General features: G+C 38.9%; 4 protein-coding genes and 1 pseudogene across 8 annotated transcripts; 3 read left to right on the top strand and 2 right to left on the bottom strand.

Annotated features, from left to right (window-relative positions):
• Positions 1-20,172: 20,172 nt before the first annotated feature.
• LOC147567671 (GPN-loop GTPase QQT2-like) lies at positions 20,173-23,988 on the top strand (annotated as a pseudogene). The gene is made up of 7 exons (XR_015230815.1): positions 20,173-20,480; positions 21,676-21,764; positions 21,854-21,971; positions 22,084-22,306; positions 22,685-22,975; positions 23,112-23,317; positions 23,437-23,988. The product of XR_015230815.1 is annotated as a GPN-loop GTPase QQT2-like (transcript).
• Positions 23,989-24,567: 579 nt separating this feature from the next.
• LOC147567670 (uncharacterized) lies at positions 24,568-26,260 on the top strand. The gene is given in 3 exon segments (XM_086654289.1): positions 24,568-25,103; positions 25,538-25,667; positions 25,894-26,260. Coding segments are annotated over 3 exon segments (711 nt in total). The 5' UTR covers positions 24,568-24,586; the 3' UTR covers positions 25,958-26,260.
• A 244-nt stretch (positions 26,261-26,504) lies between these two features.
• On the bottom strand, positions 26,505-28,389 carry LOC147567669 (uncharacterized). Its single transcript, XM_086654290.1, has 3 exons — positions 28,090-28,389; positions 27,843-27,994; positions 26,505-26,922 (listed from the first exon to the last, which is right to left on the bottom strand). Exons 1-3 carry the CDS (start codon positions 28,178-28,180, stop codon positions 26,845-26,847), a joined length of 321 nt encoding a protein of 106 aa, XP_086510416.1. The 5' UTR covers positions 28,181-28,389; the 3' UTR covers positions 26,505-26,844.
• A 10,742-nt stretch (positions 28,390-39,131) lies between these two features.
• On the bottom strand, positions 39,132-41,120 carry LOC147567668 (uncharacterized). The gene is made up of 4 exons (XM_086657479.1): positions 40,798-41,120; positions 40,448-40,630; positions 40,180-40,288; positions 39,132-40,076 (listed from the first exon to the last, which is right to left on the bottom strand). Exons 1-4 carry the CDS (start codon positions 41,118-41,120, stop codon positions 39,132-39,134), a joined length of 1,560 nt encoding a protein of 519 aa, XP_086513605.1.
• A 24,616-nt stretch (positions 41,121-65,736) lies between these two features.
• LOC147567667 (uncharacterized) lies at positions 65,737-70,015 on the top strand. 4 transcript variants are annotated; one of them, XM_086654284.1, is made up of 3 exons: positions 65,737-67,614; positions 68,636-68,791; positions 69,206-70,015. In XM_086654284.1, exon 1 carries the CDS (start codon positions 66,190-66,192, stop codon positions 67,471-67,473), a length of 1,284 nt encoding a protein of 427 aa, XP_086510410.1. In that variant the 5' UTR covers positions 65,737-66,189; the 3' UTR covers positions 67,474-67,614; positions 68,636-68,791; positions 69,206-70,015. The 4 variants fall into 4 exon arrangements, with proteins under 4 accessions (XP_086510410.1, XP_086510411.1, XP_086510414.1 ...); XM_086654285.1 differs by lacking the exon at positions 69,206-70,015 and having other exon boundaries at positions 68,616-68,794; XM_086654288.1 differs by lacking the exon at positions 69,206-70,015 and having other exon boundaries at positions 68,677-68,792.
• The last annotated feature ends 1,418 nt before the right edge of the window (positions 70,016-71,433 follow it).

Here is a 71,433-nt window from a genome sequence, read left to right as displayed (position 1 = left end):
TTCGACCAAGAGCAACAAAACTGTTGAAAGATAGTAAAACCGCGGTTCCTCGAAAAGAAAAAGGTAAAGATTGGATCTTAAAAACCTACCGCACAAAAGCGAATGTAATTCGCAGGAGAACTCTCAAAGTAGTTGAAAGTGTCTCTAAAGGAATATCTCAAAGCTGTTGAGATTATTCCGAACTATTGTTCAAAAGCCCTAAAAGGTCAAAAGTGAAATCTCAAAGATTCAGAAGATAAAGGTTATTTCTGAAGAGATAAAAAGACCGGCTCAGAGAAGGAAAACTGACTCTAATTTTGGCATCTAGCCAAAACAATATGGAATTCACATCTCGTCAAGACATGTAGCTTGATATTTTAAGTCAACGGAAGACCTAAATTAGTTTTTCCAGAGTAGAAAACTGAGAAAGATGGAAACATTCGAGTTTCCCGAAAATAGACAAAAGGAATTGGATTTTCCCAGTCTAGCTATGTCCATACGCATGCTTCAGGAATCCATCGACGGATTAAAGCACGCAAGTGTCGGAATCATCAATTCACAGAGGCAATCAAAATGGTTTTGATTCCCGAGGAATGAGGAAATTCTTGAATCATGAAATTTCAAGAAGGTAAGTGGGAGTAAACAAACTTTCCGGGTCCGTATGCAGAGTACATACAAAAGATTGAGTACGACATAAGATGTTGTATAACAGTAACAAACTGACTCAATAAAGGACCACACACAAAAGGATAAAATGCCATTTTGGGCGTCTAAAGGTCTACAAGCGTAGATCAAGAAAGATGATAGGATTAAAAAGACTCAGTACGCTGAGACGCTTGAGATCCGAAACTGAAAATCTAAGACTCAGGAAAAGTCTAAAAGAATTCGACTCAAAACTCATGACAGAGAGCGTTGCGAGACTCAGAATCTAAAGACACCAATGAGAAAGCAAGCATGAGAGAGACATTCATGTCAATCAGGTTGGACATGATTAGTATTTAAACATCGAATTCGGATTGGAAAACCGAAACACTACTTAGTACATCCTAGAAGGCTAAAGGATGAAGTAGTACACAAGTTGAACATATCATCGTAGCAAACTTCCAGACATGGAAGGAAAGTAGGTTAAAAGTGTTTAAGCCGGAAACTGTTGTAAATACTACACAAAGAATTAATAGCCTTAAATCTAATAAAACTTACTAGAAATTATCAAGGTTGAAGAAAGCAATCTTCAAATTAATTGATAATTAGCAAAGTTTAAAACGGACTACATACGTAATCAAACTAAACTGTCAGCTAAGACATAGTATGAGACTCATACACAGTCTAAGGCATGAGGTAAATTTGGAATAAACCTCGACGAATAAAACTGAGTGGGTAAAAGGAGTTTTATGGAAGATGCTCAGATTTACAACTCTCGTTATCGGAAATAATAGAGTTATTTCGCAGTCGTCTAAATTTGGTTTAGTATTTAAACGACAATCCATCGATAATAAAACGTTCCGAATAGGTTTGTCAGATACGTGATCTGATGAATGAAATCCTATTAAGTGAACATGGAATATTTATTATCAGATCCCTAGTCCAGGTCATTGCATGGACAACCATGACTCACGAAGACTAGCACGGGAGTCGATGGGATAGCGCAGTTTCATGGGCTATAGGAATAGTATATTCTATTCGACTACGTGGGTGTGTAAAAGGTTTATACACTAGATAACCGTCAAAATGAGAAGTACATCACTCGTGATGAACGTCAATACTTCTCATAAAGACAAGATTGGAGAGATTCCTCAAAACATGAGTGCTCCATTCATCTTATGTAAGGAATGTCCGACTTCGGTTCGTTAAACGTCGCGTCGTAAAGGAGGTTATAAAGGCGGACACTGGGCAGGACAGGATAGACATGAAGTTAAGTGGGAGCGCAAGAATGGATTGTGTCATCCTAATCACATTAGGTACAAAGTGTCTCAAGGCCACTTGATGAGTAGCAACAGAAAAATGCGTGGCCGCGCTCAAACGGATTAAAAGTTAATCGTTTGTCTTTTATAGTTGTACTCGGAGATCAAGAAAGTCTGAATGACGTGACGTATCAGATGGGATACTAAATTGACACGAGAATCGAGGCATTGCACTTGTTCTAAGTCCAAGTGAGAGTCTGAAGGAGTTGAAGGAGATGTCCTTCGACCAAGATGGCAATGCGAGCAATTTGTCAGATAGGACAATTGATGTGGAAGATCATCAAGTCCGATTGATTTAGGGGTCGTAGAGTTGTAGCTAGAGACCAACTACGATCGTCTAATTACGAAGTAATTCACGGCTAACTTCGATCGGATCCTACAACGGGTTACACATAAGAGTGACAATTTGATCAAGGATATGACTAGTGGGAGTGAGATATAATCATGGGAGTGTCCCATAAACATATCTCATAGGCCTAAAAATGAATTAGGCAAAGATAGTACAAAAAGGCCAAAAACAGGGTTTTGGGCCTAAACCGGTTCGGGTACTTCTAGGACTCGGATTGGGCTGAATTTTGGAGGGATAGTTGGTGATGTAATAAGAATTATATCTGCCAATTTTCGTGGTGTTTAGATGCTCCCTCCTTAGGGAATTCAGAAAATATCAACAGTTGCTATTTTCGACTATTTCCTTAAATCTCATTCTAAAGGGTGTTTTAGGAAACCTAAAAGGAGGTGGGTTCTTATTAGGGTTCTATATAAACACTCTTATGGCAGAGAATAAGGTGTGGAATTTCTCTCTAAGCTTTCTTACTTTACCACATCAAGTAGAGAAGAGAAAGTGAGCTAATTCTCATTATTATCTATCTAGTCAAAGAAGAAAGGTGTTCTTCTTCCAACCACCATTGGAGTTCTAGCTAAACAACAAAGGTGGGAGATCAAGTTTATTGCTCGTGTCCCAAGTAGAGGAGCTACGTTTGAAGCTCCTGGTCTTTTCAAAAGCGATTGGAAAGGTTCGAGGGAAAAACTAGCGAATAAGGTAATCGATTATCTAGTTTTGCTTAGTATTATTATAGGCTTATGCATGTGATCCTGGGAATACTAATGTAGACATTGGATGTCTTATTTCCGCCATTGACATTAGTATAAGGGTGTAAATCCCAACACCCTTAACCCCATCGTCCTGGGTGAGTAACTCTTTACTGATCATACTCCCACGACTCTGGGTGAGTAACCCTTAACCCCATTCAGGCCCGAGGCAAACTCGAATTACCAACATCTTGGTCAAAGCCCATTGACTAGGTCTCGGGTGCCCAAGACAAGTCAAAGCATGGCTGGACACAGATCGGACCAATCACAACACGTTCCAAATGTGTCTGGTCTTTCGGTCCAGACGCGTCCAACCCCTAGGCAGGACGCGCCCTGGAGTCCTAGACGGGTCTAGGACGCATCTTGACCAAGACCCAGTAATAGGTCATCTCAGACATGAAGTCCGAGATGCCTAGACGCATCCTAGATAAGGGTGGGAATCTAGCCCGAGAGCCCGTTACCCGACCCGGAACGCCCGAGTCGGATGGGCTAATGAACTAGCCCGAAACCCGACATGTGCACTACCCGCCCGGCTCGTTATATTTTTATGGGCGGGCTTGGGCACCCTTTAAAATATGCTTACCCGAGCACTGGGCCCGAACACTAAGCCCGAGCACTAAGGCCGTTTACCAGGCCCGGTGTATTGAACCCAAATTTCTAGGGGTTTTTTCACTTAAGCCGACAAGAACACTAGATTTCTTAAAATTCCAAGGCCGAGATACGAGAAAATAGAGAAATATAAGATGAGATGCTAGCAGAAAGATATAAATCTCTCAAAATATGTTCATCTTTCTTCTCCTACTATAGTTTTTTATTATTTTGATGTATCTCCATTTAGATCTGAAGAAGCTACACTCTTATACATGTACCTTCTCTTGGATCTCTCTCATATGTAGGTGATTTGTAATTTTATGTATATCGAATCTGAAGAAGAAGAAACAAAACTTCTTATTTCTCTTAATCTTTTTTATTTACATTCTAGTTCGATTTATACATTCCAATCTGAAATTGAAGAAGCTATGTATGTTGTTTTAGTTGATTTTTGTTTCTTTGAAATTTGGATCTATAAAAGTACTAGTTTTGTTTTAGTTTTGATTTAGTTTTGATGTGATAAAGATGTTAGTGTGACTTCATAAGTTTTGAATGTTTCATTCTATGCATTTATGTTGCATAATGTTGAAAATGAAGTTATACATTTGTGTTATGTTTTGATTTGTGCTATGTGTTGGTTTATGTCTTTGAAGAGCAAAACATATATATATGTTAAGTTTATTCTCTAAATAAGTGGGTAACCCGCTACCCGAAACGCCCGTTACCCGATTTACCCGTTTGTAGAAGTGCCTATGACGGGCCATGTGCAAATTATTTTTTATTTTACCCGGCCCGAGCCCGCCCGAAAACTCTAGTGTTTGAGAGAATTGGGAGCCCGGAATGCCTGACCCGGGACCTTAGCTACCCATGGGTACCCGAGCTCGGCCCGATTCCCACCCTTAATCCTAGACGCGTCTGGTCAGCAGCTAACGATGCACCCAGACGCGTCCTAGACACGTCTGGTTGGAAGCTTCCAGATGCTTTAGACGTGTCCTAGACGCGTCTGGGCAGAGGCTTTTAGACGCGTCTCACGTGAGATGCGTCTTTGACTCGTGGCCGCGTCCAAGAGATGCGACCTTCTCAAGGACTTGTTTCTTAGACTCCTAGTCCGAGAAGGTCGGGACGCACATCCTAGCCCTAGACGGACTAGGATTCCCGGTCCAGGGAGGATGGGACACATAGTCCGGGTCGGACTAGGTTTCCCTATCCTGGACGCGTCCGGCCAGCTTGGCCGGGACAACTAGTCTTTAGGAAATCCAAAGTTTTCGAAAACTCTTTTCAACAAACTCAAAATCCAAGGATGCTACGGTTTGAACCCTTTTCAAAAGCATGTTTTTATTACATATAAATCTAATTTAAACTAACGAAAACGTGTTCGAATCTCTATTCAAACTAATCTATCTAATAAATCAAGTTTGAATCTAATTCGTTCTAGCCAAAACTAGTTACATGCAAACAGCTCGTGATTCCACTGTAGGGTTTTGTACGTATCTAATACATACTAATCATCTTACTAGTGTTGTAAGCAAACATCATATGTTTAACACTAATTAACTAGAATCATACGCATGAACTAATAATGAAGTAGAAACTGAAATAAGAATATCTGGATTCGCTTTCCCACGAATTAGATTCCATTAACTTTATCTCGAAGAAGATGAGAGCTTCATATGTGGCTCCTCTACTTGAGACACCCGAGTAAATAACTTGATTTCCCTTCTTTGTTGTCTGCTAGGACTCCATTGAAGGTTGAGAAGAAAAACCATTCTTCTTTTGACTCCATAGATAGATTTGGAGTTTTTTCTCTAAAACCCTCTCTCTCCAATTAGCTGTATATTGTGAGAGAGATGAAGTTTTCTCTTCAGAAAGATCCACACCTTTTCTGTTCTCATAATAGGTCCTAATATAGGCATTACCTTAGTAGAGTCCTACTCAAATAAGGAATCCTAAAAGTCCCTCAGAAAAGATAAGCACAATTTAGAGTTTAATCTAACTGAAACTCCTAATTAGGGATACAACCCTAATTAGGGTTTCCTCATGCTATGGCCGCCCAGAATAGCCCTTAATGGGCTTAGTTTGTCCGGCCCATACCCCTTAAGTGTTCGGTCAGGGATCCCCCTCTAAGGGAATCCCTTGGTTGCCCTTAAAAGTGGGTTTTCCCTTTTTCGGGCTTCCCTTTCGATCCCGATTCTTTTCTATCTTTTGAGCACTATCAGACTGGATCATATCCATCTATAGGCAGGCTCCCACGAGTCAACTCTCTCTGATAAAGCTACCACTCTTTGGTGTAACCCGTTGTAGGATCCGATTTATGTTAGCCGCGGATTACCGAAGTGATCCGACGATCGTAAGCGGCTTCTAGCTAAGCATTACGATCCCTAATTGGACCGGACAAGATGATCTTCCGGATAAATTCATCATCATCCTAACTAACAAATTGTGTGCACTGCCACCTTGGTCGAAGGACACTCCTTCAAAAGGACATCTCCTTCAGACCGAAGGACTATATCCTTCACCCCATTGGTTGTAAATGGGTGTATAAGATAAAGTTTTGCTTTGACGGGATGGTTGAACGACATAAAGCCCGTCTTGTCGCCAAGGGTTATACCCAAATAGAAAGCTTCTACTACCATGACACTTTCGCTCCGGTAGCCAACTTAGTAACTGTTCGTATTCTTCTTTCCATTGCTGCAATTAAGGGTTGGACACTTCACCAACTTGATGTCAACAATGCATTTCTTCAAGGTGATCTCAATGAAGAAGTATTCATGAAACTTCCACCTAGTTTTTCCAAACAAGGGGAGTCAAAGGTTTTTCGTCTCCACAAGTCTCTTTACAACCTCAAACAGGCTTCTCGTCAATGGTTCTCAAAATTCTATTCGGTTCTCCTCAAAAAAGGATTTACTCAATCCCTCTATGATTACTCTTTTTTTTCTCTCACCAATCCATCCACATCTCTCTATGTTCTAGTATATGTCGATGTTATTACTGGAAATAATGATTCGGCAATTTCCGCACTCAAGTCTTTTCTCGAACAAGACATTCTCTCTCAAAGATCTCGGACGCCTTCAATATTTTCTCGACATTGAGGTTTCCCGCTCTTCGAAGGGCATTTTTTATGTCAAAGAAAACATGTTCTCGATATTCTCACTGATTCAGGACTTACTGCATCACGTCCTTCTTATTTTTCTGTGGAACAAAAACTCCGGCTTAGTCCTTCGGATGGTGATCCTATTCCTGATCCTTCTGTCTATCATCGCCTAATTGGATGCTTACTTTATCTTACTGTCACTCGCCCTGATATTACCTATGCAGTTAATAGTCTTAGTCAATTCCTTCAAAATCCTACTAACATTCATCTTGACGCTGCACATCGCATTCTTCGTTACCTCAAAGGTTCTATTGACATAAAAATCCTAATTGGACGCTTACTTTATCTTACTGTCACTCGCCCTGATATTAGCTATGCAGTTAATAGTCTTAGTCAATTCCTTCAAAATCATACTAACATTCATCTTGACGCTGCACATCGCATTCTTCGTTACCTCAAAGGTTCTATTAATTGTGACATTTTGTCTTTTTGCCACCAGCTCCCTCCACATCACTGGCTATTGTGACTCTGACTGGGCTTGTTGTCCCACGACTCGAAGCTCAATTACAGGATACTTTACTATGCTCGGGGCAAGTCCTTTGTCCTAGAAGTCAAAGAAACAACCCACGGTTGCAAAGTCTTCAGCTTAAGCTGAATATCGAGCTCTTGCTAATCTTACTTGTGAACTTCAATGGATTAAGTCCATCCTTATGGATTTCGGCATTACTCATTCTTCACCAATGTCCGTATATTGTGATAATCGCGCGGCACTTCTCATAGCCGACAATCCGTTTTTTCATAAACAAACTAAGCATATTGAAATAGACTGTCATTTCGTTTGTGAAAAAATAAAAGACAACACCATTGCTCCCCGTTTTGCATCAACAACCGATCAACTTGCAGACATCTTTACCAAACCACTAGGTGGCGACATTTTTCAGAAGATGATTAACAAGTTGGGCACCATTTCTATTTCAACTCCAACTTGAGGGGGAGTATTAAGGGCACCCAACAGAGACGACTACAAAGCCCACAATCTAGCTCGACCCTACTCGGACAGCACACCCTACTCGGCTAGATCTGGATCCAACCGAATCCTTGGTTTCATGGAGATAGGATTAGTTATGATTTTATGTAGAATACGTTATCATTTCATGTATATCCTTTTAAACCCTAAATGTACATCTACATATATATATATATATACTACTATACTCATTGTAAACAATACAGAGAAATAAAAAAGCAATTTGTATTCATTTATTCCATCTCTCTGACTTTGGTTATCACATTAGTTTTATCACTATTTCATTGTTAACTTCATTTGATATTAAGATACTATTTGTCTCTTCACAGCCGACTACAACTATCCTCATCGATCTCTCAAAAAAATTAAAATAGTTTCTTCTTCCTCGTCTCACCTTACCACCACCGGCCACCCACCACCACCATTTCTCTATTTCTTCACCCCTCCCTCTTTACTGTCTTGGTTTGAGAAAAATCCCTAATCTGCGTTTTGGCAAAAGACTTTTCCTTCGCTGGAATAGAGAGAGCGAGAGAGAGAGAGAGAGAGAGAGAGAGCAAGAGGAAGGAGGAAACAAAAAAAGTGAGAGGGAGGAGGAGAGGGAGGAAAATGATGGCAACTAAAATTGTTGACATTTGTAGAAATGGGAATAGTGAGAGTTGTGATATAAAAAGATAATTGATGGTCAATATTTGGTAGCCCAAGTGGTGGATAATGTTGACATAAACTCCAAAATCCTGGAGTCCTAGGTTTGATTTCCAGAGGAAGTGGATTCCATGTTTATTGAACTTCAGTTATTAAGGTGTAAATAATGTAGTTAGACTTTAAGCCATAGTTTAGTTGGGCTTTAGGTCCGTTCTTGTAAGAGTTTGAGTTCGACGACCATCATACATATCACATCTTTGATGTATCAATGTCATTGTAATGACTATCGTATATCATAGTCAATTTCCCCAAACAAAAAGAAAAAGAAGAGCTAACGTCTATGGTTTGTAGAGAGAGCAGAATGAGAGATGGTAAGAAAATAGCTGAGGCCCACCTTTTATAAAAGATTGGGGCCACTAAAGAAGGAAGATAGAGGCCCAACAAGTTATTAAGGTGGCCTAGTTTTTGAAATAATTTTATGTAGGCGCCCAACTAATTCCTTACTGAATTCTTTTATGGGAGGCCCTTAAAATTGATGACCCAAAGCGAGGCTTTGCTCGCTTTGGGCCAGGGTCAGTCTGATTAAACCGTATGTCTAACATCTAATGGATGAGAAGTATGTGGATCTTTCCATGGAGATCTCTAGAATTCTTTAGAGTACTCTTGAATGCTCCTTAAGGCCCAATCCAAAAATGTGCCAAATGAAGCCTGAGTCTAGGCATTAGGCAACCCGACCCCAAAATAACATGTGCCCATCTATGCTTGTTGTCTCGGGCCACGATAGTTGCTGTGTGGGGCCTTTTAAGATGGGTTGTGACACTATGCCCTGACAGAGAAGGGTCGATTGACAACTTCCTTTGTGCGACCAAGTTGCTGGTTCGCCACTCCCTTCTCTCTTCGTCCTACTTTTTTTTTTCTTTCTTTACAACCTTAGTTCTTGATCAGGGAGATGATGAGGTGTTTTGCGTTTTTTCTTTCTTTATGTTCTCTTTTCTATATATATATTTTTTATTTTCTTCTTTTCTTTGGGTTTCATTATCTTCACCTAAACAAGAGAGAGAATGAGAGAACATACCTCTATTTTACAAAAAAGATTTTTTATTTTCAAATATACAAGCTATTATGACAATTTAAGAAAAGGAGTCAAATATGGTGTATGAGAGAGAAAGTTCAAATGATAGATAATATATTTGTTAAGGAAATTTAAAGATAGGTATTTGGTGATTCTCGAACATATAATTTTATTTGTTGTTTTTTGTTAATTGGGTTAGACTGTTTGACCAAGTAAAAGTATAGATTTTTATAGGGTCCACGGGTTTTAGGCCCAAAATAAAAATTCAAAAAGAAATTAAGGTCCAATCTTCCCGGAAATAGGATTTTAGTCATTTTCCCTTTTGGAAGAAATATTGTTGATACATAATGTGTTATGTATGATACATATAAAAAAATGAAATAAAGTATGAAACTTTAACAATAAATAACACGTTATTTATGAAACAAAACAAGAATCAATAAACAAAAAAACACTGTAACTTTGACATCTAGACATACTTTAACTATACTAAATGTGTTTTGTTGTAGAAATATACGTAATTGTTACTAATTAACGTGAATATTGCGAAACAGATAGTAAGTTTGAAATCAATCGAAAAAATCTGAGAAAGAAAATAAAGAGAATTTTAAGGATTGGTTTCCAAAAGTGGGTTTTTTCATGGGAAATTGGGTGGAATGACCCAAGACCAAGGGGGTTTTGTTGAAATGACACAAGTTTCTCCATAACTTCTCAAATGACCTAATTTTTATATTTTGGGTCAAAATTGGCCTCATATATATATTGGAGTCTAGAAAGTCTAGACTTCGAATTTTCCAAAACCCACAAGTCAGAGCCGAGAATAACCAGTTCTCTCTCTACAACCCTTCTTCGAAATTCAACAAAACTAATCCATTCCACCATGTCTTGTTCAAAATTTTTGGATGAAATCATTGTAATTGAGTGTAAATCTTGAAACATCTTGAATCTTTCAACTTTTTTAGGTTTCTCTCTCAAATCTCTTCTTGTTCTTCACCGAAAATTTGGGGATACCTTTTGCTAGGTTAGGGTTTCCATAATTATTGAGGTAAGTTCTTGGCTAGGGTTTTCGGAAATTTCATCTTCATTGTTACTTTGTTTCATATTATGTGTTCTTTTGTTTGATTTTGTATATGGTTTTTTATTGATTTATGTATTGTTCATCTTGCTATGGTTTTAGTTTGTTTCAACTTTATGATTACATTGCATCTTATGTTTTGGTTGTTTATCAATTTTTATATGTTAAATTCATCTTATGTGTTGTTGATTTTTCAATTTTGGCTAGGGTTTTACCTTAATCTTATGGATTGGTTACTTTGTTTAACAGTGTTCACAATGTGTTTGTTAGTAGTCCTCAATGAATTGAAGTATTGCTCATGTTTGTTGAAGTTTGTTCTTACTTCATCTTCATTATTACGGTCATTTATCTTTTGTATTGTTTGTTTGTTCTTTCTTCATCTTCATTATTACGGTCGTTTATCTTTTGTTTATATTTTTTTTACTGTTGTGTCAATTTATCTTATATATAGCATACCAATAAGAAGCATACCGTTTTATCACGTTAAAGTTGTAAACCACATAAAGAAGAATTCATAGTTGAACACTTAAAGAATCACCTTGATTCATTCATACATTGCATGGTGTGTTTGTAGATATATGACATGAGTTTTATGAACTTAAAATTGTAAGTTGAACACTCAAAGAAATGTGTTAGATCAACTCTTTGAGATTGAAATTATTATTATTTGATACGATGGTGCAAATCCTTGGGGGAATTACTGAAACCCCCACCTTTTCATAATACACATTACTGAAACCCCCACCTTTAATTAATAATTACTAAAAACCCCACCTTTTCATAATACACTTACTGAAACCCCCACCATTTTTTATGAAAAAGTGGGGGTTTTAGTAATGTGTATTATGAAAAGGTGGGGGTTTCAGTAATGTATATTATGAAAAGGTGGGGATTTCAGTAATTATTAATTAAAGGTGGGGGTTTCAGTAATGTGTATTATGAAAAGGTGGGGGTTTCAGTAATCTTCAATTGTATTATATGTATTTTTAGGTTGTTCTTTGAAATTGACTTATTAAAAGTTTGTGGTAGTTTATATTGTATTCAGAGATTGGAGTATTAGATGTGTATATGTGGTAGAATTTAGTAATATCAATTTCAATAAGGTTGTGTTTGATATCATGGAAACAATTCCATGGAAATAAAAGAATTCCGTGGAAACTCTTCCACGGAATTTGTTTTGTGGAAATAAAGAGTTCTTTCGTTTGGTAGTCATTTATTATTCCGTGGAATTACGAACTCTGTTATTTGGTTGACAACTAACTTCTACGAATATAATATTCAATTAAGAGTTTTTATTTACTCTTTATATAGTCTAAATGATATTTTTACTTTTGCGAAAATTACATTTTCATCCTTATGTCTAAATTACATTTTTACCTTTATGTTTTCAAAATTATATTTTTACTCATATGTTGTAAAATTATTTATCCTTGTGTCACTTTACTAATTTAAGGGTAAAAATGTCATTTTGATATTATACGAGGGTAAAAATGTCATTTTGACAACATAAGGGTAAAATGCCAATTTGATTTTATAAAAGGGTAAGAATGTAATTTTGGCTGTAAAATTCCAAAATATCATTTTGACAACTTTGTAAACATGTCATTTGGTAAGAAGGACAAAAATGTCATTTGCCCAATGTATAAGTAAAACATTTTGCTAAATTTTATGGGTAAAAATATCATTTTCAACATATATGGAGATAAATATTAAGTTTCAAGTATCCGAATATATTAAAATATTTTTATTTTGATTTTTCGCTTTCCACGGAAACTAATTCCGAGGTGGGGAGCAAGGAATTAAAAGTGGACTATTTCATGGAAATAGATTCCATAGGGAATTAAAGTCATGGAATTACACTTCGTATCAAACGGTGGAAATACCTATTTCCACGGAAATTCTTTTATTTCCATGGAAATGAGAGATATCAAACAAAATAGAAATCTTAGTATTTGACTTATTCATAAGAAAAAATTGATTGGCAGTGTGAGTGTAGACTACTGCAGTGTAAGTCTAGACTGTTGCAGTGTGAGCTTTTATGTATATTTTATTTTATTTAGATTCTAATTGTTAAGTTTGTATTGATGTAGTTTTATGTACATTCTAGTAGTAATTTGACCTAACAGGAAAGTTCACCTCCCTCATCCTAAAATGAAATTCTTTTTATTTAGACATAAGAAAAAAAAGTTTTCCTTTGAGCTCTCCAAAACATATTGCTAGATTTACTTAGGAGGAAAGGTATATAACGGACATTTGTAAATGTCGTACTCAAACTACTTCATCAAGTTTCCACCTCATATTTTTCTTTATATTCTTATGTAGGATAAAGGTCTTATGAGAATATATAATCACGATCATCAATCGAAGCCGGGTTCACCCATCCGAAACATAGTGGTTGGAACATCACCATCGAGATTGAGTAGTTCATGGGTTGTGAGTTAGGTCAGGCCTTGGCTGCATCGCAAGATGTTTGTACCAGAGTTTAAATCATTCCAGTTAATGATGTATGCGAAGAACAAACAACGATTATGACTATTAGTTTCACAATTTGTGTAACCTACTCTGGTGTTTCACACTTAATACTGATGTAATAGTTTGAAAAAAATAATTAGTTGGTGTATTTGACTGTATTACTGTATGTTGGAACCACATTACAACAATGTAAAGTGAAACTCAATCATATATCGATACTTCTCGTCAGAATGCAGACATAGTCTAGACATTGTCAAGACAAAGTCTATACTGAGTCTATACATGCCTGTTATTGTAAGTTTCTCTAAATTATTAGAAATCGAAAAATCTTAGCCAATCGATGAAGAATCTTAAATCTTTGTATTTTTTTAGTAGAAAAACTAGAAGATGGGAGGAAGGAATGAGAAACTTAGGTTCAAAGGGAAGGAACAGTTCGATTTTGGACTTGGGAAAGAAAAATTCAAAGTCTAGATTTTCTAGACTCAATTTTCATAAAGGAGCAATTGCGGTATAAAATAAAAAATAAGGTTACTTTTGCAGTTTTCTTAAAATTAAGATCATTTTACCAAAGTTAGATTTGGGGTGGGTCATTTGACCCAATTTCCCGTTTTTCTTATGTAGAAAGTTATAATGAGTATTATGATAGAGATCTATTTTCTCTATAGAGATGGGTCGATTTGGACTAAATATCCATTATAATTATTATTTTGGCTTAAAATCCTATATTAATATTAGGGTGGGTGGACTAAATGTGTGTTTAGGTGTATAGTTTTGGACTAGAAACCCAAAAATTAACTTTTATATAATACCAAAACAAAAGTAAAAATAACTTATACTTAACATGTGAAATTAAAATGAAAAAATCTTCATATAATCCTTTCAGATAAGATTTTGCCAAGGCAAAATCCATATACTATTAACAATTCAATATATATATATATATATATATATATATATATATATATGTATATATATATATATATATATATTTCAATTTACGTCATAAATTATTTTACGGTGTTTATTTTGTCAGAAGTAAAAAAGAATTAATAGACTAACCCAGTGGCGTGCGGTGGTGGGTGTGAGCAGGGCCCCCACCACAAGGAGCCCATTTTTAGTGAAGGTCTAAATTTAGTGCTTAATATATAAGAGGAAAAATCTAAGGCCCAAACAAGGAGTCCAAATAAGAAATCCAACCTAATAGGGAATAATATCTAAAAAAACCCAAAAGGTGATGTTACCTTACTATCCCCCAAAAAAAAAATACTTACCTCTTATGTCCCTCACACATTTCCCTCCCAAACGTACCTTTGTCTGTCATTGCGTCAGCCACCACATGCCACAGCATCTCTCTCTTTCTCTCACTAGTCTGAGTTAATTAGACTCCTTTCCCTCAAAACGCTCTCTCTCTACAATTGATTAAACACTAAAACCCTAAATACCTCTCTTCATTCCAAACATTTTTGGGCGTCTCTATCTCTCTCTCTATCTCGCTCAAACGAAACGATTTTCCGGCTATTAAATCTCTCAACCGAAGCGTTTTTGGCTACTCTCTCTCTATTAAACCTTCAAAAGCAACTTCATCTTCTCATCTCTCTCTATTTCGCTATCTTTCCGCAAATCGGCTCCTTCTCTCTCTTCTTCGAGCATCATCAAACCCTAATTTCTGTTCGTCAGCGTTTAACAAAGGTACGACTCTGTTCTTCCTCAAAATCTTCTTTCTATCTCTGTTCTTGGTTAAGTTTTAGGTTTTTTGTTGATGAAATGATGAGTTTGTTTTAACATTTTGGGTTGTTTTAAAAAAATTAGGGTTTCGTTTCACACATTTAGGACTTGGATTTTGATTTTTTGGGGTTTAACTTTCTCTTAAGTTGTTGTTCTTCGTGATTGTTGCCGACATTTGGGTTTGTGATAAAACATTTATGGATTTTTTTTTTATTTCGGAAGCATGCATCTTCACAGAAGGTAATTTTGGGGTTTATGGTTCTTCATCAAGTTTTTAGGTTAGGTTTGTTGATGATATTATGGGTTTGTTGTAACATTTTGGGTAGTGATTAGAAAATTAGGTTTCTGTGGAGACATTTAGTACTTTGTTTTCGATTTTTTGGTGTTTGTGTTTGTGTTTGTTGATGAAATGAATGGTTTGTTTTAAAATTCTGGGTTGTGTTAAAGAAATTAGGGTTATTTTGAGACATTTTAGGTTCTGTTCTTGGTCAATATTGGAGACATTTTGTTTTTTTTTAACTTTGGTTGGGTGTTGATGCATTTTGTGGTTTTTACCCCTGAAACTTGATATGATGTAACATTTTGGGTTGTGTAGAAACATTTTTGGTTTGTTTCAAACATGTGGGTGTCTCTTACAAACATATCAATTTGTGCAGAACATTATAAAAGACGGTGAAAGCGACGGCAACCAAAAAAAAAGATTCAGCAACTCGACAACAGGCTCTAAAAAGAGCTAGCCCTAGAAAGAGGGCTAGTGAAGAGCCAACCACAACTGGGCCTAGTAAAAAAGGCACGAAAATGATGAATGTGACCTCATCACAGACAAATGTATGATATTCTATAAACATTTCAAACAATGTTTAAACATGTCACATAATTTCACAACATTTTGGAGTGTGTTTCAGAATTTTATCTAGTTCTCAAACATTTTAACAAATTTGGGGATAACAGTATCTACACATCTGTGAGAATGTCCTCTCATTATTGTTTGTGGTCTCTCATTTCGTATAAATTTTTGGCACAATTGCTTGTGTGTTGTCATTCTGTAAATGTTGCTTCACTTATTCCTACCTTATTCCTAGGGTTCTATGAAAAGTTATGAAAAGAGGGACTTTGTGGTTTTGTGGTTTTAGGGTTTTGTGAACATTTAGTAGGGTGTTGATGGATTTTGTGGTTTTTACTGAGTAAAAATTGGTATGTTGTAGACATTTTGGGTTGTGTAGAAACATTTTGGTTTTGTTATCAACATGTTGGGGTCTCTTACAAACATATCATTTTGTGCAGAACATTTAAAAAGATGGTGAAAGCAACAACAATAAAAAAGGAGAAGCATCAGCAAGACAACAGGCTGTATAAAGAGCTAGCCCTAGAAAGAGGGCTAGTGAAGAGACAACAATGCAGGGCCTAGTAAAAAAGGCAAAAAATATTAAAGGTGACTGAATCACATACCAAGGTAAGATATTCTCTAAACATTTCAAACAATGTTTAAGCATTTTAGATAATTTCAAAACATTTTGGAGTATGTTTCATGTATGTTCCTGCATTAATGTATGTGTTTTGACATTTTGAAGAATGTTTAGGACTGCATATGAAATGACATAAGATGTTTCTAAAACATTTTGCATAATGTTCGGCATTTTATCTAATTATCTAACATTTTGCATAATGTTTAGGAATGCATACGAAATGACATAAGGGTCTGTGAAAAAAGTTAAAATTTGGGGATAACAGCGACATTATTCCTAGGGTTCTGTGTAAAGTTATGGAAACCAGTGGCATTTGATTTCTTTGGTACACATTTTGGAAAATGATCTCGCATTATTGACAGTGTTCTAGCATTTTAAATAATGTTTAGGTGTGCAAGGTAATAACAGCAATTGCTTCTCAAACAATTCGAATAATGTTAAAGCATTATTGATAATGTTGGCACATTTACAAGAATGTTTAAGAATTGCAGAAATTGTTCCTCAAGCATGATTTATAATGCAAAAGAATTTGCAGCTTATGTTGAAAATGTCATGGAAGAAACAGGGTTTACAACGTTTGGTAGCAATTGAAAGTACGGTAGAATTTATAGGGCGTCGACATTCCCTTCACAGGGTAAAGTAAGTGTTTTAACTTTTTTATGGTTCCATTCAATGTGAGAACATCAATCTTTATTATGTGATCATTTCTCATAATGTCGAAACATCAATGTTTATGTTATCATCTTTTTGAAAATGTCGTAAAACATTCGTCATAATGTTGTGATATTTCTTATTATGTTGATTACATTGATGAGAATGTTGAAGCACTCTTTATTATGTCGGTAACATTTCCTTTATGTCGTCAACAACTCAGGTTGCGACCTATTTGTTATTTTAAATATCGAAGAAGTGGTGGCAAACTGTCTGAGAGCGGCCAGAAAAAAGAAACAGAAGAAGAAGATTGACACATATTGGCCCAAAGGAAGAGGGCAGAGCTAACCCACATGATATTGGAGAAAAATACGCTATACTAGAGGTTGAACCTTGATTGAAAGTGTGGTAGAAGAAACAACGTTTTTTGAGAAGGATGTAAAAGCAAAAATGAAGTGGTAAATTATTTTGTGATGTTAAGTAGTGACATTGATTTGCTCTGGGATCTTGATGTGCAAACAATATGGAGAAAATCTGTTTAATATATTTTTTTCTTCTTCAAAAAATATGAGATGTATAGACAATAAATAGTTTGTCTAACAAAGGAAACAAAATATGAAAACACAGTAGATAATGTTAGAGACATTCTTGAGAATGTTTACAAAAGTGATGACAATATTCACTTTTGTTGACAAAATGCTGACAAAATGTTGGCCATGTTGCTAACATTATATGATTCATATAAATAGATATCATTTTTGTTTAAGAAAATATATGAAGGTACGATTGATGATGTTCTAACATTCTTAAGAATGTAATGTACAATGTTGCCTTCGTTTTGGATGAAAAAGAAATCTACAAAAGAATATTTAACCAAGTAAGTAACCATTCTTTCAACATTTATCGGAATGTTGTAACATTGTTTGATTAAGATAAATAAATATCATTTTTGTTTAAGAAAATATATGAAGGCACAATCCATTCATTCAACATTTTTCAGAATGTCTACGGAAGTAAACAAAATGTGAAGACAAAAAGAGAATTTGCTAAGACAAATCAAACACATATGCAAACATCCTAAAATAGTGTTCAGGACATAGTGAAGAATGAGAACTGAAATTGGGCTCGACAACTCGCACTTTTGTGATAAGAAGGTTGGTTGCACCTACGAAAAGTTTTGACACCACCAGAAAATATGTGTCCAATCTTAGTAAATATGTCTCCCCATGATTCACACACTTATTCTTCTCATTTTTTTGAGAAGTAGAAAGAGATCTATCGAGTTCCATAGTTGCTAATTCTGCAAATGGTGATTCTGCAAATGGAAGGAACAAAATGAATACAGGGTTTAGGAATATGAACAAATGCTACTGACATTACAGCGAATGTTTTAGCATGCCGTAAAATGTTTGGATTCATTAGGAAATGTCTTTGACTTTTTAACATATATTTTGGGAATGTTATAAAATGTTTAGTTTGTTTGGGTAGTGGCTAGACAATTTAACAAATGTTAAGGCAAATTTGGAAATGTTACACATCAGCGGAGTATGTCTGTTTCAAAATCAAAAGTTCTCTCATCAGCGGAGAAGTGTAGGTATTTTAAATTGAATTCTGCTTTGCAATTTAACAAATGTTTGGGCACTGCTTAAAATGCTTAGAAAACGTTAGACTGATCTGAACATCTTTAATACAAAATTGTGGTGAACATTTTTCAAAATGTTCACACGTCCTTTAAAATGTTAACACAATTTGTAAAGTGTTTTTAACAAAACGAGAACCAGTTGCTACTGTTAACATAACTGTACGGAATAGTGTTAACACATCCCGTAAAATGTTTAGACAAACTGTAAAGTGTTACTTACAAAACGAGAAGTGGTTGCTAATATTGACAAATCTGTACGGAACAACAATGAAAACACCATGAAATTACCCTAAAACCAAGAACACCCTCACCAATGGAGCTTCAAATAAGTAGATCTACAAATCTATATATTTAACTCTCTACAAAACTATGGAAACACCATGAAAACACCCTAAAACCAGATTTGAAGTTTTTTTAACCTCCATTAAAGAAGATGATGATTGAAGATAAAAGATGATGAAGGTTGCTCAAACGAAGAAGATGATGAAGGTCGCTCAAACGAAAAAGATGATGACTGAAGATGATGATTGAAGATGATGAAGATAATGACTGAAGATGATTAAAAATAAAGGAAGATAATGAATGTTCTTGAAGAGGGTTTAGGTTTATGTAGAGAGAAAAATCTGGAAAAAAATTTAGAGAGAGAAAGAGATAATGAAGAAGGTTGAAGATGATGAAGTTGATGGTTGAAAACGATGAAGTTGATGGTTGAAGATGATGAAGCTGGGAAATGTAGAGAGAGGGAAAGCTGAAAAAAATTTAGAGAGAGAGAGTGATTCGGTTTTTAAAGAGTGAGAGGGTGTTGATTTAGGTTACATATATATAAGAGGGCAAAAGAGAGAATATGAAAATAAATAAAGTCTTGGAGATACGAGTTAGGTCCGGATTGAGCATAGGGATGTGTATTTGGTTTGATTTGAGATATTAGTTGATTATTTGGTTTTGGGTGGGTTAATAATCCCGGTTGGTTTTATTTTTTGTATTTGGGCTCAAAAATTGGGCCTTTCATAAAAAAATTCCTTGTTTTCAATGAAGAAAAGGAAGCTCTGAAAATTATGTTGAAGGCCTCTTCTGGCATGATCTCCTTGACTTGAGAATCCATATCCATTTCCCCCTGTAGATTACGAATTGAAAATGCTAGTCAGAATCCATAGAATCAACCATAGTCAAGAGGGTTAATATAAAATCAAAAAAGGACTATAACTTTAGGCCAGCGCTTTGGGGAAAGCTATATACTCTCCGGGGTGTGAAGTTTTGGGTGGAAACAAAAAAAAAAATAGATTCTTTTATTTCTCCCAAACAACCAAATCCTTTTCAGCTTCTTCTTCTTTTCTCCGGCGACTCCATCATCTCCGGCGACAATTTTTTTTTTATTCTCCATTTCCGCCGAAGGAGAGGAGCCCCTTCACCGGAGGTCTGGTTTCCAGACGAAACTAGATCTGGTTTCATCTTGAAACCAAACGAGTCTGGTTTGTTCTTCAAACCAGACCAGATCTGGTTTGTTGATCAAACCAGATCCCGTTTGGTTTGATCTTCAAACCAGGCTCGCCTGGTTTGAACAACCAGACGCGTCTGGTTTGAACAAACAAGATCTCGTCTGGTTGTTCAAACCAGACGAGCTCCGGCGAAGGGGCTCCTCCCCTTCGCCGGAGAGAAAGAGAAGAAAGAGAGAAGAAAGAGAGAAGAGATGGAGAAGAGAGAAAAAGAGAAGAGAGAGAAAGAGAAGAGAGATAAAGAGAAGAGAAGATGGTGAAGTCGCCGATAACATCCGGCCGGCGACTTTTTCCGGCGATATTAAAGGGGTGTTTGGTTTATTTTTTTTTGTTTTCCACCGTTTTCTCCGGAAACTTTAATGCTTTCCCCAAAACAGTGGCCTAACTTTATTTTTCCCTCTCTCATTTTCCACTCTTCTTCTTCCCGCGCAGAGCTCGACTTTGACGGCAGAATCGTTTTCGACGAAGAAGACGACTCCGTCTGTCTCCTCCGGTGACTTGAAGGTATACGTTTTAACTCTTTAGGGTTTCTGTAAATGGTTTAGGGTTGTCACTTTTGTTTTCATATTAGTTTATCTAGGGTTTCTGTAAATGCTTTATTTAGGATTGTTTTTTTCTTGTGAGGAAAATTATGAAGGCTTAGAGTAGTTCTTTCACAATCAATTAGGGTTTCATGAAGAAGGTTATGAAGGCTTAGGGTAGAACTATAGTTGAATCTCGTTTTTTCATCTCTCAAGGTAGGAGGGGGTTGAGCTTTTTTCATTACTGTCTTTTGTTGCTTTTCATAAGTTGGATTTAAGGTTGGGTTTTTTAAATGTTGAGCTGGGATGCCTAGTTACAAATGGGATACTTGAGCAACATCTTAAGGTATGAAGGAACTATGTCCGAGGATCTTCAACTTACCCTCCATTTGAAGATAGTGGTTTTGACCTTGTTAATTTCTTTACCATGAATTAGTCAGGAGGATGCAACAACTTTTGATTTCAAATTTGACGGATTTTAATTTGTAAAGAATAAATTTCAATTGCTCCAGCTGAGAAATCTCTGGTCCTGTTTCGAACTAAAACCCTAGTCTTTCGCTAAAGCTGAGAGAGAGAGAGAGATGATGGAGATAGAGAGGGGGATCAAGGAGATGGATAGAGGGTTCCGGGATAAAGAGAGGATTCCATGAAATAGAGAGAAATGGGGTGGAGAAAAATGAGAGAGAGCAGAAATGGCGAGGAGAGCGAGCGCAGCGAGTCAACATGAAATATTCCTGTTCTACCTTAGACACCTATTTCATTTGTCTATTGTTTAGGTTTTTTCTTTACTAACTACACACTGATCTGTTTACTTTTCCTCTTTCTGTTTTGTATTCTAAGTTGTTTACTAGTATCTCAGTGATCTAGTATTATTTTGTTTACTGGTTTTTTCTTGATTTGTGTAATATTGTTTTTTACAGATCTGTCAAGTGACTTTTCCTATCATTTTCGTCTACCATTTTTATGTGTGTATAGATTTTGATGTTGAGAACTTCTCTTTTGATGACAAGAACTTGTCATCTGTGTGTGTTCGTGTGTGGTTATACTACGGATAGAGATGATATTTCTTACTTTGCAATCTGAAAAAAAAAGTAATCACATTTAGGGTCATCTGAATTTAAAGAATTTGAAGTTTTGAGTAGCATTTTCATGGTGTTAAGTTTACAATCTATCTACAGGGGCAATGGATATAGATTCTGATACAAATTCAAAAACAGTTGAACCAGTGCCCATGAAAATGGATTCTTCTGAATCCTCTCCCACCCAAGTATATTCCTCTTTTCTCTACCATTTTCTTTTTTCTCCTTCTGATTAAGTTGTGGTGATTAGTCACAGTTTGCTTTTCATTATATGAAGTCGAAGGGTAAAGAAAAAGCAGATATTTCGGTGTCAATGGAGAAACTACAGATAGATGAATCTTCATCAGGGACTTTCAAGAAGAAACCAGTTATTATCATTGTAGTTGGGATGGCAGGCACGTATTCTTACAAATTTATCTTGTCTATATTAAGTTCTTTTATTGTTTGGGTCACTTTGGTGTTACAAGATGCTTTTCTGAAGCGTGCGCGGATGTTTGTCTTTTTTAGGTAGTGGAAAAACAACTTTTCTTCATCGTTTGGTTTGCCATACACAAGCTTCAAACATTCGAGGATATGTAGTTAATCTTGACCCAGCAGTCATGACCCTTCCTTATGGTGCGAATATCGACATACGAGACACTGTTCAATACAAGTTATGAAGCAGTTTAACCTTGGTCCTAATGGAGGAATCTTGACATCACTTAACTTGTTCGCGACAAAATTTGACGAGGTAAAGTAAAATCTTTAGAATTAGAAGCATTCTGTATCTCATATTTTATGGTGATATGTGCTTTGGCACCATGTCCAAGCCTTAACTTCTGGCCTCCATTTCTGTTAGTGTTAGGCATACCCATATACTCATTAAACTTTTTAAGAGAGATTGAAACTTAGGAGAACTGTAGTTTTGGACATTTCACTCATATCTTGGAACGAAATTTGGTTCGTTATAGTTTGGGAAGCAAGCAAAAACTTCTTTCGAATTAGAAAATAACATTCCTGTATTAATCATGTAATTCTTGCACAAGGGTTGACGAAATAACTTGTAGAAGTGTGCATATTTTTTACCACAATTTCGTGGTGAGTTTTATCAGAATGTTGTGTTTTTCAGGTTGTATCAGTTATTGAGAAGCGAGCGGACCAGCTAGATTATGTTCTTGTCGATACTCCTGGTCAAATTGAGATATTTACTTGGTCAGCTTCAGGATCAATAATTACTGAAGCTTTTGCTTCGACTTTTCCCACTGTGGTTTGTTATGTGGTTGATACACCTCGTTCTGCTAGTCCGGCTACTTTCATGAGTAATATGCTTTATGCTTGTAGCATATTATACAAGACAAGGTTGCCACTTGTTTTGGCCTTCAACAAGACTGATGTCGCTAAACATGAGTTTGCTGTAGAGGTATTTTTTTTTTTGTTTGATCAATCTTTTGTTGATTATCGAGTATCGTATATTTCAACTGTGTTGTTTTGTCTAATATGTATTTATCCAACTACAAGCTTGTCATTGATTAGAAATTCGAATTTTATGTGAATAGTGGATGACTGATTTTGAGGCATTTCACACGGCACTTGACAACGATAACTCATACACATCAACCCTAACAAGAAGTCTCTCGCTAGCGCTCGATGAATTCTATAACAATCTTCGCTCGGTTGGCGTGTCTGCAGTGTCAGGTGCTGGAATGGATGCCCTCTTTAAGTCCATAGATGCAAGTGCTGACGAGTACATGGAAACCTACAAGTATTACTTCACTTTCTAAGAATTTTCTTATGGAATAGTTTTTTTCACAGTAATTGCTTAAGTTGAACAGTTTTTCTTTGTTTCTTTCAAATCTTTAACTTTGGTTTGTGTGGTTCCAGGGCTGATCTTGATAAGAGAAGGGTAGAGAAACAACGATTGGAAGATGAACGAAGAAGAAAAAGCATGGAGAAGCTGAGGAAAGACATGGAGAAATCTGGCGGAGAATCTGTGGTTTTAAGTACAGGTATGAAAAACAAGATGGACGAAGATGAGGAGGAAGACGAAGATGAGGAACAGGAAGATGAATACGAGATTGATTTGGTAACAGAGAAGGACGATGGAGAAGACGATGGTGAGAACGAAGAAGTTATCGACTTCAAGTTTTAACAAGTTCCTATAATCTTTGACATGGGTTTTGATTCAACATATATACAGAGACTTCATATCCTCCTATCTTGGTAAATAGTTACTAGTTCTTGTAGGGGTGAATTTTGGTATGTCTAAACTGGTGAAGTAATTTTGGTTTGTTTGTTTGGTTTTAGTAGTAGATCCCAAAAGCATGGAAGAAATAGGACAATTCGACACTGATCTTTCCTCAACTTGTTTAATGTCATACAAGTATGTTCACTGTTATTTTTACTGAGTAGTGATAGAAGAGATTATAAGTGGAAGCCTGTTCATATTTTTTTTTTCTTTTGAAAGGTCGAAATTTATTCTAGACTTACAGAAAATCAGCTGTCTTCATTTTAGGTTAATTCACTTGTTCTGTTTTGATGAATTATTTTCATTCTTGATGGACGGCCGTTAGTTTATAAGCCAACAAGATTGTGGATGCAATCGTAGGTCTAAGTGAGTTTACCTTGCCTATGGGCCTATGGCAAGAATTGTGGTTTTAAAATTGTTGTTAGAGGAATGAAATGAGGTTGTGTTAGAGAGAAATCATTTTCTTTTTTGTTGGAATTGGGATAAAGAAAGAAAGAAAAGCATGATAGTGGTAGTGGGTAGTTTTAATAGTCGGGTATGAGCAAAAATTGAGTTTGATCAAATTACTTTTTTTTTTTTTTTAAATCAAATGAGGAGTCAATGAAGTATGTAGCTAGACCATTCATGGGTCTCTTCTCTCTCTATAGGCAAGCTTTATATTAAACTTGACCATTCATGTCTCTCTCTCTCTCTCTCTCTCTCTCTCTCTCTATATATATATATATATATATATATATATATATATATTTTTAGTTACTCGAGAGTATCCAAAGATTTGATTTTGTTATGGATCAAATGGGTACTAGAGAAAAGGAAGTAGTGATTGATCTTGAAAATGGTGGAACTACTAGTGAAGAAGAAGAAGAAGAAGAAAATAGGAACAATGAATCAATTTCAATGTTGGGTCAGATTTGGAGTGGGTTTTTGAGTGATAATGGATCACTCAAAGGTGAAAAAAATGGTGGGGCAAGTTCAAATTCTCCTGAAAATACACAGGTATTGATAGAGAAGAAATCTGAAGGAGAGGAATCAGTAAGGATGAAGAAACCAGATAAGGAAAGTGGGAAAAAGAAGAATTATAGGGTTTCCTCGAAACCACCTCGACCTCCAAGAGGACCATCACTGGACGCTTCTGATCAGAAGCTGATAAGAGAGATTGCTGCTCTTGCTATGTTGAAACGGGCGAGGATCGAATGAATGAAAGCGTAGAAGAAATTGAAAGCAGCAAAAGCTGCATCATCTAATAGTAATCTTTGTGCTACGATTATCACTTTTATCTTCTGCCTAGTACTAATCTTTCAAGGTAAAATTTCCATAACAATGTGAATTTATAATGTCATTAATTTTTACCTTTTGTTTAGCCATTATATATATCATGATATATGTCACTAGAAACTTGTTCATTGATCGGTCCGATACAATCTTAGGTATAATTTCAAGTGTGAATTAGAACTATTTGCTGCAACAGTCCCATTTCGCTCACAAGAGTGTCTGGAGTCGGGGTTGTAGGTGTACGCTCAAGCTTAGTAAGTACCAAAGCCTTTTGAGGGGTTCACGGAGCCTCCGAGAACAAAACCCCGTATCTTAGTGAGGTGGTAAAAGCGGGGACAATATCGGCAAATGCCAAGGCTTGGGGCGTCACGTTTGCGATGATTTGTACTGAATATACTTCCTAGAAAGTAGAGATAGTGTAGTACTTAATGTGCTTGTTTTTTTATGCGGGAATGTCGTCCAAAGGTCGTCCTCATATGAGCTTACAAGGACCTCCTCAATCAGCAGTAGGAATGAGAGGAAGCTCGATTTCGATTCAGTATTACAGTAACAAATCTGCAGATAGAACTGATAAATCTGACTCTCTGTCTCCAAGGTATGTTAACTTTTTTCGGTTTGGTTTAACAGTTACTTGTTCTTGGTGGGGGCTATACATTGTCTGATTACACTTGCCATTTTCGCAGTATATATGGTTTGTGTGCTAAGAGAGAACCCGTTTTTTATCACCATTTTGACGAATTATCTTCGATGAGACTATAGTTTTAGAACCTTTTTACTTACCACTAAGTGCAACAATTCATTAGACATTTGTGCATTTGCAGCTTGTTAGAACATGTATATGGATCAGCTCCACACGAAGAAGCCGGGAGTAAAGAGGCAGGGTGATCGAAAGAGTATTGCCACGCTACAGGAGAGGGAAGTAAGAGAAGAACCACTTGTGTGATATTTGAGAGAGTTCATTAGTTCGAGAGAGATCCTGTAACAACTTGTTTGAGAGATCTCTGGTGCTGTTAGTTGTGTGCAAATATGGGTGAGAAGGGCTAGAATGACCCAGCATATAAAGGCTCTAGAGAGAGAGGGAGTTGGTTCTTGTACAACTTGAAATATTGATCAATAATTTATTGAACTCGGGAATGTTAAACTTTCGATAGCGATATATTTCATATTTATTGCTTACTACTAGAATCACTTTTCGAGTGTTGATTATTGCTTACTACTAAAATCACTTTTTGAGATGTTGATCCATTTCTATACTCCCCTCTCTAATCTACCTCCTCTTTTCATTAAATGCAGATTAGATTTTTGTAGTGTCGGTGGCATAAGCAGGAAGTGTGAAATGCAGGTTTTTGTAGTGTTGGTGGCGTAAGCAGGAAGTGTGAAATATATAAGTTTGTCGATGAACTCTGTGTTCTTCTTGGACCAAAGATACAAGTGATAAAAATTCTGGCATGATTTGCCTCTTCTTAGCTTCTTCAAACTTCATACTTCTACCAGTACCAACAAATTTATTTGCCCCTTTTTAGAAGTGGGTGCTCCCACACGACATAGTACTCTAACCAGGTCTACCACTCTATAAGCAAAAAAACTGTGTTCGAATGGTAATTCAAAATAAACTCGACAAAAGTTTTCAGAGTATTAGGAAAAACAGAAGGCACATCCAAAAGGTTCTTAGGATTGACTGCAGTGCATTGATCACGTGTAGTAGCTACCGATCATAACGATTCTTAGGTTTCAGCACCATAAGATTTGTGGTTGAGAGTATGAATGTCGGATTAAGCTTTTGAAGGCTCAGCTCGAGGTCTCCAGAGTCCTAGCCTGTACTTATGGGTGTACTTCAAAATCAGCTTTCTCTGCATCACCAAAGAAATATAGTATTAGGTTCAATCTTTAGGAGTTTCTTCTGTTTGGAACCTTCATTTTCTGAGTTCTAATGAGCAATAATACTTGAAAAGTGAACACTCGAGAAGTGAAAGTCTGGAAGCAATAAAAGCGAAAAACTATCGATTATCTAATGTTCAAGCGAAGGTCTATTACACGGTTCAATAAATATAATCAGAAGATGGTTCAAACAAAATTAACAGATGGAAATTTATGCTACCCTTTGTTCTGAAAACAACAAGAGAACAACTGTCAAAATAATCAACAGAGCATGGCTTGTCGGAGAGAAACATTTCTTCGTTACTCTCAAAAGATAGAGTGCAACTAATTTCTTAACAAGTGAACGATGATTGTCAAGAATAGTTTAAAATACGAAAACAGAATACAAGCTAGAGACTTTAAACCAACAATTCGTATAAACAAACAACATGGGGCATAGGTCCTGACAAATTACACACTATTTCGTAAAATGGCAATCAAGATTACGGGCCATATCAAGTTTATTCGTCTTATACTCCGTATCTAATACAATAGTGTAGTCTATAACTCTAGTCGGTTTCAAAGATGAACCTTTCCTAATTATCGTCTATAAGACTATAACTCTAGTTGGTACCTAGACTGTCATCGAAGTAAAGTAATGAAGTGTAATAGTCCCACATTGCTTTGGAGAGCATCTAAAGCATGTGCTATAGGTGCATGCTCGAGCTTAGTAAGTGGCGAGACATTTTGTGTGTGCTCGTGGAGCTTTTGTCAACAACGAAACCCGGTTGTAATGGACTTGAATATGGGTGTCAAAAGCAGGGACAATATCGATAACGTCTAACGAGACGCTACATTCTATAATGAAGTATCATGAAATTGAAAGAAAGTGGGGAAATGAAGTAGTATTTACATGTTTGCAAGGAATTCCAAGTTTCTTAAGTTTGAGAGTACGAGTAACAAGCAATTTCTGAAAATCCCCAATCATCTCCGTATCGAGTTTAGCTACGTGGGTTTCAACCCCTTTCCCTACTCCATTCAGAAATTCTGGTATTCCTACCTTCACTGCCAAAATCAACCATTTCAATCTTAAAAAACCCTATAACAATTGAAACTTTACAAATTAAAAAAAAAAACCCTAAAAGGATTTGAAACTTTACCTACGTATTGAGGTGCTGATTTAGAAAATGATCTCGAGAAATATCGTTCTGAGATTATCTGCTTCCAGGTTCTCATCATCATCATCGCCATTGCGCAACTTACAAGGTTCTGTCGTCCTGAGATTAGTGTCTTCACTCTAATACTGTACTTTAAAGGAAGCGTCCCCACACAAAATAGGCACTCTCCACATTATAAAATCGGTCGAGTCGAGTTGATTTGGTTACAAAATTGGCTCCATGTGCAACGACATGAAAGGACTTGAGAAAGTACTATTGCATATTACTCAAACCATTAGACTCGAGCCAATATTTGTTACATAGTTCGCCCAAAATCCATCCACTTGGACGCGTCGAACAACTAAATTCAGTCGAACTAGATTTACAAAGTCAAAATAGGTGGTGGGCACGACGATAAAACTTATGAGAGGCGTCTTTAAAACTCACGAACCATTAAGATCTCTTGTATTTCTCCAAATACCGGGTCTTGTGAACATACACTTAATACTTTGAGATACGCCGAGAGGTAAAATCTCTAGTTAGACCACCTCAATACTTGGGGGTTTGATTTAGGTGTCGTTTGACAATACTAAAATAAGTTACTTTTTTTTACCTATTTAAGTAGAAAAGTAAAAAAAATTAGTTTGATAACGCAAAAATTTCCAACTTCACTTAAGTCTTCTTCAAAGAGCATGTAAGCTTCATCAAGTCTATCGATCTTAGCAAGTCTATCAACAACAGAGCCGTAAGTAACCACATTTGGTGCATGACCCTTTGTCTTCATTTCTTCCAATAATTGGTATGCTTTATTAACCTTACCCGACTTGCAGAACCCGTCTATGACTCATTATACGCACGAGTATCAAGAACACAACCTTGTTCTTTCATTTCGTAAAATTTTTTGTAGGTTTCTCGTGCAAAGCCCACCTTTACAAGCTCATGAATTAGTATAGAATAGCTCGGACACGTCGGGCATGAAGCCTCGAGCTTTGATTTCTTCAAATAAAGCTCTTCCCTTTTCGGTCTCTCTACCCTTGAAAACACAATCCATATATGGATTAAGAAGGGTAAGATTTGGAGAGCGACCTATTCATGTCATGTATTTGTAAATTTTGTGCCCATCTTTCTTCCTACTGTTGGTTTCGGTGTACCGATTCAACGAGTTGACTCAGCGAGTCTCTTACTGCATCATTGGTGAAATTGATTACTACTTTGATTTTATTTGTAAATCAATCAAAAACACCTTCTCTCTAAATTAATGAAGAAAGACTATGGAACAGAACAACACAATATCATTCGTATTTCTAACCGATAATGTCTGTTAATAGATGATTCGTAGTCGAATCTCACTATCGATTTAAGATCGGAAAGAGGAATTGTATTCCTTCTGTGTTTTACTGATTTATTACTTTAAAATCAACACACTTCTGATTTGAAAAATCAGAATGTCTTTGATTAAGAAATCAGATAGACTAAAAAGAAAAAGAAAAATCGGAGGATAAGAAGAAGAATATTTTTAATTGAGGCGAGGTATTCCCCTTTCCTTAAGACAATTGATGTATGTATAGTACCAAACAGTTATCGGCGTTTGTCTCACAGGATACAACGATTAGTCTTTCGATTCAATGGTACTTCGAATAAAAAAACAGTCGAACTTGAGAGTATATTAACCTCCGACTTACTGCAAACAGACCAAACTTCTTTCTTATGAAACTCCTTGAAAACTCTGCTAAATCTTTCTCTTAGACACTTTAATATGATATTGTAACAATGCTTGATTCTCTGGAAAAAACGGAATGAAATTTGGAGTTCATTTAGGTCCTATAAATAGGTTTCGAATAGACACATTCATTAGGGACGCATCTGTTGGGTTAGGGACGCTTCAGCTGAGAAGAAAATGTGACGGGCCACTCATTTAGCAACTGATCATTTTCGGTTACGATTAGGGTCGTCACATCGCGCTCAAAATCTCGAGAGGAACGCCCTCCGTTGGATCTATGTGATCGTGCCCGAAAGTAGTCTAACAGATGAAGCTCGACACCGTTTGATGGAGATTCGGGATAATCCCAATCCGTGCCTGACACGGGCTTAACGCGATTCTGTTGGATCTGGTGCATTTGCCAAGAGTGAACCCGAGTCATTCGATCTGGGCGTGTTCGCTTTGCGCAAATGGTACCCAAACCAACTTTTTCTTATTGCGATTTAGTCCCTAAATCAATCAAACTTCGTCCAAACTTCAGAGTTGAATATCTTATTCACTGGGAATTGTATTTGAGTGATTCTTGGCTCTAAAGTTAAGAGCTCGGCGAGACGAACGCAATGGCGTGCTTTGTTTCTGAGTTTGACGATTTGAACCATTCTAAAATCGGCTCCGATTCTAACCATCCCCCACATGAATGAGTATTCGAGAATTCCTATCACGTAGATTTACTAGACAGACACACTGACACTGACAGAGGTTTGAGGCGAAATTTTACTGCATCGGGATAGATAGCTTGCGGCTTTGAATCTTCCGTAGTGAGTAGCCATCGAGTTTACAAAGACCTTAGTGAACTATGTCTTGACCTGGGTCTCATGAGTTGTAACCCAACAAGTAACTAGTTCCTTACTTTCAAAGGTTCTCGGATGCGTTCATTTCGGCCTTGAACGACCTGGTTTTCATGTGTGCTCTAGAGAAGTCTGTCATTACGACCTTCTCATAGAACCGACATCAGTTCGCACACATATATGTTATCTGTGGACGGGTAGAAAGTCACACGATTAGAGAGATCGTTAGGTGGACACCAGCAACTAGGCTTCGGGCCTTCAAATAGATGGGTTGACGGGCAGAAGGTCAGATCTGGTAGTCGGGTAGATGCATAGGCGAACGTTCGAGTAGAAAACGGCTACTGGTAGTCGGGTAGTATGGCTGGACCAACGTCTGGGTAGGAAACGAGCACTGGTGACTTGTAGACCTGCACAAGAGAAAATAGAACCGTGAATTCCAAGGGCACCAGAGATGGTGTCGGCCAAGGACCCTTTGACGGTCAAGTCAGTAACTTAGTTCGATAAAATAAAGTAAATAAATCGAAGATAGAGTTACTAATGATAGTAGAGTCGTTGTAGCGTCGAAGTTGGCACGACTCGTAGAGTGGCCGGAGCTCGATTTCTACGGAGTGATGAGTCGGGGTAGCTTCTGGACTACTCGGACGACATAGTAGATTTCTGGTTAGGCAGAGTAGGCTTCTGGTCACAGTAGAGTAGACTTCTAATGATGGCAGCGTAGACTTTTGATGATGGTAGAGTGGACTAGAAAGGTAGTAGAGGAACATAAAGCCTCTAATAAGATCTGGTGAGGTATCGTAGACACTTTTGATTGGGACCTCCTTGTTAGACTGACTTAGATAAGATGTCACCGGAGTGGATGAATTCTAGTCGGAGCTTTAGTGGTGAATGATTGATATGATCGGAGCATAATGGTTTCTAGAACGCCAAGTTGAGAGTAAGTAAGTAATTTCGAGTGAGAGTCAGATCCCCCTTCTAAGAATGAGGCCTCCTCAATTTATAGAACTTAGAGAAGGATAACCACCCATGGGCGTTGGTTTGTTAGATCCGGAATAGTAGGATCTCACTAGAGTTCCTTCGTAGCCGTTGATCTCTGGATGGGGCGTCGTAGCCCTACGATGCCTGCCGCCTTAGTCTGCTTGTTACCAGTAGAAGTGGCCTACTACTCCTTTAAAGTAGCGCAAGACTCGGGCTTCTACCATGACCCCAACGTATAGCGAAATGTTAGGGATTGAGGTGACTCATTCTCTAACTGCTAGCCACGTGGTGGCGTGACCATACGGAGTCTGAGTGAGTTGACACGTCAGACTAGGGTTGTCAACCTAGAATAGTGGGCTAGGGCGAGCACGCCAGACTGACCGGGCCTATTAAGCGTGTTGGGCTTGCTAGTGAGGAACTTTCGATGGGCTTCCTTGCTAGACTAGCTGGGTTGCTAGAGGGGCAAACCGCACGTTGTATGAAGGCAGGCGTAGAAGGAAGGCCCAACACGAATTCCGTCTCTGTTAAGCCCAATGCCGTTTTTGGCCAATACAGTTTGTCCCCCACTCTCTGAGAAAGTATGTTGCTTGCTTAGAGAGTAGTAATATCTCGAGATGGAAGGGGCTGGCTCGGAAGCTCGCTTTGTCGCCTTGGGCGGTATGCTCAGGATGTGGAAATAAATTCGGGGGACCACGAGATGTGTTCCGTTATCGTGTCTCGTATGTGCGTCACAGGGACGTTTGGTCAGTGTTTTGCCATGTCGAGCGAGGAGTTGCGCTCGGGTCAACGAGACTCGTGCTTCGGAAGAAGCGACAAACGTCAAAGTATCGAGGCAAGCTCGTGGTTCGGCGCGGAAGGGAGACGTTCCCTTTGACCGAGGTGGCGTTAGAAGGAGGGAGTATCCCTGCATATGTGCTGCATGGCGGGAACGCTCTGCCCTTCCTAAGGCGCGACAGGGCAGAGAGTTTTGCCCTGCCTAGGCGCACGGCAGGGCAGAAATGTCCGCCCTGCCTGGGCGTGGCAGGCCCGAGCGTTCTGCCCTGCCGAGGATGCGGCAGGGCAGAAAGTTCCGTCCTGTCTGGGGTTCGGCAGGGCAGAGCGTTCTGCCCTGTCTGGGACGCGACAGGGCGTTCTGCTCTGCCTAGACCTGCTGGCAGGGCGTCCTACCCCATCCGGGCGCCCCCTTGTTTCTTCTTTTTTTTATTTTTTTTATTTTTTTATTTTTTGTATGTAAATATATATACGTATATATATATATATATATACATGTACGGATGCGTTTTTGTACAAAAAATACGCGTATATATATGTATATGTATGCGTTCGTATGTCCGCGTATATATGTATGTATACGAAAATTTTAGAATTACCTTAGCAAACGGCTTCTCATTTCTTCGTCTAGGCTGTCGGGTACACGAACTCTGGTAGTGTCGCGAATTGTGTCCGCCTTAATTTCCTATGCAATAATCAATCATGGACCATTTTGTACGGATGGGGACGCGCCGTGTGGCGATTTGACTGGCGGGACGATGTGGTCCGTTGCTTTTGCCTCCCCCACCCCTATATAAGGGGGTCTTGGATCCTCATTCTTTGGCTTTAGTTTTAGGGGTTGGAGAGGGAAAGTTTGGAGCAAACTTTGGAGGAGTGAGAAATATGGAGAAGTCTTTAATTTTCTCTTCTGTTCTTCGTTCGTTCTTCGTAGTTTTCTCATATTTCAATCTTTCATAGCAGGAATCGAAGTGAATTTATATGTTTCTGTGTTTTGATCTTGTTGTAGTAGTAGGGTTCCACCAAATTATATTTGCTTTACTTGCCATGTTAGTGTAGTGAACCTTATACGTGTTTCGTAGGATTTCTAGTATGCTTGTTTTGCCATGTTAGCATAGTGAACTTTTACACTTGTTTCGTAGAAATTCTAGTTTGCCTTTGTTGTAGTGAACCTTAGCATTTGCATCGTAGAAATTCTAGCATGCCCTAGTTGTAGCTAACCTTAGCATTTGCATCGTAGAAATTCTAGCATGCCTTAGTTGTAGTGAACCTTGGCATTTGCATCGTAGAAATTCTAGCATGCTTCAGTTGTAGCTAACCTTAGCATTTGCATCGTAGAAATTCTAGCATGCCTTAGTTGTAGAGAACCTTGGCATTTGCCTCGTAGAAATTCTAGCATGCTTCAGTTGTAGCTAACCTTAGCATTTGCATCGTAGAAATTCTAGCATGCCCTAGTTGTAGTGAACCTTGACATTTGCACCGTAAGAATTCTAGCATGCCTTAGTGGGCTAACAACCACGGGTGGTTGCGCTTGATGTGCAAGTCTAGAGTGGTCGAGCATGGTAGGATTTGGCGTCGTACCAGACTAAGGTTGGTCGTGTATGGCAGGCTAGGTTCATGTCCATCCTAACCCAGGAATGTTAATTGTAGGATGAGTGACCGGATGTACCCGGTGGCCTTTGTTGATAGCGTCCCTTCGGAGCGAAGCGACGGTAGTTCGAGTGTTCCCGGGGCGCGGCCAGAGTTACCCAAAAACCCTTCGTCCACTTTAAGCGATCATTATTTGAATGGAGTGTTTAGGGAAAAACATGACATACCAGACGACGTAGAGCTTCGGGCGCCTGGTCCGTTAGAGTTCGTGGACGACGATGTGCCGGGTTGGGTAGCTTTTTACGAGCATAACTTTGAGAGCGGCCTAGTGCTCCCTATCCCGTTCACAGTCTACGATGTCCTTAAGGAGTTTGGGATAGTACCGTCGCAATTGACCCCCAACGCTTGGAGACTCCTACTTTGTGTTCAAAGGTTGAGGGATTATGGCCGAGTTAATAGAGTATTTCATTGCGATGACGTAGCTGCTCATTACTCTCTGAAGTTAGACAAGGGGCGCTACCAATACCGCCTTCGTAAGGATAAGAAAGCTCTGGTTTTGGGTCTGCCCGTCTCCGAGAAGAAGTGGCAACGTCGTTATTTGCTTGCTAGGGGCCCTAGTTTGTTTGGCCATCGTGATATTTCGTGGTTGCCTTCGGGTTGGAGGAGCGCTAGTAAGTTGCCTTTCGACTTGGTCTCGTCGCAGTTGTACAGTTTTGTTGTTATATGTTCATTACCTTCCCTTGTTTGTTTTTGCAAATTCTGCTTGTGGTAACCGCCGCAACCTCCCCGAGCGTTTTGCCAATTTTCCGCTTGCTAGTTGTTTGCTAGTTCCTAAGGAGGAGAGGACGTGGGAGAGTTTTCTTATCCCTAGCGAACCTATTGGTAAGCCCTTTGACATTTTCCCCTTATTTGTCGTGTTGGTCTGACAGTTGCTTCTGTGCTTTGTTGATCGAAAGTGTATGCTTTGCAGAACCAGAGATGTCGGCGAAGAGGCATAAGAAGGCTTTAGTCATACATCCACTTCCTCCGCGCGGAGTGGGGTCGGTACCGGGGGTTGGATCTTCTTCGCGTCGAAGTTTGCCCGCTGCTACAGTTCTTCCTGATGCTCCTGTTACTCCTACTGTGTCGGCGCCTGGGTCTGCGGCGCTTTCGGCGGGTAGCATAAATGTTGTGCACTTTGAGATGCCTTCGTCGTCGTCACTATTCGGGGATGACTCATATGTGCCCCAAGTGCTTTCCCGCATAGCAGGGAGCGGGGACGACACTCGTGTTTTCGAGATGGGAGCTGCCCGGGCGTTAGATTGGATCGAGGCTCGCGCGTACCAGGTTGGCGTTTGTACTTCTGTTTTTCTTGGTACGATGCAATTTTTCTTTCCACTAGCGAAGTGTCCGAATGACAGGCGGTTGGTGTGCCAACCTCACCAAGGGCCTGATAACCGAGAAAGACAGGCAACTTGCAGAGTGGGTGAGAAACACGCGGCTCTGCAGTCTTGCTACGATGCAATGGCCTGGAAGATGGCAGAGTTGGAGTTGGAACATGGTAAATGTTCCGCTGAGGACGATGTGTATTCGGAGCAATCGACCATGTTAGCGTGGGGTCAGGTCATCAATGAGGTTGTTAAAGGGGAGCACCACACATGGGATATGCCTCGGGAACTCGCTCGTTGGGAGAAGTGGAAGAAGAAGGCGGGTATATCCGATGACGACGCCACCTGAGCCTGCACAGGGATAGCTAAAGGAGTTTGAGTTGCCTTATTTTGTTCGCCTGCAAGGCTTGGTGGGAACTCTCTTTGCATTTGGCTCCTTAGTACTTGTATTAATTCCGATTTATAAGACATCTGTGTGTTTTGGTTGCCCTTGGGGCGTGTTGGACTTTTAGTGGGCTGTGAATCCCACGTTGCTTGAACTAATATGTTTATCATTGACAATGATCTATTAGTAATTGCTTTTTATTTGCTTATTCGATATTTTGGAAATTCCCTTGAACTTGGTACATAACATGCTTAAATAAGATGTAACAAGTGCTTGGTAGAGTACACTGTAGAATGTCGTGTTAGGGTAGCCCAGGGTGTCTCTAATTTTTAAGTGATGTCTTGTGCCCCGTTGTTTGGGGGTAAAGAGAGTGGTACTTCAGGATAACCCAAGTTGTTGGGCCTGGCTTGATTTTTCTTTGTTGCTTATCCTGTGCCTCGTTGAGTGGAGGGTAAGTAGAATGATTTTGTGTCGTCTGTTCGTCTTGGCTTGGGCAGAGGTGTGCAAGTTAGGAGGGAGGAGGCGTTGTCAAGGCAGAGGTGTCGATTTGCCAGCTTGAGTCGTCTCTGCGGAGGCGTCGTCTGAGCAGAGGTGTCGATTTGCCAATGCTAGTTGTCCCTTGTCCCCCCAGCCTAAGTGTAGAGTTAGTTCACTCTGGACTTAGGTTGTTGTTTTGGTCGGCGTCGTAGGATGTGAGAAATGTGTCCTTTCTCCAGCTTGTCCAAGTCCGCCATTAGGTGGTTAATCCTGCAGACTGAGATGTAGGTGGTCGATGGCATTGCCATCGACTTTCCGATGCCCGAGTTTAGTGAAAGTTCAGAGATGACAATGAAGAACAGACGAAGGAGGTAATGGTATGTGTTACTCTCCCTCATGTTAAGAGTCGAACTAGGACTTATCTGCAATTAGGGTACTATTCTGGTTGACGTCGTAGAATGGGTGAAGGGTGTCTTCTCTTCTGCTTGTCTGTGTCTGACATTAGATAGCTGGTCCTGCATGCTAAAAGAATAGGTGGCTGATGGCATAGCCATCGACCCTCCGACGCCCAAGTCAGTAAGTTTTTTAGACAACAAAGAAAATTCATAAAGAGGTGAGATCATGTGTTACTCCTTTTCAGACTAAGTGCTGAGGTAGGCTTGTTCCAGCCTTAGGTCGTTATCTTGGTTGACGTCGTAGGACAGAAGATGGTGTCTTGTTTCCAGCTTGCCCGAGTCTACCGTCTGATAGCCAACCTGTTCACAAAAAAGGAGAGATGGTCGATGGCTTTTCCATCGACCCTCCGACGCCAAAGTCAGTAATGATCAGAGGAGAAAATATTAAAATGGATAAAGGAGTTAAGAGTTCGTGATACTTCCTGTTTCCCTTCGAGGGGTTAGATTTTGGCACGTCGTGTGCTGCCAAGTGGCTTGGATGGTAGACTTATGATATGACAGTTTAGTATACTGAGATTGGTTCTGCCTTTCTATTCATTGGTTTGGGAGTTGAAACATCTCACCAGATACACGTGTCCATGCCAGCAGACCAGCAGGAATGATTGGGACATGTCCCATTTTATTTGTTAAGAGGCCTGTCAGAGAATGAATAAGAGGGGTAGTCGGTGGCATAGCCACCGACTCTCCGATGCCTAAGTCAGTATAAGCGTTTGTGAGAAGAATAAGTAAAGTAAAAAGTAAGGTCTAGGAATGGTACAACTTTAGATGAGTGGCGTTCCAACTGTTGTTATTGCTGAGCCCATCTTTTGCTTGGAGTTTGTATGCTCCCTGACCTACCACCTTGGTGATTAAGTAGGGACCTTCCCAGTTGGGTGCTTGCTTGCCTGCTCTAGCCTCTCTGGTGTTCTGGAAAACTTTGCGGAGCACCCAGTCACCTACTTTAAAGGTTCGAGCCCTGATGTTCCTGTTGTAGTGGCGGGCCACCTTTTGCTGGTATGCCGCATTTTTATTACTGCCATGTCTCGAAGCTCGTCGACCGTGTCGAGGTTATGGCTAAGTCGTTCCCAATTTGACTCTTCGGTAGTCTAGGCCTGTAAACGGTAGCTTATCGGAGCGGATATAGGCATATCCGTATCCGAATCCGATAAGCTATCCGAATATCCGAATCCGATAATTATCCGACGGATATTAAAAATCAATATCTGAATCCGATAATATTAACGGATATCGGATAATATCCGATATCCGAAACTTTAACAAAATTTCAAATTTGTTCTTTAAATTTTTAACCATTATATTTAAACAATAAATCTCAACCATACATTTTATAGATTATTATGAATAAATTTAAATTTTTATTAATTTTGTATATTACTTATCGGATACGGATATTTATCGGATCGAATATGAGTGTATCCGTATCCGATAAGCAGATATCCGATAAGGAATATCCGAATCCGTATCCGAATCCGAAATTTCGGATATTTTTTTGAAATTCGAATACGGATGCGGATCGGATGTCGAATATTCGGATATCCATTGACAGGCTTACGGTAGTCCATTGGCAGCGTACTGACGGTACCCCAGCTTCTGCTAGTAAAACCGCTTCGGAACCGTAGGCTAGAGAAAAAGGAGTCTCACCAGTTGGTGTTCAAGCAGTAGTACGATATGACCAGAGAACTCCAGGTAGCTCGTCTGCCCAAGCCCCCTTGGCTTTTTTGAGTCTCTTCTTCATAGTTTTTATTATGGTCTTATTAGAAGACTCTGCTTGGCCGTTGGACTGAGGGTAGCGTGGGGTAGAAAAGCTAAGCTTGATTCCCCATTCCTTGCAGAAGTCCTGGAAGTCGAAACTAATAAACTGCGAACCGTGATCTGTAACAATCTCCTTGGGTACTCCGAACCTGCAAATGACATTTTTCCAAATAAAATTCTTTACCTCGCGATCTCTGATCTGGTGGAATGCCTCAGCCTCGATCCACATGGTGAAGTAATCTGTCACGGCTAGCATATAGACTCGCTGCCCTGGAGCAGTGGGCAGTTTTCCTACGATGTCCATACCCCACTTCATGAATGGCCATGGTGAGAGTATAGAGTTGAGTTTCTCTGGAGGCAAATGGGAGGAGTTGGCAAACCTCTGACAACTATCACAACTTCTGACGTGACTGATACAATCTGCTCGCATGGTAGGCCAGTAGTAGCCAGTTGTTAGGACTCGACTAGCCAGAGTACGACCCCCTGAGTGATTTCCACATTCCCCTTCATGAAGCTCGGCTAGCACGTATTTGGCTTCCTCGGGAGTGACACACTTAAGATAGGGTCCAGAGTAGGACCTTTTGAGCAACTGACCTTTCAGCAGAGTAAACCTAGCCGCCTTTGCCCTTAGCCTGCGCGCCTCATTGTTATCTTCTGGTAGTTGGTCGGTGGTTAGGTAGCTTATAATGGGTGTCATCCAATCATTACTGGAATCTATAGTTGTTACTTCTAATGTGGAGTTCTTCCACGTAGCTGGCCATTGGAGGATGACTTGGCTGGGATTGACGAGCCTAGATTGGCTAAGGCATCAGCGTGCCCGTTCTCTAATCTGGGTACCTGCGTTATATCAGCTTCTTCGAAGTCAGCTAGCATTTCCTTTACCTTGGTCAAGTAAGTGGTCATCCTTGCATCTTTGGCTTGGTATGCTCCTTGCGTCTGGTTGACTATCAGTTGGGAGTCTGACTTTATTTCTATCTTTCGGACGCCCATGTCTTTGGCAAGAGCTAGTCCAGCGATTAGGGATTCGTACTCTGCTTCGTTATTCGTAGCTTTAAATTCACATCTGATGGCACGCTGGATTTGGTCTCCCTCGAGGGATTGGAGGACTATGTCTAGTCCAACTCCATTCATGTTACTGGAACCGTCAATCGACAACGTCCATTTCATATTTTTCTGCTCTGCAAGACACAACAACTCCTTCTCGGCTTGAATTAGAGTACCAGGCGTAAAGTCGGCTATAAAGTCATCCAACACTTGAGATTTAATTGCAGTACGAGGTTGGTAGGATATATCATGCTCACTTAGTTCGACTGCCCACTTGGTTAGTCTACTAGATAGTTCTGGTTTGTGAAGTATATTCTTTAATAGAAATGTGGTAACTACAACCATCGGGTGGCACAGGAAGTAAGGTCTTAGCTTCCTGGCAGCCATTACTAAGGCCAGGGTAAGCCTTTCTAGTTGGCTATAACGTGTCTCTGCATCGAGTAGAGACTTGCTAACATAATATACGGGTAGTTGCTTACCTTGTTCTTCTAGTACTAGTACTGCACTTACTGCCGTTTCAGAGACTGCTAGGTAGACATACAAGTTTTCGCCTTCTTGAGGCTTAGATAGTAAGGGTGGAGAGGTTAGGTACTCTTTCAGCTGCTGGAGTGCCTCTTCACATGCTGGAGTCTATGCAAATTCTTTGGCCTTCCGTAGAGTAGAGAAGAAATGGTGGCACTTCTCAGAGGAGCGTGAAATGAAACGGCTAAGGGCCGCTACTCGACCAGCTAACTTCTGCACATCTTTGATGCATGTGGGAGAAGGGATGTTTATCACTGATTGGATCTGGTCCGGTTTGGCTTCCGCTCCTCTGTGAGTCAGCATGTAGCCCAAGAACTTCCCTGAAGAAACACCGAAGCAACACTTAGTAGGATTAAGTTTCATATTGTACCTTTCTAGCATGTCAAATGCTTGTTCGAGATGTTTGAGATGCTCGTCGGCCACCAGAGACTTGACTAGCATGTCGTCGATGTAGACTTCCATGGTGTTCCCCAGCATACCAGCGAACATTTTGTTTACCAATCTCTGGTAAGTTGCTCAAGCGTTCTTCAACCCGAATGGCATGACCTTGTAGCAGAAGATGCCTCTTTCTGTGACGAAGGCAGTCTTCTCCTGGTTTGCCGGGTGCATTAGTATCTGGTTGTATCCAGAGAATGCGTCCATAAAACTGAGTAGTTGGTGGCCTGTAGTGGCATCGACCAGCATGTCGATGTGGGGTAGCGGGAATGAATCCTTGGGGCAAGCCTTATTCAGGTCGGTGAAGTCGATACAGACTCTCCATTTTCCGTTCTTCTTCTTCACCACGACAACGTTAGCCAACTAGTCGGGGTAGTTGACTTCTCAGACAGACCCTGCTTCAATCAGCTTCTGGACTTCCTCATTTATCACTCTGTTGCGTTCTGGAGCAAACTTTCTACGCTTCTGTCTTACTGGAGGATGGCTAGGATCTACCTGTAATTTGTGTACCATTACCTCGGGCTCGATTCCTGTCATGTTAGCATGAGACCACGCGAAGCAATCATGATGGGCAGTAAGGAAGTCGACCAACTTGCTCCGCAACATAGGACTAAGCTTAGAGCCAATCTGCACTTTATAATCTGGGAAATCTGGGTGGATCTGGACTTCATCTAACTCTTCTATGCTTGGGCAGTCTGGATCAGTGCCACCGAGCATTTCCTTCTGTACTTGCTATAAGGTTGACTTTGGCGCTTTCATTGCATTTTTGTAGCAATTTCTTGAGGAGCTCTGCTTTCCTCTGACCTCTCGTACGCCCCTTGGAGTTGGGAACCGGAGCACTTGATGGAAAGTAGCTGGTACTGCCCTCATGCTATGAATCCATGGCCTACCGAGTATGATATTATAAGTAGAAGGTCAGTCTAGCACAACGAACACAGTACTAAGGTTGACTCCTCCTGCGAAGACGGGAAGGGTGCGACTTCCCCTAATGTGTGCTTTTGCTCTCCACTGAACCCTACCAGGACAGTAGACCGTCGGCAGATGCAAGATTCGTCTAAACCCATACCTTGCAAAGCATTCAAGAAAAGAACGTTAGTAGACGAACCATTATCGATTAAAATACGCTTAACTAAAACATTTGCGATATTAAGAGAGATGACAAGAACATCATGATGAGGGTTGACGAGCCATGTGGCTTCATTGTCTACGAAGCTTATTGTCTAGTTGGTGTAAGCATGAGGAGTGGCTTCTGTAGAGTGGGCTAGAGGGTTGGCTGCAATTCTAGTACTCCTCTTGGCGACAGAGTGGCTGACTCCACTCACTTCAGAACCACTTGAGATCACTAGACACGTCTTCGTAGGAATCGGCTGCTCTAGTTCCTTGACTTGGGTGTCTTGATGTGCCTAGGTATTTTTCCCTTTGTCTATCAATAGGTCAGTAAGGTGACCTTTTTTCAGCAACTCTGCAACTTCTAGCCTAAGGGCTATGCAATCTGCAGTGTTGTGGTCGTGATCTCCATGGAACTCGCACCACTTAGTAGTGTCCCTCTTCTCGCTAGGAGTCTTTGTCTTTCCTGACCATCTTACTGTACTTCCCATGCCCTTCATAACTGCTACTAGTCCGACTGGTTCAATGCTTAGGTTGTACTCTGAAATTCTAGTGCGAATGGGTCCTTGATGCTTCTCTGTTGGGCGACCTGATAGAGGGTCAAGTGGCCTTCTGTTCTCCCTAGGGGGGCCACGTCTGGAAGTTGGGTAGGGCTCCCTAGTCTGCTATCTGCTCTCCGATCTGGTCGTCTAGAGCGACGGTCCTTGTTCCTGTCATCATAAGAATAATATTTGCTTCGGTGGGCTTCGTCTTCCTCCCACCGAATTTCTACATCCTCCCACCAAATTTCTACCCAAGCGCGAGCCAAGGCATCTTCCATGGTAGTGCAGTTGAATTTAGTAAGCTCCTTGTACAATTCTCCCTCTGGTAGCAAGCCTTTTCTGAATGCGTCGACGGCAGTCTCTTGGTTGCAGTAAGGAATCGACACCTTCTCTCGATTGAACCTCCCCACGTAGTCTCTGAGTGGCTCGCCCCTTCTCTGGTGGACTCGATAGAGATCACCAGATAGCTTTTCTAGTTTTTTGCTACTGGTGAACTGCTCTACGAATGTGTCTGTGAGCTGGGCAAAAGAGGCGATCAAATTATTAGGCAGGTTCGTGTACCACTGCAAAGCTGGACCGACGAGGCTTGAACCGAAACTTTTGCACATGCACGCCTCCCTGAGATCTCTGGGTATTGCAGCGGTGAACATCCTCTGCTTCTATGAAGCGATGTGATCGTCTGGATCGGATGTTCCATCTTACATTTTCATGTTGGGGAATGAAAATTTCTAAGGCATTTTTACCAAGGCAATAGCATCAACGAAAGGTGAGTCTGCGTCGCTCTGGGGCAGGCTCTTCCTCAGTGGGGCTGGAACTCCAGGGATCCTAGTGATCATTGCCTTCATCTCTGCGAGTTTCCTAGCCAAGACCTGCTCCAGAGGAGTACCTGTAAAAGACAAGTTTAGAATGTCAACTTGAGAGTTAACGGTTGTCCCTTCTGCCACAGTGTGCGAGGGGGGAACAGTAAACATTGAAGAGGAAAAAAGAGGAGCAGTAATAGAATGTAAGGGCAGAGCAGAGCTCTGGAATGAAGGTAGAGGCGTTATGAAAGGTGTTGCAGAGCCAGTTTGAGTTGGAGGTAGTGTTGTAGAACCACTAATGGTAGTTGATTGCATGGTTGGTTGGTTTGAAGAGCTTCTTGGTTCTGGAGTAAAAGGTTGCATTGAAGTAACTGGAGCTCGGAACCTTATTCTTGTTGTTCTTGGTACAGAGAGCTCAGTGATCTTCTTCCAGAGCTTTGAACTTTTGGGCATTCTCCTGCACTTGGGTTGTGAGAGCGGCTATCTAGGCTGAAACGTCGATCGGAGAGGTTACCATGTCATCTGCCATTGCAAAAGTCGTTTTTCATAGTCGTTGTCGGGGCCCCACGGTGGGCGCCAAACTGTGGACGGGTAGAAAGTCACATGGTTAGAGAGATTGTTAGGTGGGCACCAGCATTTAGGCTTCGGGCCTTTAAATAGACGGGTTGACGGGCAGAAGGTCGGATCTGGTAGTCGGGTAAATGGATAGACGAACGTCGGAGTAGAAAACGGCTACTGGTAGACCAATGTCTGGGTAGGAAACGAGTACGGGTGGACCAACGTCTGGGTAGGAAACGAGTACTGGTGACCTGTAGACCTGCACAAGAGAAAATAGAACCGTGAAGTCCAAGGGCACTGGAGATGGTGTCGGCCAAGGACCCTCCGACGGTCAAGTCAGTAACTTAGTTCGATAAAGTAAAGTAAATAAACCGAAGATAAAGTTACTAATGATAGTAGAAACGTTGTAGCGTCGGAGGTGTCACGACTCGTAGAGTGGTCGGGGCTCGATTTCTACGGAGTGATGAGTCGCGGTAGCTTTTGGACTACTCGGATGACAGAGTAGATTTCTGGTTAGGCAGCGTAGGCTTCTGGTCACAGTAGAGTAGACTTCTAATGATGGTAGCGTAGACTTTTGATGATGGTAGAGTGGACTAGAAAGGTAGAAGAGGAACATAGAGCCTCTAATATGATCTGGTGAGGTATCGTAGACACTTTTGGTCGGGACCTCCTTGTTAGACTGACTTAGATAAGATGTCACCGGAGTGGATGAATTCTAGTCGGAGCTTTAGTGGTGAATGATTGATGTGATCGGAGCAAAATGGTTTCTAGAACGCCAAGTTGAGAGTAAGTAATTTCGAGTTAGAGTCAGATCCCCCTTCTGAGAATGAGGCCTCCTCTATTTATAGAACTTAGAGAAGGATAACCACCCATGGGCGTTGGTTTGTTAGATCCGGAATAGTAGGATCTCACTAGAGTTCCTTCGTAGCCGTTGATCTCTGGATGGGGCGTCGTAACCCTACGATGCCTGTCTGATGTGGCGTGAAAATGCCACATTTAGGTCACTTAACTTTGATTAGTTAGTTCTTTTTGAGTTTTATTTCTAATTATTTATGTGTTTTTATTGCTAGGTAGTTTATTTGGGGTTTGGCGTGTAATTCGGAATAAAGAGAGCGAATTATCACATTTTCATCTTATGCGGCAAAAGGGAAGAAAAGAGCACCAGGGGTATTTTGGTCATTTTGGTCAAAATCAGAAGTCAAACAACAAGTGAAGTCAATGACGAGTCCGACGGTGAAAACGGAAGTCGATTTGGAGTTCGGACGGAGAAGTTGTGAAGGAAAGAAGCCGAGGTTCGGTCTTGAAACAACGATTCGATGAAGGCACTCCCTTGCTTTAGAAAGAAGCCCAACCCAAGAGCCCAAGGAGGAAGATAATAATAGAGATTCTATGGGCACCTTTTTGGTCCAAGTCAAAATGGCCTAGTCAAGTTTGACTAAGTCAAGTCCAGGGTTGTGTATACACAAGTGAGAAAAAGAAATCAAAAGGGGGACTATTCATGATCTTCTTCACCAAGTAAGAGAGAGAAAGGGGGAGGAAGGCTTTTAGGGTTGGTGTTCTTGGTTGCTAGAGAGAGAGCTTGAAAGAGAGGGTTTTGAAAGAGCAAGAGGGAAAGAGAGAAGGAGCCGGCCAAGCTAGGCCGGCCATCATCAAGGCCGGCCAAAGCTTGGCCGGACAAGTCACGGGAACAACATCAGCCAAGTCGCGCCGGCACGGGAAGCACAACAGCTGCACGGCCGGGAAGGAGCAGCAGCACGTTCCACGGGAACAGCAACACGTTCCACAGGAGCTACTGTTCTTCACGGGAGCTGCTGCAGACGCATCCAGCAGCAGCTCGGACGGCCTCCTGCTCGGACTTCACGGGACCTGCTCGGACTTCACGGGACATGCTCGGTAAACCTCATACGAAGGCACGGGACGCATCTTCATGCTCGGGACTGCCGGATCTAGCACGGGACAGCACCTCTTGGCCGGATTTTGATGATTTGGCCGGATTTGTGTTAGTGCTTTGGCCGGACTTTTCTAGGGTTTCCGGCAACTTTCTCGGCCGGAAACCTTAGGGCTTTTACTCCCCATGTTGTTGGCTAGCTACCCATGTGATTTGATTTGGTTTTGGACTAGAAATTGTAGAGAGAGAAAGCTAGGGTTTAGCTTTAATGGAGGTTGTGTTCTAAATGGAGAAGATGATGGTGGTCGCTATGGGGAACCCAGAAAATTGCTAAGGGGAGATCGGCTGCAACTAAAAACTTATATTTTCCGACGATCCTAGCCTCGAACCACATTGAAAAAGGGGGATTCTTTCATCATTTTCTTTCCATTTCTTATTCAATCACCATGTTTAGCTAATCTTAGTGTGTCGATTATATGAGATGAATTCGTGATTATGTTTAATATGATTTGATGTTTTGATTATAAATTGATGTTCATTTATTTCGATTATCGTTTTGATCGTATTTTCATGTGTCTTGTCAAGCACTTCGCATAGTTAATAGACGAAACGAAGTATTCGATATCGATTGTAGTCTAAGTCATAATTTCATGTGTCTTTTCATCCACTTCACATAGTTAGGCGACTAGACGACACTTTCGATGACTCGGGATTAACCGATTTAGACGTTTGTTTGACTAAGTATGATCTCCGGATATACATAGTACTTAGAGACATCTACTTTGGGAGTCGAATATCGATTGTACCTCGACACATCAAATCGGACTACACATAGTCGTAGGTTTATCATTATGGATTCCTGGACTTCGACACCTCTCTCACTTATTTGTTGCCCGAATCAACTCTTACCGTCTCCCGACTCTTGTTCCCCTGACACTTCTCTCGAATCTCTCTCGTCCGTTTACATATATTACTTAGTTAGTTTTATTTGTGTTTCTTTTCTTGTTTACTTATTCGATCAAATACCCCCATTATCTTTGTTTCTTTCCTTTTTAGTCTAAGTTAGCTTTTAATATCTAGACCGAGGGATAAGACCCTTCGATATCCAAACTACCTTCCTATCCTTGGATCGATTCCGGCTTTGCCGGATTACTACTTGATACCTCCGCTTGGGTGTGCAACCTTTTCGGGTGCATCAAGTTTTTGGCGCCGCTGCCGGGGATAGGTTTAGTAGTTTAGATATCGTTTACGTGTTTTGTTCATTAGTTTAGTGTTATTTACTTACTTGGACGTTTATTTTCTTTGTTTTTTTAGCTTCTTTTTAATTCTTGTTTTCTTTGAGGTACTCATCCAAGGAGCTTTAAAGGACGAAAGCAAACAAGTTTGTGGATAAAAAGGTAGAGACAAGAAAAGGGAAAAGGATCCAATTGTGGTAACAAACACCACCTCTAGTATCATTCCCTAACCTTTACCTATTTGAGCGGCTTAAGTGCATTTTTATCTTGTCTATTATTGATAGTAGTAGTTGAATTGAACACTTGTGATTGCTTGCATTTTGCTTTATTTGTGCTTCAATGGATGTTTATGGGAATGATAGTTGGAATGATGGGTATAAGGTTCATCGACGAAGTCTTAGAGACTACCTTGAACCTAATATGGCTAGCATACCTTCATGCATCATATTTCCGAGTAATGAGTGTGATTTAGACATAGACCCTGAGATTATTCCATTACTTCTTATATTCCGAGGCCTAGAGAATGAAGATCCATATTTTCATTTGAGAGAGTTCAATGAGATTTGCTCGATACTCCCAATCAATGGAGTACTTGAGGAAGTCGCTAAGCTCAAACTATTTCCATTATCATTAAAAGAAAAGTCAAAGATATGGTTTCATTCTCTAAGGCCTAGGACTATAAGAAGTTGGGATGAGATGACTAGGGCGTTTTTGAAAAAGTTTTTCCCAATCCATCGAACCAACACCTTAAGAAGAGAAATTATGAATTTTGAGCAACACAAAGAGGAGACCTTCTTTGGGTGTTGGGAGAGATTTAAAGACCTCCTTCTCGCATGTCCACATCATAACTATGAAATATGGAGGGTCATCGGGTTCTTTTACGATGGCTTGACCTCCAAAATGAAACACTTCGTGGAAGTGATGTGCAACGGAGAGTTTATGAGTAAAAGTCCTAATGAGGCTTGGGAGTATCTCGACCTCTTAGCGGAGAAAGTCCAAGATTGGGACACACCCGTTAAGAGTGACGGAGATATAGCCGAAGGAAACCATAACTCAAAAGGAGGCATATGCTTTTTAAAGAAGAACGGGGAAGTAGAAGATAAAATTGCCTACATGGCTCGGAAAGAATTTATAGATATGCATGATGGTGATTTGGTGATTGATAGTGTCTGTAGCATTTGTGCAAGTCGAGAACACCTATCGGGTGAATGCCCTACTATTTCTCCTTGTCGAGATTTCTCACTAGGATGCACAAATGTCGTAGACACTCATATGAAGCACGTAGGTTCGAGGAGTGATGTCTTTACAAATGATTATGAGAATCTTCAAGAGCCCTTAGTCGGTTTCACTTATGTGTCTCATCATGAGAGGAATCTTGAAGATGTTTCAAAATCATTTTATGAGGCAGAAACTCAGATTAGCCAAAACACCTTGCACGCCCTTAAAGAGATGGAGGAAAAATTAAAAGACATCGAGAAAAGGGTTTCACAACCCCAAACTCCAACAGATCTCAAGGGTATAGGTGAGGGTAATACACCTAGTGCTAATGTTAAGTCCAACTTCATTCTTGGAAGTGATGAAATGATTAGATTGGATACTCCTATGAAGGTAGACATACCCGAGGATCTTACAAATTCCGAGAGAGGAGATGGACATAACGAGGTTTTAAAGTCGAAATCTGAGTCTGAACTAGTTGATGAACCTCATTCCACTTTTCATAAACAATTGTTCCCTACTCGTGATATGAATATGCTTGCATTGATAGTTAAGAGGGACAATACTACTAGTGCTCAGAAGAACCATAACGACATGACTAGTTTGTTACCTGAGACCTGTGTAGCTAATAAAGATGGACTAGATGTGGATGCCCTCTTGAGCGGAGCTATAGATTTCTCTAAGGACACGTATGATATCGAGACGAGAATAATGTTTAAACGATTGGTTGAACCTTCACTTAAGGAAACTTCTGACTTAGTCCCGAGCCGTATGGACAAATCCTTAAGTTTTAGTTCGACATCTAAACCAATATCTCATACGTACGTAGATCCCTTTAGTGAAATGCATGTCCTCCCTGTTATTATGTCAAACTTTGTTGCCTTGTCATCATCCAAGTTTGGGGATTACCTCTTATTTTTTGACATCTCACATATAAACCCATACCTTTACATTATTGTGAGACAGTTCTTACCAGTTAAAACTTTCGTATGGGTAAACCCCCAAATATTTCGTCTTTTGTTATATGATTGGTTAGTATACTGAGATGGGTTTGATGTTTGTGGGTATCATCTCTGAAAACCCTCCACGAGACCTAACTCGTGCTCTTGTGAAAGCAAGAGAATCAATGACTAATTGCATGGTTCGATGCAATCGAGTGATCCTGCGTGAGTGGTCATTTTTATGTTGTCATGCTTATGCTTCATTCTTATGTTTTATATTGATGTGTTAGGAGTGTTTCTCACTTTGTATACTTTTAGGACGTGGTTCGTTCCAAGTTTGGGGATGGCGATGGGCTTATCATCAACTTGGAACTCGAATACACAAGTCTTGGTAGTATAAATTTCTATCTCCGCCGGCTATGGTAATATCCTTCCACTCTTCTCTTTAACTCATTGTACCTCTTATCTTTTAGTGAGTATATGCTTAGAACATTGAGGACAATGTTGTTTTAAGTTTGGGGATGGGGATACGACTTTTTGGTCGCATGACATCATGACCTTAGATTTCAAAAGGCAAGAGGGTTCAACAAATTGACCAAATTTAAAAAAAATTGGGTAGATTTGGTACGATTCTAGTGGTATTATTAAGTATGTTGATGCATGTGTGTCTTTCTCGATAAATCTTATGCATGCTCTTAGTCTTTTCATGAATGTTGAGTCCTTTGGTGTTGGTGCTTTATCATATGAGTATCATCTTAAGGAAGAAGGAACACTTATAAGTGACCTAAAATAGTCATTAGTGGAGACTTAAACCCATGTGAGATATCTGAGCCTTTTTATTGCCTTTGAGTGTACTCTTCCGCGCTAACTCCAAGTAGAATGAAGAGCTACTCAACTTCGCAAGTTTCAATAGAGCTTAGACGATCTCATGAGCTCAACTTCCTTAGCCACTAGGAGTGACATCAGGATAGCGAATAAACCTTACTCTTGTAGTCCATGAAACCCGATAATGGTGTAAACTTTAGGGAAACGGATACTCCACCATCCATTCATCATACTACTCTCGAGAATGAAGACATGAAAAGTAAAGAAGAAAGAATGCGAAAGCAAAATGTGATAGTAAAGGTGATCTGTTGAGAATACTAGTTGTATTTTTACTTTGGTGTTTGGATATGTGTGCAAAAAAATACAAGAAAAAGTGAAAAAGAAAAAAAAAAAAAAAAAAAAAAAAGGGAAAAGAAAGGAGAAAAAGAAAAAAAAAAAAAAAAAAAAAAAAAGAGAAAAAAAGTTTGGTTATATGTGTTATATTGTGTTTGTGTAAGTGTTATGAAAATAAAGTATTCAAGGCAAAAAGTCAAGTTTAAAGGTTGTTTGAGTATTCTTTTATCATTGAAGGCGTCGACATTCTCGGGATTCCATCATCTTCCATTCCATCACTTGTATCCGTTTACCTTTAGGAGACACTATTAGAGGGTAGAGTGGGTGAGAAGGGTGAGTGAGCTTCCCCATTCCGTTAGTGGTTGTTTCCATTCCTAAGAGATCATTTCGTTTTAGAACTTGATATCCTCATTTAATTTTTGTATGTGTTGAGTTTACTTTATTCCATGCTCACACATGAGAGTGAACCATTAGATTCCATTTTGAGTGATTTCATGTTTAAGAGCGTATGACCGTGAGGCCAAAGTCGAGGCGAAATGTGCTATGATAGGAAACAAAGTTTTGTTACTTTAGACTTGGATGATGCTCATGATGATGGGACACTTGCACTTAAGTATGAAATTATTAGTGAGGAGACTCTTAGCATGTTTTTGTGTTTATTGGTTTGATTCATATGTTTGACACACTTAAGTCTCTCACTTGTTGATCGTTACCTTATTTGCATCGATAGTTCAACTCTTTTATCTCTTGGAATCTTGAATTTTGTGGGTGTATTCACTGGAAACCCTCACGAGACAAAACTCGTCCTTTAGAGGTAACCTAAGGGTTTAAAGGCTTGTTGCATACACTAAATGCAACCGGGATGCCTCCGAAAGTGAGTGAGGTTTACTTTATTGTCTTGTTTTGTTTGTTTGCTCGAGGACTAGCAAATTCTAAGTTTGGGGATGTTGATGTGGCGTGAAAATGCCACATTTAGGTCACTTAACTTTGATTAGTTAGTTCTTTTTGAGTTTTATTTCTAATTATTTATGTGTTTTTATTGCTAGGTAGTTTATTTGGGGTTTGGCGTGTAATTCGGAATAAAGAGAGCGAATTATCACATTTTCATCTTATGCGGCAAAAGGGAAGAAAAGAGCACCAGGGGTATTTTGGTCAAAATCAGAAGTCAAACAACAAGTGAAGTCAATGACGAGTCCGACGGTGAAAACGGAAGTCGATTTGGAGTTCGGACGGAGAAGTTGTGAAGGAAAGAAGCCGAGGTTCGGTCTTGAAACAACGATTCGATGAAGGCACTCCCTTGCTTTAGAAAGAAGCCCAACCCAAGAGCCCAAGGAGGAAGATAATAATAGAGATTCTATGGGCACCTTTTTGGTCCAAGTCAAAATGGCCTAGTCAAGTTTGACTAAGTCAAGTCTAGGGTTGTGTATACACAAGTGAGAAAAAGAAATCAAAAGGGGGACTATTCATGATCTTCTTCACCAAGTAAGAGAGAGAAAGGGGGAGGAAGGCTTTTAGGGCTGGTGTTCTTGGTTGCTAGAGAGAGAGCTTGAAAGAGAGGGTTTTGAAAGAGCAAGAGGGAAAGAGAGAAGGAGCCGGCCAAGCTAGGCCGGCCATCATCAAGGCCGGCCAAAGCTTGGCCGGACAAGTCACGGGAACAACAGCTGCCAAGTCGCGCCGGCACGGGAAGCACAACAGCTGCACGGCCGGGAAGGAGCAGCAGCACGTTCCACGGGAACAGCAGCACGTTCCACAGGAGCTGCTGTTCTTCACGGGAGCTGCTGCAGACGCATCCAGTAGCAGCTCGGACGGCCTCCTGCTCGGACTTCACGGGACCTGCTCGGACTTCACGGGACATGCTCGGTAAACCTCATACGAAGGCACGGGACGCATCTTCATGCTCGGGACTGCCGGATCTAGCACGGGACAGCACCTCTTGGCCGGATTTTGATGATTTGGCCGGATTTGTGTTAGTGCTTTGGCCGGACTTTTCTAGGGTTTCCGGCAACTTTCTCGGCCAGAAACCTTAGGGCTTTTACTCCCCATGTTGTTGGCTAGCTACCCATGTGATTTGATTTGGTTTTGGACTAGAAATTGTAGAGAGAGAAAGCTAGGGTTTAGCTTTAATGGAGGTTGTGTTCTAAATGAAGAAGATGATGGTGGTCGCTATGGGGAACCCAGAAAATTGCTAAGGGGAGATCGGCTGCAACTAAAAACTTATATTTTCTGACGATCCTAGCCTCGAACCACATTGAAAAAGGGGGATTCTTTCATCATTTTCTTTCCATTTCTTATTCAATCACCATGTTTAGCTAATCTTATTGTGTCGATTATATGAGATGAAATGTGATGAATTCGTGATTATGTTTAATATGATTTGATGTTTTGATTATAAATTGATGTTCATTTATTTCGATTATCGTTTTGATCGTATTTTCATGTGTCTTGTCAAGCACTTCGCATAGTTAATAGACGAAACGAAGTATTCGATATCGATTGTAGTCTAAGTCATAATTTCATGTGTCTTTTCATGCACTTCACATAGTTAGGCGACTAGACGACACTTTCGATGACTCGGGATTAACCGATTTAGACGTTTGTTTGACTAAGTATGATCTCCGGATATACATAGTACTTAGAGACATCTACTTTGGGAGTCGAATATCGATTGTACCTCGACACATCAAATCGGACTACACATAGTCGTAGGTTTATCATTATGGATTCCTGGACTTCGACACCTCTCTCACTTATTTGTTGCCCGAATCAACTCTTACCGTCTCCCGACTCTTGTTCCCCCGACACTTCTCTCGAATCTCTCTCGTCCGTTTACATATATTACTTAGTTAGTTTTATTTGTGTTTCTTCTCTTGTTTACTTATTCGATCAAATACCCCCATTATCTTTGTTTCTTTCCTTTTTAGTCTAAGTTAGCTTTTAATATCTAGACCGAGGGATAAGACCCTTCGATATCCAAACTACCTTCCTATCCTTGGATCGATTCCGGCTTTGCCGGATTACTACTTGATACCTCCGCTTGGGTGTGCAACCTTTTCGGGTGCATCACTGTCGCCTTAGTCTGCTTGTTACCAGTAGAAGTGGCCTAATACTCCTTTAAAGTAGCGCAAGAGTCGGTCTTCTACCATGACCCCAACGTATAGCGAAATGTTAGGGATTGAGGTGACTCGTTCTTTAACTGCTAGCCACGTGGTGGCGTGACCATACAGAGTCTGAGTGAGTTGACACCTCAGACTAGGGTTGTCACGCTAGAAGAGTGGGCTAGGGCGAGCACGCCAGACTGACCGGGCCTATTAAGCATGTTGGGCTTGCTAGTGAGGAACTTTCGATGGGCTTCCTTGCTAGACTAGCTGGGTTGCTAGAGGGGCACACCACATGTCGTATGAAGGCGGGCGTAGAAGGAAGGCCCAACACGAATTTCGTCTCTGTTAAGCCCAATGTCGTTTTTGGCCAATACATTATCGTACTAAGGTATCTTGTTATACCTCACGTTAGAATCTAGTTCTAACTGTTCGGATTCATTAAAAGTTTAACGATTAACCTCTCAATGCAGACAACACTGATTTCATCCTAAGAATGGGTAAGAGATAAATTTCTTTCAGTGTTACGATCGAGTCAGTATATAACTTCAGTTTTCCCGTTGAATCATCTCTTCTTTCTAATTTCTTTCTACTTTTAATTTCTTCTTCTAACCTTCTAATTTCTCCATAACTTCTTCTCTAAAATCTCTTCTTCTTCTATCTCTCTTCTAAATTTCTCTTCTTTCATCTTCTAAAAAGCTATTATTTGGAGTTTTGAGTAATATTCTTGGAAATATTTGGAGCTAATATTGGACATCAACATGGAGGCACAAGGAGCTATGGATCTAAATCTCATTTGGTGATTTCTTTTCATTTATCTTTTGTAATTCCATTTACTTTATAAATTCAATGAATATTACTTTAGATTCCATGAGTAGCTAATCTTGTATCTAGGGTGTAGAGGAAACCCATACTTGGGCTTATTTTGAGATATGTTATTAATTAATGAATCCTTATATTGAACTTCAATGCCTATTGATTGTCATTTCATGTTGATGCCATGATCTTTTTATCATTCATGTATTATACTTAGATATTTCATGCTTTTATTGAGTTATTAGATGAGATATGCCTTTTAGATAATGAATGATAGTTTAGAAATTTGGTTTTATATGAGTCAATCAAACATTATTGATTTTGAATCGTGTTATTAAAGAATATTATCCGAAACCTAATTAGTTCATTAAGCTAGGTTTTGAGTTATAAACAAAAAGTGATTTGTTGATTGAATGCTTGTTTTAAGTAGTCCATTTGTGTGGTGAAATCGAAACCCTAGATTCTTCTTCTCCCTTGATTTCATCCTTATTAGTCTATTAGTATTGTTTTCTTTCTTTAAGTAGTTTACAAATCAAACCAAAAATTGAAAGGGGGTTTTAATTCAAGATTTAGGTAAAATAGCTTGTCCTTTGGAACGATACTCGATCTTATTATAAATACTATAACTTGACCCCTACACTTGGGGAATAGATCTATTTTTAGGCCTATCAAGTTTTTGGCGCCGCTGCCGGGGATAAGTTTAATTTTATTTTCAATCTTGAATTGTTTTTTTTTGTCTCATTTGATTAGTTTGACTTGCTTTTCTTTTCTTTGTGTAGATTCACAAAAGAGCTAAAGGGAAGGAGCATCAAGGAGGAGGACATCAAAGAAGACCTTTTTAGATTTTAGTTATTTTAGTATTTTATTTTATTTTGGTGAGAGAGTGTTATAAACTTTTTTGTATTTCTTTATTTTTTTGTTTTGTATTAAGGACTTTATTGTTTTGACCCTAAATTGGAGGGCTTTCAATTTTGTAACTGAAACTAAGAAGCCTCGGGTTCGCACACTTGCGGGAAGAGTGGCCCGAGTCGTCTACAAAGGTCGTCGCCCGTCTTGAACGAGAGGTAACTTCTAGATCACCCACGAATCTCCTGTAAGTGGGTACTTGTGATGTTTTTGCTTGCCTAATTGATTGTCGAACTGTTAGTTTAATTATCACATTAGTAAGGGCATTAACCCATTACAAGATAGGAGTCGGATTTCATCACCGGTCTCTTGCCCATTTAGGTAACAACATTGCGCGATCCCAAACCTCACTTAAAATTAAAAATTGATTTAGAAACTGGCCAAAGGGTAACGAGCTTATAGGATCTTCTTGACAAATCTCGAACTTGATTAATATATGGAGTTTTCCCAGGAAGAGGGAACGATCCAAGCGCACAATTCTTGATCGTTGTACTGTGACGGAGTAACTCCTTATAAGAATCATAGTTCAAGCTTTGGTAAGAAGTAGAAGCTGTCTAGATCAATTTTTAGGTGAAAAAAACTACCCAGACGTCTAGATTGTGTCTAGGTTGCTTGGTGGAGTCAGCTTGCTTGCTTTGTTGTTTTCCTTAGGATCTTCGTAGTTTCCTTGCTCTTTTTATTTTAAAAAAAAATAAAAAAATAAAAAAAGAAAAAAAATGGAAGGATTCTTCTATGAGGACGAATTGGAAGAGAGACGGAAGGAACAATCATTGTTAAGAACACAAGAGATACTTTTACGGAGCATGTCTAGACTTGAGGCGACTAACGCTACTCTAGATGATTTTGACCGGTCCAGTAATGATAGTCATAACATTGATAACTATTGGAATCATCATCAACCTCAGCAAGGTTGCGTCCCTAAGTTACAAAATACCAATAATTATCAACGTTTTAACAATCAAAATTATTTTGAAAATCCGAGGGATAATGTCTATGGTGATAATTATAGGGAGTATTGTCAACCTCAAGAAGGTTATGAGTCACATTATGCATATGTCAGTAGTTCATCCTACAGTCGATGTAATGAAGAGTTTTATGAACCAAACATGTCCCAACCACCTCAATGGGATAACATTCGAACTAATGACTCTTCATCATCTTCATTAGACGAACTTTATAGTCGTCTTGTAAGGTTAAATATAGAGCTTAAGCAGAAAGGTCAAGAGCTACGAGCTGAAAGATTAGCTATAAATGAAAAAATTGGTGAAAATCTAGAATTGTCCCTCAATAAGAAACCCAACATCATAGAAGATGAGTCCTTCGATAAGATGGAGTACAATACACAATATCATGAGTATTATGATGATGAGGATGGTAGTATAAATGAGGCAAATACTTTGTTTGATCCTACTCCATGTTTACTTTCTGACCATAGTATTTTGCCAACCGTAGAGTCGCCGCTATCATCATATGAGTCCATTGCTGAGGAAACTCTTGAACCACCTTCAGAGAAACCAAAAGCTGAGTCTATTTTGTTTCCCGAGTCTAAACCTTTTACTCATCTTGTCCATGATAATCTTTTGGATCAATCTAGATATCTTACTAAAGGTGAAGATGAAGAACTATGGCTAGTTGGAATGTCTAAAGAGAGTGATGACTCATTTGACCCAGGTGAAACCTTAGAATTCTTTAAGGACACTGATGACATCATAATAGGAGAAATTTTAGAAAGTTTTTCAGAGTCTTTACCTAAGTCAGACTCAAATGAGCTAGAACCTAACTTGGAGGTGATTATACAACAAGCCAATGAGGCTATTTTAGAACCTCCGAGTTTGAGTGTTGATCTAGGTGAGTCAAACCTCTTAAATAGTTATGCACCATGTCCCTCGGAAGTCCAAGTAACCTCGTGTCAATCACTTGTGTATTCTTTCATAGTCTCTCAATCCATTTGTCATGTTTATGAGGATCCGTTTTATCCAATGTTTTTCAACTTTAGTTTATCGCCAAACTTAATGATTGTTGCTTCATCTAAGTTTGGGGATAACTCATTCACATTGGAAGTCTCACTTAAACTGTCATATCATTCAATGGACGTGAGATTGAACCTTCCTGGATACTTCATCTTTTGGGTTGACCCTCAAATCTTCCGATTACTATTGTATGGGGAGTCATCAACCCTTAATCCAGTAGGTTTACAGTAACTTTTCTTTTCTTTTTCTTTCATCATCGTCCGGCTGAAGACGATAAACTTAGCGCTTCTTGGGAGGCAACCCATGCTTCTGATATAGGACAGTGGAGTATGGTAATATCTTTCCTCTCATTTCTTTTTATTTTGGCATAGTCTTCAGAACATTGGGGACAATGTTCGGTTTAAGTTTGGGGATAGGGAAGAACTTTTGCTAAGTCCTTCATTTCGAAAATTCAAGAGGGTTCAAAATTTTTCAATTTTTGGCCTGAAAATGTGAGTCTAATAGTTGTTTTTGGCTTGTTAATAGTTATAGAGTCGAGTTGATCGTACTATCCGGTTGTTAAAGGTTTCTTCATGAATGTCGAGTCTTGAGGTCGTCTGTGTGCTAGCCATGTGAGTATTATGAAAGTGAAGGGTAGACGGTTCCGAGAGAACTAGATTAATCATTAGTGGAGACTTAACCCTTGTGAGATTTCTGAGCCTTTCTATTACCTTTGAGCGAACTCTTCTGCGTTGACTCTGAGTAGAGTGAAGAGCTACTCAACCTCGCAACTTTAATAAAAAGAGCTCATTTGATCTCGTGTGCTCAACTTCCATAGCCACTAGGAGTGACATCAGGATAGCGAATAAACCTTACTCTTGTAGTTCATGAAACCCGATAATAGTGTCAACTTTAGGAAGACGGATACTTCATCATCCATCATATGACTCCCGAGAATGAAGGCATGAAGAGTAAAGAAAGAAGAATGTGAAAGCAAGGTGCGAAAAATGGAAAAGTTGATTGTTGAGAATACTAGTGTTGGTATTTGTAGTTGTTTAAAAAAAAAAAATTGCAATTGAAAATGAAGAGAAAAATCTTTGAAAAAAAAAAAAAAAGTTTGTGTAAAAGAAAGTTCATGTGAACTTTAGTTTGTTATGTAAAATAAGTGTTCGAAGCAAAAAGCTAAGTATGGAAGTTGCTTGAAGTTCTCTAACATTGAAGGCGTCGACATTCTTGGGATCTCATCACCATCCATCTCATTACTTGTATCTGTTGACCTTTAGGAAGCATTATTAGAAGGTAGAGTGGGTGAGAAGGGTAAGTGAGCTTCCCCATTCCATTTAGTGGTTATATTCCTTTTCGTAGATCATTCGTTCTAAAATGTTGTCCTCACCCTTTTTTATGTGTTGAGTCTATATAAGTGATCACACTCACACATACGAGCGAACCATTTCTGAGTGATTTCATTTTTTAGAGCGTATGTCTGTGAGGCCAAAGTCGAGGCGAAATGTATTAAGATAGGGATCAAGGCTCTGTTTGTTCGGAACTGAAGTGATTCTCATTGTGGCTAGTCGCGTACACTTCGAGTCTAGATTACTAGTGAAGAGATTTTTAACGTCTGTATAGTGTTGTTAACTTTGACTGATTCCTATTAGCTTGCCAAAATTTTCTAGGAGATAAACATTTTTGGTCCATCTTAGTTGGCTTTGAGTGCGTTTGGACCCTATTGTATTTTTGAAATGTTTTTGAATTTTGTGGGTACATTCTCTGAAAACCCTCACGAGACAAAACTCGTCCACTAGGGCAACCTAGGGGTTTAACGGCTTGTTGCATACGCTAAATGCAACCGGGATGCCTCTGAAAGTGAGTTAGGTTTTTCTTTTATTTTGTTTTGCTCGAGGACTAGCAAAATCTAAGTTTGGGGATGTTACAAAAACTTGATAGGCCTAAAAATAGATCTATACCCCAAGTGTAGGGGTCAAGTTATAGTATTTATAATAAGATCGAGTATCGTTCCAAAGGACAAGCTATTTTACCTAAATCTTGAATTAAAACCTCCTTTCAATTTTTGGTTTGATTTGTAAACTACTTAAAGAAAGAAAACAATACTAATAGACTAATAAGGATGAAATCAAGGGAGAAGAAGAATCTAGGGTTTCGATTTCACCACATAAATGGACTACTTAAGACAAGCATTCAATCAACAAATCACTTTTTGTTTATAACTCAAAACCTAGCTTAATGAACAAATTAGGTTTCGGATAATATTCTTTAATAACACGATTCAAAATCAATAATGTTTGATTGACTATCATATAAAACCAAATTTCTAAACTATCATTCATTATCTAAAAGGCATATCTCATCTAATAACTCAATAAAAGCATGAAATATCTAATTATAATACATGAATGATAAAAAGATCATGGCATCAACATGAAATGACAATCAATAGGCATTGAAGTTCAATATAAGGATTCATTAATTAATAACATATCTCAAAATAAGCCCAAGTATGGGTTTCCTCTACACCCTAGATACAAGATTAGCTACTCATGGAATCTAAAGTAATATTCATTGAATTTATAAAGTAAATGGAATTACAAAAGATAAATGAAAAGAAATCACCAAATGAGATTTAGATCCATAGCTCCTTGTGCCTCCATGTTGATGTCCAATATTAGCTCCAAATATTTCCAAGAATATTACCCAAAACTCCAAATAATAGCTTTTTAGAAGATGAAAGAAGAGAAATTTAGAAGAGAGATAGAAGAAGAAGAGATTTTAGAGAAGAAGTTATGGAGAAATTAGAAGGTTAGATGAAGAAATTAGAAGTAGAAAGAAATTAGAAAGAAGAGATGAAGGTGGTAGAGAAAATAGAAGAAAAGAATGGAGGCTAGGGTTTTTAGTTTAGAAGAGGTAGAGAGAAAAGGAGGCTAAAAGAAGAGAGAGAGGCTAAGAGGGGAGGGATTGAGAGGGTTTGCAAGTCTCGAGAGAAATGAAAGAGGTAGAGATTTATTTATAGATGGGTTGATGGCTAGGGTTTTAGGAGTTAATTGGGAGAAAATGGGAGAAAGAGGGTTAAAATAGGAAGTTAGGGTTGCTTTCTACTCAAGAAATGATTTCTTATTGGTTGAACATAAAGTGAGACAAAAAGGAGGGGCATTTCTGTAAATTCAGGGACTTAAAAGTGGGAAAAGAGGGGACCACATTTTGCTGTCCAGTTTGTGCATCCCACCAGCCAGAATGGTGCCCGAAAGTGTCCCACCAGTCTACATTGTTTGGGCGATTGGTAAGGGGAGCTGGAGATTGTTGTTGGGGAGCTGTACTACAAAATCAATTTTTTGTACTACAGCTCCCTATACCAATTTGGTATTAGGAGCTATTTTTTTGGATCTGAAACTAAATAATGAAATATAGATGGATTAGAAAAAATTATATAATTCAAAATTTTAAAAAGTTTGATAGTAATTTTTCTTTTCTATTCTTCCTTAAACCCTAAATATTTCAATAACAATAACTATATTTCTTCTCCACAATCAAGTTATACAAGAACCATTACTGATAAGCAACGAGTTCACTCTCTTCTCTATTGGATACTAACGTTTATTATGTCTCACGATATCTATGATGTTGCTTCTTTAATGGAGGAATAACATATTTTTCAATTGAACCAACAACCACCAACTCAATCAAACAATGTTATTATAGATGAAGATCTATCTCAAGATGTAAGAAATTCCCAAGACAAATATCTTCGATTAAATTTTATTTTTCTTTCTTCCTTCAACTTTAACAAATTGCCAAAAAGAGGCAGAACCATTCGGTTCGTTCAGATATTTCCCTGGGGAAATTTTTGAAACATTTCCCCCCAGCTAAGGGAAATTAGGCAAACAAAGGTGAAAATAGTAAGTTTTCCCTAGGGAACCACATATTCATGATATTTTCTTTAACAAATTTCCCCCCAGTTGAGGGAAATTACACAAAAAAAATGAAAACAGCCTAGGGAACCACATATCCATGATTTCGTCATTGTAATAACAGAACCTCAAAAAATGAAAAAACTAGGTACATTACTAAAGTTTCTTCCCATTTCTGAAATTTGGTGAATAGTATGATTATATTAGAGATATATCATATCAATTCTCTTTACAAAACAGTCACAAAGAGATTCATCAAATTATACTATTGTCAATTTTACTCATAATTCATCCCCATCGCTTGAATCGCCGCCACCGATTGAATCACCCTCATCTTCTTCGTTTGAGACTTGATTTCCCTTTCAGCAGAATCTTGATATATGCTTTCGAGGGTGTCTTGCATTTTGTTCCTCGATTTCGGACTTATCGGTTTGTTTGTGTCTTCGCCACCACAAGCTTTCCTATTATCTAAAAGTTTACCAATTCGATTGTTCTGCAAAAACAAACATAAAAATTCTAAGTGCATAACAAGTTGTAGTAGTCTACATTTGTTTACAGTAGTTGATAAAAGATTTAGCTTACCAAACGCCTAAGTACCAGAGCCAAATCAAAGAACATATTGCAATAACAAGTTTTGAAGCTAACACAACAATCTTAAGTATAACAAAAGGGGGAAACCAAACAAGCAACTAATATCATCTTATGACAAATTCTCAGCAAAACCTTAGATGTAAAACTCACTAAAACCCTAAATATAAAACTTACAAAAACCCTAGAAATTAAAAGGGGAAGAAAAACTCACAAGATTTTGGTTGATGTCTTCTTCATTAGAGAAAATACTAGGGAAGAATTAGCCGGAATTTTGTAGTTGATGACTGGAAAAGATTGAAAGAAGTCGGACAGAGATTAGGATAGACGATTTGAAGATAGATCGAGTGGAAGAAGAAGGCACCGTTTTTTTCTTTTCTTTAATTCTGGTTTATTTTCATATATTACTCTTGAGTCCCTTAAATTGTGAATCTTATAAGGTCTTTAAAATAATAACTCAAAATTTACATCTCCCTTTACTAATTTTGGCAGCTCCCCAACCATAATAGTTCCCCAACAACAATCCTTAGCTCCCCTTACCATTGGCCATTGTTTGACTCCAACTTTGACTATGCATATCTCACTCTTCCGGACTCCGAATTGACTTCCGTTTTCTCCTACGAGCTCGTCTCGGACTCTACTTTTCACTCGTCACTGTCCTTGTCCAAATTTCCCAGAATACCCTTGTGTCCAAAAGACCAAAATGCCCTTCAAGTAACTTTTTCTCATTTTTAACCGTTTTTCACACCTAACTCCGCAAAAGACACCTAATCATAAAAACCAACCATTTTATTATAATAAAGACTCGAAACGAACTAACTTGGCTAAATTAAACTACTCAGATGGGACATTTTCATGACCCATCATTGAACCTACATCTTGGGATCTCTAGTCACATAGGTTAGGTTTCCGTTAGGACTTTACTCATTTACTTTAGACAAAAGTCCCATTCCCCTTGATGAAGCATACTAAGTCTCTAGGTAACCCTTTTGAAAATGGATCCGCTAGGTTATCCTTAGATGTGACAGAATTTACTGTTATGACTCCTTTTGAGAGTAATTGCTTTACGGTGTTATGTCGTCAACGGATGTGTCGTGACTTACCGTTATACATTTTACTATGGCTCTTGCAATAGCTGCCTTATTATCGCAGTGTATTTTTATTGCATGCACCAACTTAGTCCATATTGGAATATCCTCTAGGAAGTGTCGCATCCACTCTGTCTCTTCTCCTACTTTATCCAGAGCAATGAATTCTGAGTCCATTGTCGATCGAGGCTATGCATGTTTTCTTTGACGATTTCTATGATACTTCTGGATATTTGGTATATAATAGCCCATACTCTTTAGTTTGTCTCAAATACCTGAGTACCCTTACTATAGCCGTCCAATGTTCTTTACTTGGATTGCTAGTAAACCTACTCAATTTGATAATAGAATAGGCTGTGTCTGGACGTGTACAATTCATCAAGTACATCAGACTTCCGATAATCTGTGAGTACCTTAACTGGTTTACTCCTTGACCACAATTTTTTATCAAATGCACGGTCGGATCTATCGGCATCCGAGCTAAACTCTTATCATTCTTGCTAAATTTTTCTAGAATTTTCTCAACGTAGTGAGACTGAGATAATTTTATTCTAGACAAACTTCTAGAGATTTTTATTCCGAGAATGACTTCAGCTCTCCCTAAGTCTTTCATGTCAAAATTCTTAGACAATATTTGTTTAGTTGTGTTTATGACATCTATATTATCTCCCATAATAAGCATGTCATCTACGCACAAACATAGGATTACACATCCTTTAGCAGTGACCTTAGTGTAGACGTACTTGTCACACTCATTTATTTTGAACCCATTTAACAACATTGCTTGATCAAATTTCAAGTGCAACTGCTTAGGAGTCTGCTTTAAACTATAAAACGACTTTACTAACTTACAAACTTTCTTCTCTTAGCCGAGTACCACAAACCCTTCTGGTTGAGTCATATAGATCTCTTCTTCCAGTTGTCCATTCAAGAAAGTTGTCTTTACATCCATCCGATGTACTTTTAGATTGTGGATACATGTTATCGCAATTAGCAAGCTTATTGACGTGATTCGAGTAATAGGAGAGTAAGTGTTGAAATAATCCAGGCCTTCTCTCTGTCTAAATCTTTGAGCCACAAGCCTGGCTTTGTACTTGTCGATTGATCCATTTGTCTTCAATTTCTTTTTGAAGATCCATTTGCAACCTAATGGTTAGCAACCTATCGAGAGATCTACTAACTCCCATGTGTGGTTATTCGTGATGGACTCAATCTCATTGTTTACTGCCTCTTTCCAAAAAGGAGCTTCTAGAGTTGAAATAACTTCTCTATATGTGGGACTCACTTTCTAACATATAAGTTAGAAAATCGGGACCAAAGGTTTTTTATACCCTTGCCCTTTTACTCTTTCGAGGCTCTTCCGAGTTGTCCTCTACTAAATCTTTATCTCTTTCGGAGATTTCTGTATTTTCTTCGTTTCTGACTCTTTGTAGAGATTTTTCCTCTGATCTAGATTTACATGGAAATATATTTTCAAAGAATTCGGCATCCGGTGATACTAAGATTGTATTTATATGTATATCTTTTATATCAGACATGTGAACCAGAAACTTGTATGCACTACTGTTATCTGCATATCTAACGAAAATACAGTGTATTGTCCTTGGTCCTGTTTTGACCTGTTTAGGTAAAGGCACCAGGACCTTGGCCAGACACCCCCACACTTTAATGAATTTAAAGAATGGTTTTCTTCCGTTCCACAACTCATAAGGGATCTTACATGTTTTCTTGTGAGGTAACTTATTTAATAAGTAGTTGGCCGACAATATTGCCCCCCCACCCCACAAGTTCTGAGGTAATCCAGGACTGAGTAATAAAGCATTCATCATCTCTTTCAGAGTTTGATTCTTTCGCTCTGCTACACCATTTTGTTGAGGTGTACAAGGAGCAGTAGTCTGATGAATGATGCTACTTTCGACACAAATTTCGGCGAAAGGGGATTCATAGTCTCCACCTCCATCGCTTCTCAAAATCTTATTTTTTCAAGAAATTTGATTTTCAACTTTATTTTTAAAGATTTTGAATTTCTCTACTGCCTCTGTTGATGTCGAAAAATGGACTTCCGTTATATCAGCATGAAAAAGGGAGTTGATGCATGACAACATCCGTTATGATCGAATATTCTGTTAGTTGATTAAGATTCCTCCTTTCGCTCCTTGCTCCAGCTCCGGTCCTTGCTCCTGCTCCTGATTCCTGGGGGAAAACCTGCAAAGGGTTCGAAAATCGCTCCGATACTCAAGACATGCATGGGGGATCGGGAACCGCTGCTTACCAGAGCGTCTACTCATAACTTCCGGTGGTGACTGATGACATTCTGGAGTGATAAAGACTCAAAAAGCTAAGAAGAAGAAAGAAGAAGAGAGAAGATAAATGCAAGAAGAAAGAGAAAAACGAGAGGGGAGAACGATATTTATCTGAGCGATGACTAGCTTTTGCGTCTTAAAGTGGATTAGGTAAGTAGTGATGAGCTTTCTGCCTTGAGTGTATGTTGAGATTGAATCGTTGCCCAATCCTTCGAAGTTCTTCTCCCATCAACTTGGGGAGTTTTATCTGAAGATACATAACAAGAGATCTCAACCGTCCAAAATTAAAATCTAGTTCTTTGTGTTGAAACTTTAAATTTTTTTTTTTTTTTTTTGTTGAAACAGTACCTCTTATATTAAGAAACTAAAACATTCTTACAATATAGATTAACAAGAAAATAAGGAACAACTTGCCAAGTCTTCGTTCTATTCTTTAACCTGGACCATTTTGCTAGCTTGTCTGCAGGAGCATTGCATTTCCTGATCGTGTGTTTGAATTAGACCTGTTGCAGCCTCTTTTTAACTTCATGGATTTTTTGGATGTGTATTTTGGTTTGCCATTGAATTCCTTGATTGCCATTCTTTAAGTGATTGATGATATTGATGTTGTCACTCTCGATGATGATGGTTTTATATTGTTTTGCTTCTGCCCATAGCAGTCCATTTAGGATAGCTATGGCTTCACTTTCCTCACTGGTTCGACTTCTGATAGTAGTTGCGTGGGCTTCAATGAATTTTGAATTCGAATCGTGTATAATTAGACTGGTACCTGCTACAGATTCAACATTTATAAAGGAAGCATCTACATTTATTTTTAGACAGGACTTTTCTGGAGGTTGTCAATTCTGTAGAGGAATAGATTTCTTGTTTTCCGGAGGTGGAATTGTTTTCCGGAAGTTTATAATCATATTTATAATAGTAGTGATAGAGTTGATTTCATGTTGGAAGCAGTGGTCACATCTGGTTTTCCATATTATCCATAAGATGGTAGCATAATGAATGTTACTTTCCGTTTTACTATTGTTTATAGAATTCTCCCAAGAGAAGATCCATTCCGACACAGAGGTAATATTAATAGAGATGATATTGAAATAGAACCACACGTTTCTAGCTAAAGGGCAATGTAGAAGAGCATGTTCCATAGATTCAATCTCATTACAGTTGGGGCAAGTCTGATTATTGTCAATATATTGACCTATTCTCGCTCTCACCGGGAGAGCGTTAGAGCAAATTTTCCAGATGAAAATTTGAATTCTAGGCACAGTAGGGATAGACCAAATAAAATTCCAATTAGGTGACTGGGTCATAGGAGAGTTCATACTGATACAAAGATGATTATACATAGATTTAACCGTGAACTTACCTGATTCTGTAAGGATCCATTTCCTTTGATCTTCACCATCTTCATTAAGCGGTATAGTTTTAATAAGGTTCTTGGTAGCTTCATCGAAATGATTATTCAGTAAGTTCTCATTCCATTCATTATTCGAGATCAGCTGAGAGACCTTAGAAATGAAACTTTAAAATTTAGTACTACTTAATAAATCAAGTTATCTCTCATTCTTTCACTTGTTGTTCCAATACTGAATTCGATTTCATCAACTCAAATGATGCCTCCAAGAAAGGAAAAAATGGACAGAGGAAGAAGAAATAACCCTAATCGAAAAATACAGAGAAATGCAAGAAAACGGAACCCTAGCTAAGATGAAAACACGCGAGAAAAAATTCAGACCAATTGCAGCTCAGGTAAATTCTCTTCATCATCTACAAGATCCAGTTTCTTTTCCATGGCAATGGTCATGGAAAGATGCTTCTACTAAAGTTCAAAACATGAGACATCAATATCTTCTTGTTAAACAGAAAATTAAAAAACCCATCTCTTTAATTTCTCATACTGATAATAATCATCTTCACAATCCTGAGAGCAAAGAGATTGAAGATGAAGAAACAATTTTAGAAGATGAGGAATTTGATTGGGTTGAGGGTCTTACTCATTGGTCTAATTTTCTTAGATACAAAGATGTTTTTGGTGATGTTGCCCTAACTGGTTGTGGTAATAGTAATAATAATGATTTGGGTATTCGTGATACTCATAGAAATTTCAGTAATCAAGGTCGATCCATGGATATTTCAGGGTTTGGGGATTTGGGTGATGATGGATTTGGGATTGATGCAGGAGAAAATGAAGTTTTAGGGTTAGGGTTTGAGTATAATGGAGAAGAAGGGGATGAAATTCATAATAATGTTAATAATCATGTCAAGGAGAATGGTAATAATGGTTTTGAGTTTGAGGAAGTGAATAATATTGATTATCGAAGTAGAAAGAAGAGGAAAAAATTGAAAGGATTAGGTAAGAAGATGTGGGGACTTCTGAATAATCAATTGGCACAGTTGAAAGAAAGGGAAGCTCACTTTGAAGAACAAGAAGCCGAGAGAGAGCGAGAGAGAAGGAGGAGGGATCAAATTAGAATGGAGCTTGAACAAGAGCGTGAACGTAAGTTCGAGGAGAGGAATAAAGAAAGGGAAGAGAGAGAAAGGAGTAGAGAGAAGATGAGAAGAGAGAGAATTCGCGAGTGGGAAGTAATGGAGAATGATAGTATTGAAAGAGAAAGAAGGTGGAGAGAGGAAGAATTGATTATGGAGAGAGAATGGGAGCAAAGGATGGAACAAAGAAGATTGGATTGGAAGAAAAGAATGGATGATATGTTGAATCAACACCGAGCAACAATGGATCAAATTCAGTCGAGAATACTTCATGATCAACAGACTGTTACTAATCAACTGCTTGGAATTCTATCACAGTGGAGTGGTCACTCGACAGGACTTACAGACCATACTGGAGCTGGTCACGCCTACCTTTCACAAATGATACATAATTTACATCATGTTAATGGAATTGTCCATGGAGAAAATAGGGTTGAGACAGATAGTCAAGATGATCAATTTATTGTTGATGAGTAGCTTGACGACTAATCATTAATATTTATGTAATTTCATTGAAGAAGGGGATCGTTGCATTTGAAGCTCGTGACAAAATGAAAAAAGAAGATGTCAAGAGGTCAAGGGATGATCGAGTTTCGATTCTGTACGCTACCTAATCTGGTTAGTCTGAAATTTTATTTACATGGGTTTTTCGTTGAATCTTAGTCTTTTCCTCTTGTTGTTGTAAGATGTATTGATGTGATGATGAATGCAATTTCAAGTTATATGATAGATCATTCACTTTGTTAATCTGTTTTGCACATGACATGAGCAATTCCAACTATCATTAAGCTCCGACTCTATAGCCTAAGATATAAAGTTAATCTTATATATCATAACTAGTTATATACATCCCATCACACATTCACACTAGCCTTTGATACTTGTCCATTTCCATGCGACAGACTTTTCTTAAGCTTGGAAACCCCAAGATCGTCATATACCTCTAGTAATGGAATGTTTTCTTAGAAGTTCTGACAGAAAACAAATGAAGAAAAAAAATGAATGCATGAGAGTATAACAGACCACAATTGAAGTAACATGTCCAATAGTATAAGTAGACGGGTTTTGTTGAATAACCATAGATGGTTAAAACACTTGAAGTTCGTGGTAGAAGATATAGCTCTTTTTATTGTCAATTAGTAGTATTAGCACTTTGGACAAGATGGAGTTGAGGATGCAATCATGCAAATTAGAACTTCCAAAATGGACTGTTTTCAGCAAACCCTAGCGAACTTAAATGATTCAAGTATCGTAGTAGACAATAAATAACACTTCGGTAGAGACTCTTTTCAATAATGTGTCTGTAGGGATCTCCAGCTCTTTCATTAGGGAATGAAAATGAAAGAAAAATCATCGGATCAACTGTGGCAGTGAGCTCCGTGAGATTTGCGTCAGGTTAACTGAAACAGAAGTGATCTAGATGATTAGGAGTTAGAAAGTGATTACGGAGGAAAACGTTCCGATAGGCTGATCGAGTGTTAGAAAGAGACTAAGATGAGTTTTATTCTTAGTGCTTTATTTGTTCCGAACAATGTTTCAAACAGATATGAAGTTTAGTTCAAGTTTTATGTTTATTAAAGAGTACTATTTGAATCTCATTCAAGATTCAAGTCTTGCAGATTTATTCCATTTATTTCAGTTTGACTCGAAGTTGGAGAATTTTGATTCTTTTTAGTTCAGCTGGTCGCACAATACGAGTATACTATGTTTTCGTGATGCAATGAAATCCTCCAACCGGACGATTGTCTGAAAGTGTATACACAATACACTTTTACTCGGGGCCAAGAACCTTCAGGTTAGTCAACACGATAATATTTTTTTTCAATTGAAGTTTAACCCCTTCGACACAGGATTATCATGTGCACCTTATGTTCGAATCTTTCAGAATGCTGAAAAGATCACCCTTTTCAACATAAACTACATATTTGAAGATAATAAGTGAAATGTGAAGCAACCTAAAGCTCGATTATCCTAGTCAATATGCTTTGAGTCGTCCTAGTTTCCTAGTCAATGTATTCTTTGCAACGTCCTGTAATGTTAGAACTGAAGCTGTCACACGTATGTGTTTCTAACACCTTAACCCTTCTATAGAGGACGGTTTTATTTTCTCCGGAAACGGACTGATTTTCCGCACTTAAAGGACTTCGCACAAAACACTTGAACCACCACATTGTAATGGAAGGTGTTTATTATTTTTCATCCAGTCTAGGCTTCAATTTTATGCACAATGAAGTGCTGATTATAGGGAGCAAGCCAAATTCTTGAGCCATTTTGGGGAAGACTTTGTGGAAGAAGCTTGTCATGAGACTGCTCTTTGTCATCCTTAAACTGACGGGTGAATTGAAGTTACCACTGAGGAACTCTCATCTTTACTTTAAACTGTTATTGATTAAAATCGAAGAATTAGGACAATTGCTCGGCTTTTGGTATATGATCTGAGTGTGCATATACACTGCAACAAAACATCTAAATTCAAGGTGGTATATGGGCATCACACCATATACCACCTTCTTCTTCTTGATGTGGGATTTGGGAGGATTCTGGCAAAAGGGACTGCTGGAACAGTAGAGTGAATGAGAAGAAAGATTGGACAGAGGAAAGAAGAAGAAAGAAAGAAAGAGATATAATGGTGTGGTGGTTGTTTGGTGGTGGAAGGGGAAAAATAAGAAGAAGAAAAAGAAGTCCTTTTCATTTTCAGTTGATGGGGTTGCGGACGAGTATTTGGAGCGCCTGCTAATAGCCTTAACCGTAATAACATTTCGGCCTCATGGTGCCTTTCGCGGCGCCCTTTGAAGAAATCTAATCTAAAACCTACTATGATTCTTTTATGATGAGGATATATTCCAATCTAACCAACAATTGGTATTTCACTTTTTGAGAAGAAAGTATCTTCCAATCTAGTAACCAACAATCAACATTTCACTCAAAATGAGCTGATACAGGTTACTATCTCCCTCAAAAAGTAAGAAACTAGTTCTTTGGTGTTTATTTTCTTATAAAACATACTTATAGGTCAAAATTCAGAACCTCTTTTTTCCCCCTTCAATTTACTATTTTCTGCGGAAACAAAAGAAAAACAAATTTCTACACGTTCAAAAGCTCAACAAAATTTTCACTAACCAGAGACATTTTGTGAAAACAATTTGTAAACCATAAGATTTTCATAGAAAGTTAATCCTCTCTATACCCAGGCCCACAGAGAGCGAGTTCGTAATGCGAAAGACATGTACGCGAAACACTTTTAAACTTTACTCATTGTATCTTCTAATAAACTTTCTGAAGCTCCAAATAAATTTAGGAAGCTCCTCAAACTGGTCCAATACATCTCAGAGAAGGGAATAACTAGGGATCAGATCAAAATGACTGCCTTCTCGGTTGGATATTACCCATGAAAAGGAAAAACAAAAATCTTAGGGTTTCAGTGAGCCTCCCCACATGTCATTCAACATATCACAGTGAATTTGACGTTTGTGTTACGAGAGCCGTGAAACCAAAGAAACAAACTCTGATATAATTTGGCCCCTGGACCTTGTGAAACTAGTGTTTCGAATCAGAACTGAATGAGGAATTAGGGAAAAACTTTGCCTTTTATACTTAGGTCAATTTTGACCAAGTATGATTAGTCAGGAGACTTCTCAGTCAAACCCACATATAGTCAAGCACAGCTGAAATGAATAAAGGCAGACACAGTTACAAGATAAGCTGAACTGCTACAGGCACCTCCATATCTTCAACAACCTAGCAACAGTTACTTAACTCACTTTTCTGTTTTCTAACAGACTTTCTGTTTTTCTCTCTTCCTTCAACTAATACTTGTATAAATGGAGATAATTTGTAGAGTTAATTCCTATATGGCCCCCTACTTTGTGACCAGCTTCCTTTATGACCCCCTATTTTCTGTAAATTCAAATTTGGCCTCCTATTTTCATGTAAATGCCATAACTACACCAGACCAGATCTGGTTCAAACCAGACCTTGAAGGTATGGTTTCACTTCGAAACCAATTTTTCCGGCCAAGGGGAACTCCCCTTCGCCTAAATATTTAGAGAGAGAGAAGGGAGTTTTTTTTTTGAGAGAGAGAGAAAGAGGAGAGTTTAAATTTTTTTTTATGTTGAAGGTCGCCGACGGCAACCTTCGTCAGAGAAGAAAGAGGTGAGGTGGAGAGACATATGTGGTAGAGGTGGAAGTGAGGTGAAGAGAAATATTTACTAACTAAATTTATTTTAAAATTATATTAATGAGAGGGGTAGTTATGACATTTACATGAAAATAGGGGGCCAAATTTGAATTTACAGAAAATAGGGGGCCATAAAGAAAGCTGGTCACAAAGTAGGGGGCCATATAGGAATTAACTCTAATTTGTATTGATGAAATAAAAATAAAAATAAAGAGTTCATTGAAGAGGTTTTCTTACATGGTATCAGTCTAGGTTTTTTA

This window comes from Eschscholzia californica, unplaced genomic scaffold, assembly GCF_041429995.1.
Source record: "Eschscholzia californica isolate CP2 unplaced genomic scaffold, dmEscCali1.0.p SCAF_1, whole genome shotgun sequence".
NCBI classification, from domain to species: Eukaryota; Viridiplantae; Streptophyta; class Magnoliopsida; order Ranunculales; family Papaveraceae; genus Eschscholzia; species Eschscholzia californica.
Note: the sequence above shows the minus strand (reverse complement) of the source record. Positions and strands in the feature narration are given on the sequence as shown.

Excerpts from the sequence above, each read along its gene's own strand:
- LOC147567667 (XM_086654284.1), top strand. The coding sequence starts at position 66,190 with ATGCAAGAAAACGGAACCCTAGCTAAGATGAAAACACGCGAGAAAAAA.
- LOC147567668 (XM_086657479.1), bottom strand. The coding sequence starts at position 41,120 with ATGCTCGGTGGCACTGATCCAGACTGCCCAAGCATAGAAGAGTTAGAT. Across the intron at positions 40,289-40,447 it reads GGTAAACAAAATGTTCGCTG|GGAAGTTCTTGGGCTACATG; the intron begins GTATGCTGGGGA and ends GTGTTTCTTCAG. Across the intron at positions 40,077-40,179 it reads TGCATCAAAGATGTGCAGAA|ACTCCAGCATGTGAAGAGGC; the intron begins GTTAGCTGGTCG and ends GAATTTGCATAG.
- LOC147567669 (XM_086654290.1), bottom strand. The coding sequence starts at position 28,180 with ATGGCGATGATGATGATGAGAACCTGGAAGCAGATAATCTCAGAACGA. Across the intron at positions 27,995-28,089 it reads ATCAGCACCTCAATACGTAG|TGAAGGTAGGAATACCAGAA; the intron begins GTAAAGTTTCAA and ends TGATTTTGGCAG. Across the intron at positions 26,923-27,842 it reads TTGGAATTCCTTGCAAACAT|AGAAAGCTGATTTTGAAGTA; the intron begins GTAAATACTACT and ends TTGGTGATGCAG.